The sequence below is a fragment of the Aegilops tauschii genome, chromosome 1 (genome assembly GCF_002575655.3).
Source record: "Aegilops tauschii subsp. strangulata cultivar AL8/78 chromosome 1, Aet v6.0, whole genome shotgun sequence".
Lineage (NCBI taxonomy): Eukaryota > Viridiplantae > Streptophyta > Magnoliopsida > Poales > Poaceae > Aegilops > Aegilops tauschii.
The window spans coordinates 236,753,408-236,825,496 of record NC_053035.3 but is presented as its reverse complement, the minus strand read 5'-3'; the positions used below and the strand labels follow the sequence as shown (position 1 = coordinate 236,825,496).

The window sequence follows — 72,089 nt, the reverse complement described above, 5'->3', positions numbered from 1 at the left end:
ATATTCTTTCTCTGCGGCGTCCCACGTATTGGCTGGCGTTTTCCACATCATGTCTAGCTCCTCTTTCAGCAGCCCCAGATATAGATTGATGTCGTTCCCTGGTTGTTTCGGTCCTTCAATTAGCATACTCATGTGAATGTACTTCCTCTTCATGCACAACCAGGGGGAAGGTTGTACATCCACACAAACACAGGCCAGGTGCTATGTGTGCTTCTCTGGCTGCCAAACGGATTGACTCCATCGGTGCTCGCGCCCAGCACGATGTTCCTTGGATCGTTCCCAAATTCTAGGTCTTCGAAGTTCAACGCTTGCCACTGGCTCGCATCCTTAGGGTGACTCAGCATCTTGTCTTTTTTATCTATCTCCGGATCATTTGCGTCATCTTCTCGCTTCTTCTCCTCCCTATCCGCGTGCCAACGCAGGAGCTTTGCTACCTTAGGGTCCGCGAAATACCGCTGCAGACGAGGAGTGATCGGAAAGTACCACACCACTTTTCGAGGAGCTTTCTTCCTCTTCTTGTATCGAGTGACGCCGCACACCGGACATATGGTAGACTCCGCGTGCTCGTCCCGATAAATGATGCAATTGTTCATGCACACATGGTATTTCACGTGCGGTAAATCCAGAGGACACACGATTTTCTTCGCCTCCTCCAAACTGGTCGGGCACTTGTTCCCCTTGGGAAGACGTTCGTGCCAGAATGACATGTTCTCGTCGAAGCATGCGTCGGTCATTTTGTGTTTTACCTTCATCTCCAGAGCCATGAGCGTTACTTTCAGGCGGGTATCCTCGGGCCTGCATCCTTCATACAATGGAGTAACCGCGTCTAACTCAAGTTGATCCATCTTGGCTTTCTCTCGGGCGGCAGCTCTTGCGTTATCCGTCTGCTTGAGAAGCAGCTCTTGAATATGAGGGTCCTGCACCCAGCCCATCGATGGTCCAGCGTCGTCTGCTCCGCCGGCATCATCATCTTCATGATCATGCCCGTCGTCTGCTCCGGCATCTTCCTCATCATCATGTCCTGCATCTTCTACATGATGACTGTGTACAGCATCACCGTCGTGATCATCTCCTGGGGATTCTTCGTCTTCTCGCCCGCCCGAGCCGCGGTGGTTATCTTGCTGCCCTTCCTCATTTCTTACCCGGCCCCCATGGACGACTTCGTAGTCATCTTCATCACCTTGCCACCGATAGCCATCCATGAAACCACGCAAGAGCAGGTGGTCCCGCACCTGCCAGGATTCCGGGTCCGCAATAAGGCTCTTCAGCTTGCATCTTCGACACGGACATCTTATCTCCGTCTCGTTCTTTTGAAGCATCTCGGCCTTCGCGGACCTCAAAAACCTATTCACGATGCCTTCGGTCATCATGCGGACCATGGTCGCCTGCGGGGTAGAGCAAAACGATATTTTAGAACCAAGAAAAAATTTGGCATGACTTTCCCTAAAAATAGGACCAAAAAGAATGCTTAATGCCAAAATTCTCGCCGAAACGGAAATGAATCAACATTCCGGCAAAATATTGGCAACTATCGCATTTCAAATACCGGTACACCTCCAAACACAAACACATATGCAACACCACAAACATATGCAACACCACGAACATACATAGATCTAGCTAGGCCATAAAAAGTGCATGTGCACATTGTTGTAGGGAGAACAACATAAATATAGCTTCCCCCCTTACTTACCTATCAAAACAAGGTAATTTAACCACTTAAATTGAATGAATCTATGGTGGAAATGAGGTGAAAAAGAGGAGGCACCCGAGACAAGGAGGAGGTGGAGAGAATGAAGTGGGGAGAAAGTGAGTGTGGGTAGGAGAGGCTGTCCAAAATATCTTGTTGCTGCCCACTTACTAATGGCGCACCAACACTAAATGCGCCATTAGTAATCCAGGTTACTAATGGCGCACCTTCTGGTGGTGCACCATTAGTATGTTTGGACAGGCGCACTAGTTAAAAGAAAACTTTTGATACTAATGGCGCACCCTGGGCCAGGTGCGCCATTACTAGTTACAACTAGTAATGGTGCACTGTGTGAGGATGCGCCATTAGTATGTTTGGACAGGCGCACTAGTTAAAAAAAATTGATACTAATGGCGCACCATGGGACAGGCGCACTGTGTCTGGATGCGCCATTAGTATGTTTGGACAGGCGCACTGGTTAAAAAAAATTGATACTAATGGCGCACCCTGGGCCAGGTGCGCCATTACTAGTTACAACTAGTAATGGCGCACTGTGTCCGGATGCGCCATTAGTATGTTTGGACAGGCGCACTAGTTTAAAAAAAATTGATACTAATGGCGCACCCCTGGCCAGGTGCGCCATTACTAGTTACAACTAGTAATGGCGCACTGTGTCTGGATGCGCCATTAGTATGTTTGGACAGGCGCACTAGTTAAAAAAAAATTTGATACTAATGGCGCACCCTGCGCCTGGTGCGCCATTAGTAGTTTCAACTCTAATGGCGTATCAGAAGGTGGTGCGCCATTAGTGTCAATCCCATCTATAGCCCTTTTTCTAGTAGTGGGGCCCACGAGGCAGGGGGGCGCGCCCCCCACCCTCGTGGACAGGTGGAGGCCCCCCTGATGTGGATTCTTCTTCCAGTATTTTTATTATTTTCCAAAAATAAGTTCCGTGGAGCTTCATCGAGGTCTTTCTTTGAAAAAACTCCTTTTAAAAACTCCTTTATGCTTTCCAGAAAATTCTACATCATTTCCGATCAACAATATGTCATTCACATATACTTATCAGAAAGGTTGTAGTGCTCCCACTCACTTTCTTGTAAATACAGGCTTCACCGCAAGTCTATATAAAACTATATGCTTTGATCAACTTATCAAAGCGTATATTCCAACTCTGAGATGCTTGCACCAGTCCATAGATGGATCGCTGGAGCTTGCATACTTTGCTAGCACCTTTAGGATTGACAAAACCTTCTAGTTGCATCATATACAACTGTTCTTTAAGAAATCCATCAAGGAATGTAGTTTTGACATCCATTTGCCAGATTTCATAAAATGTGGCAATTGCTAACATGATTCGGACAGACTTAAGCATCGCTACGAGTGAGAAAATCTTATCGTAGGTAACACCTTGAACTTGTCGAAAACTTTTTGCGACAATTAGAGCTTTGTAGATAGTAACACTACTATCAATGTCCGTCTTCCTCTTGAAGATCCATTTATTCTCAATGGCTCGCCGATGGCAAGTCAATCAAAGTCCATACTTTGTTCTCATACATGGATCCCATCTCAGATTTCATGGACTCAAGCCATTTCGCGGAATCTGGGCTCGTCATCGCTTCCTCATAGTTCGTAGGTTCATCATGGTCTAGTAACATGACTTCCAGAACAGGATTACCGTACCACTCTGGTGTGGACCGTACTCTGGTTGACCTACGAGGTTCAGTAGTAACTTGATCTGAAGTTTCATGATCATCATCATTAGCTTCCTCACTAATTGGTGTAGGAATCACTGGAACTGATTTCTGTGATGTACTACTTTCCAATTCAGGAGAAGGTACAGTTACCTCATCAAGTTCTACTTTCCTCCCACTCACTTCTTTCGAGAGAAACTCCTTCTCTAGAAAGTATCCTATTTTTAGCAACGAATATCTTGCCATCGGATCTGTGATAGAAGGTGCACCCAACAGTTTCCTTTGGGTATCCTATGAAAACACATTTCTCCGATTTGGGCTCGAGCTTATCAGGTTGAAACTTTTTCACATAAGCATCGCCGCCCCAAACTTTAAGAAACGACAACTTAGGTTTCTTGCCAAACCACAGTTCATATGGTGTCGTCTCAACGGATTTAGATGGTGCCCTATTTAACGTGAATGCAGCTGTCTCTAATGCATAACCCTAAAACGATAGTGGTGAATTGGTAAGAGACATCATAAATCGCACCATATCTAATAAAGTATGGTTATGACGTTCGGACACACCATTACGCTGTGGTGTTCCAGGTGGCGTGAGTTGCAAAACTATTCCACATTGTTCCAAATGAAGACCAAACTCATAACTCAAATATCCACCTCCACGGTCAGATCGTAGAAACCTTATTTTCTTCTTACGATGATTTTCAACTTCACTCTGAAATTCTTTGAACTTTTCAAATGTTTCAGACTTATGTTTCATCAAGCAGATATACCCATATCTGCTCAAATCATCTGTGAAGGTCAGAAAATAACGATACCCGCCGCAAGCCTCAACACTCATCGGACCGCATACATCAGTATGTATTATTTCCAATAAGTCTGTTGCTCGCTCCATTGTTCCGGAGAACGGAGTCTTAGTCATCTTGCCCATGAGGCATGGTTCGCAAGCATCAAGTGATTCATAATCAAGTGATTCCAAAAGTCCATCAGCATGGAGTTTCTTCATGCGCTTTACACCAATATGACCTAAACGGCAGTGCCACATATAAGTTGCACTATCATTATTAACTTTGCATCTTTTGGCTTCAATATTATGAATATGTGTATGACCATAGAAGGTTTTATTCATGTAAATAGAACAACAATTATTCTTTGACTTAAATTAATAACCGTATTGCAATAAACATGATCCAGTCATATTTGTGCCTAACGCAAACACCAAATAGCATTTATTTTAGGTTCAATACTAATCCCGAAGGTAAAGGGAGTGTGTGATGGTGATCTTATCAACCTTGGAATCACTTCCAACTCACATCATCACCTCCCCCTTAACTAGTCTTTGTTTATTTTGCAACTCCCATTTCGAGTTACTACTCTTAGCAACTGAACCAGCATCAAATACTGAGGGGTTGCTATAAACACTAGTGAAGTACACATCAATAACATGTATATCAAATATACCTTTGTTCACTTTGCCATCCTTCTTATCCGCCAAGTATCTAGGGCAGTTCCACTTCTAGTGACCATTTCCTTTGCAGTAGAAGCACTCAGTTTCAGGCTTGGGTCTATCTTTGGGCTTCTTCATGGGAATGGAAACTTGATTGCCACTCTTCTTGAAGTTCCCTTTCTTTCCCTTGCCCTTTTACTTGAAACTAGTGGTCTTGTCAACCATTAACACTTGATGCTTTTCTTGATTTCTACCTTCGCTGATTTCAGCATCGCGAAGAGCTCGGGAATCGTTTTCATCATCCCTTACATATTATAGTTCATCACGAAGTTCTAGTAACTTGGTGATAGTGACTAGAGAACTCTGTCAATCACTATCTTATCTGGAAGATTAACTCCCACTCGATTCAAGTGATTGTAGTACTCAGACATTCTGAGCACATGCTCACTGGTTGAGCTATTCTCCTCCATCTTGTAGGCAAAATACTTGTCAGGGGTCTCATACCTCTCGACTCAGGCATGAGCCTAAAATACAAATTTCAGCTCTTGGAACATCTTATATGTTCTGTGGCGTTCAAAACGTTTTTGAAGTCCCGGTTCTAAGCCGTAAAGCATGGTGCACTAAACTATCAAGTAGTCGTCATACCGAGCTTTGCCTAACATTCATAATGTCTGCATCTGCTCCTGCAATAGGTCCGTCACCTAGTGGTGCATCAAGGACATAATTCTTCTGTGCAGCAATGAGGATGATCCTCAGATTACGGACCTAGTCCGCATCATTGCTACTATCAATTTTCAACTTAGTTTTCTTCTCTAGGAACATATGGGGAACTACATCACGAGCTATTGATCTACAACATAATTTGCAAATACTGACTAAGTTCATGATAAATTAAAGTTCAATTTAATCATATTACTTAAGAACTCCCCATTAGATAGACATCCCTCTAGTCCTCTAAATGATCACATGATCCATATCAACTAAACCATGTCCGATCATCACGTGAGATGGAGTAGTTTTCAATGGTGAACATCACTATGTTGATCATATCTACTATATAATTCACGCTCGACCTTTCGGTCTCAGTGTTCCGAGGCCATACCTGCATATGCTAGGCTCGTCAAGTTTAACCCGAGTATTCTGCGTGTGCAAAACTGGCTTGCACCCGTTGTATGTGAACATAGACTTATCACACCCAATCATCACGTGGTGTCTCGGCACGATGAACTGTCACAACGGTGCATACTTAGGGAGAACACTTGTACCTTGAAATTTAGTGAGAGATCATCTTATAATGCTACCGCCGTACTAAGCAAAATAAGATGCATAAAATGATAAACATCACATGCAATCAAATAAGTGATATGATATGGCCATCATCATCATCTTGTGCCTTTGATCTCCATCTCTAAAGCACCATCATGATCACCATCATCATTGGCTTGACACCTTGATCTCCATCGAAGCATCATTGTTGTCTCGCCAAGTATTGCTTCTACGACTATCGCTACCGCTTAGTGATGAAGTAAAGCAATTACATGGCGATTGCATTTCATACAATAAAGCGACAACCATATGGCTCCTGCCAGTTGCCGATAACTGTTACAAAACATGATCATCTCATACAAAAAATTATATATCATCACGTCTTGACCATATCACATCACAGCAAGCCCTACAAAAACAAGTTAGACGTCCTCTACTTTGTTGTTGCAAGTTTTACGTGGCTGCTACGGGCTTCTAGCAAGAACCGTTCTTACCTACGCATCAGAACCACAATGATTTTTCATAAAGTGTGCTGTTTTAACCTTCAACAAGGACCGGGCGTAGTCAAACTCGATTCAACTAAAGTTGGAGAAACAAACACCCAATAGCCACCTGTGTGCGAAGCACGGCGGTAGAACCAGTCTCATGAACGCGGTCATATAATGTCGGTCTGGGCCGCTTCATCCAACAATACCGTTGAATCAAAGTATGACATGCTGGTAAGCAGTATGACTATTATCACCCACAACTCTTTGTGTTCTACTCGTGCATATAACATCTACGCATAGACCTGGCTCTGATGCCACTGTTGGGGAACGTAGTATTTCAAAAAAATTACCTACGATCGCGCAAGATCCATCTAGGAGATGCATAGCAACGAGAGGGGAGAGTGTGTCCACGTACCCTCGTAGACCGAAAGCAGAAGCGTTTAGTAACGCGGTTGATGTAGTCGAACGTCTTCGCGATCCAACCGATCCAAGTACCGAACGTACGGCACCTCCGCGATCAGCACACGTTCAGCTCAGTGACGTCCCTCGAACTCTTGATCCAGTTGAGGCCGAGGGAGAGTTCCGTCAGCACGACGGCGTGGCGACAGTGATGATGAAGTTACCGGCGCAGGGTTTCGCCTAAGCACTACGACGATATGACCGAGGTGTGTAACTCTGGAGGGGGGCACCGCACACGGTTAAGAGAAACTTCTGTTTTCTAGGGTGCCCCCTCCCCACGTATATAAAGGAGAGAGGGAGGAGGAGGCCAGCCAAGGGTGGTGCGCCCAAGGGGGGAGTCCTACTCCAAGTAGGATACGCCCCCCCCCCTTCCTATTCATACAAGGAGAAGGGGGAAAGAGGAGGTGGAGAGAAAGGAAAGGGGGCCACCCCCCCCCCCAACCCCTAGTCCAATTCGGTTTGGGCTTGGGGGCGCGCGCCTCCACCTGCTACTGCCTCCTCTCTTCCACTACCGCCCATGAAGGCCCATTAACCCCCCCCCCCCCGGATACTCCGGAAAATACCCGATACACTTCGGAACCATTCCGGTGTCCGAATATAACCTTCCAATATATTAATCTTTTTGTCTCGACCATTTCGAGACTCCTCGTCATGTCCGTGATCTCATCCAGGATTCCGAACAACCTTCGGTACGTCAAATCACATAACTCATAATACAAATCATCATCGAACGTTAAGCGTGCGGACCCTACGGGTTCGAGAACTATGTAGACATGACCGAGACACATCTTCGGTCAATAACCAATAGCAGAACTTGGATGCTCATATTGGCTCCTACATATTCTACGAAGATCTTTAAAGGTCAAACCGCATAACAACATACGTTGTTCCCTTTGTCATCGGACTGTTACTTGCCCGAGATTCGATCATCGGTATCACCATACCTAGTTCAATCTCGTTACCGGCAAGTCTCTTTACTCGTTCTGTAATGCATCATCCCGCAACTAACTAGTTACATTGCTTGCAAGGCTTATAGTGATGAGCATTATCGAGAGGGCCCAGAGATACCTCTCCGATACACGGAGTGACAAATCCTAATTTTGATCTATGCCAACCCAACAAACACCTTCGGAGACACCTGTAGAGCATCTTTATAATCACCCAGTTACGCTGTGACGTTTGAGAGCACACAAGGTGTTCCTCCGGTATTCGGGATTTGCATAATCTCATAGTCAGAGGAACATTTATAAGTCATGAGGAAAGCAATTGCAATAAAACTCAACGATCATAATGCTAAGCTAACGGATGGGTCTTGTCCATCACATCATTCTCTAATGATGTGATCCTGTTCATCAAATGACAACACATGTCTATGGTCAAGAAACATAACCATCTTTGATTAACGAGCTAGTCAAGTAGAGGCATACTACGGACACTCTGTTTTGTCTATGTATTCACACATGTACTAAGTTTCCGGTTAATACAATTCTAGCATGAATAATATACATTTATCATGATATAAGGAAATATAAATAACAACTTTATTATTGCATCTAGGGCATATTTCCTTCATCTTGAGGTTCCGCTTCATTGCATACAACGTTGGTTGCCCACTCATGATGAATCACAGCGCCCAAAGAAATGCAATTCCATGTTGTCTCTCTATATGTGGCCACATGCATTTGGAAAATCAAGGGGGAGCATTACCTGACCAATTAAATGTGTGTCCGTTAACTAATATCAGTATCATATCACAATTCGTATTTGAAGAAGTAAGCTTTGGACTTATGATTGGTGTGTTGTTTAGCTTCAAGAGTGGAGTGCTGCTAGTGCGACACAAAGCAGCTACACAGATCATAGTGTAGATATAACGGGAAAACCGTAAGCATCACAAGTAAAATCAGCAAAGTGGAACTTGCTGGAATATATGTGCTAGTATTGCCGGTACGGCTAGAAAGGCTTCGGATACTAGCTCTCTTCAACTGAAGGTGCGGTACTGTTAATATCAGCATAACTCTCAAAGGCGACACAACTCCCCGCATTTCCTTGCTAATCTTATAGGATTCAAGTGGGCAGGCCACTACAATTCCTATTCCTATGTTTACAAAATCCTACGAATCAAAGAGGCCCGAAGAGTTCAAAGTGTCCATCACAACCGACCGTATAGACCTCTACACTGCAAATGTCCCTGCTCATCTTCACTACAAGGAACATATTGTACTACTATCATACTCCCTCCGTTCCAAAATATAAGTCTTTGTAGAGATTTCCACTATGGATCACATACAGATGTATACAGATACATTTTAGAGTGTAGATTCACTCATTTTGCTCCATATGTGGTCCATGGTGGAATCTATACAAAGACTTGTATTTAGGAACGGAGAGAGTACTTATTAAAGAAGAACGAAAGAGGGACATGCTAAAGAAGAGCAAGCCAATTTTGGATAATAAAATGTTCGTTGCGCAGTGGCCACACATGATGAACCAGAGCGCATTAAGAATGCAACTCCCTACTGTCTCTCTATATGTGGTGCACATGCTTTTCGAAAGTAAAGTAGAAACATTAGCTGACCAATTAAACGTTATCTGTTTTAGTAATATCAGCATCATATCAGATTCGTATTTGAGCAACAAGTTTGGAACTATGAGTGGCACGTTGTTTAGCTTGATGGATTCAGGAGCAGTGCTAAGCAGCTACGATGATGGCACTGAATATGAAGGCATGTCTGCATGCAAGTCGTGTGACTTTTGTCATTTGGGTCAGTCGACCATTTCAGGCGGTTGGATGAAGATCCTACGTCTCCTAACCCTTCTTCTTCCTCGTCTCTGATTCTTTCCATACAGAACACCGCACAGGCCACCAGCCGAACCACCGGCCCCGACCCCCCCCCCCCCCGCCCTCCCCTGAACCACCCCCCACCGCATGTGTTCCTCCGTCACCTCCACCCCCGCCCCCACCCGCGTCGAGTTTTCTTCGTTCAGCGAGGCCCCACCACCGCCCCCCACAACCACCGTCCCCACCCGAGCCCCTTCCTTTGCACCGGCGAGCTCTCAAAAATCGACTGACCCAATTTTGAAATTTAGTCTGCTGTCATTTAACTAGTGTGGAATATAAAAGGGGAAAACCATAAGCATTGAGAGTATACTGTTGAGCGTGCCATGGCGGATCTGAAGGTGAAACTGGACAAAGGCAGCTTCGCAACCAATGTTTGCTTTCAACTAACAAGTAAGTGATGGACAAGAAATTGAAGTAAAGTAGTGGCGATTTATTTTCTTGCTGCGATAAATAAGTTGAGCAGATACGAAAGAGTACCGCCTCTGGTGCGGCGCCGTGTATGCATCTACTGAGAATTTGATGGTGCTGCGCTAGCGATGGCTGTCGGCGGCGTGGAAGCAGATCTAGGAGGGTAGACGGTGGCGGTGGGGCGCGGTGGACGAGACGGTCGTAGGAGCGGCACCGGCAAGGTGAACGACGGCGGGGATGAAGCGAGAGGACGGGATGCAAGGATCCCGGTCCGAGGTCGTGGATGAGAGAGGTCGATCTATTGTAATGGACGATGGTGTCGGGGTATCAGCTCCGGCATGGTGGAGGAGGACGGCGGTGAATGGGGTGGCGGACGGAGGAGGCTGGGGTGGAGAGGGTGTTTTGGCGCCCACGGAGTACGAGTGGGGAAATGGAGGGAGAGAGGAAGGGGGGAACCATGTCTTCAGGGCGCGCTTGTCTCAAATGCGAGGAAATTTACAAACTTAGCCCCCGTTTAAAATTTCCTACATCACAGCAATATTAGTCGGTTGGGGATAGGACGGTAATCTCGCATACACCGAATATTTGCCGACGAGAGTTTGTTTTGGCGCCCACCGTGTATGAATCGGGGAGGGAGTCGATTTCGGCCGAGGAGACACTGTGTTTTGGCGCCCACCGTGTATGAATCCGGGTGAGAGGCGGTTATGTCACGTTTGAGTGAAATTACAAACCTACCCCTATCGAAACCTATAGAAATCAAGCTGATAGGCTTTGGGTGTCAAGGAGAGGCAGTAATTTCCATCTCGCGGATTTTGGTTTTGGATGGTTACTGCGACTTTCCCCGCTTCGTTCAAATTTTTGCAGAGCAAGAGTGCACGTTTACCGTGCCAACTCAATTCGAATCTAGTTTGTATTCAATTTTTGTTCGGGCAAGATCCATTTTCGATTGGAATAAAATTCTATATGCATCATTTTTTTATATACTTTCAAAAGCACAACACCCTTTATACATAAATATGGTTTACAAATGGCATGATCTCTGATTCATAAGGTTGTATCCATCTTAATTTGGATTTTCAAATATTTGAAACCACTTTATGTTGAAATCCAATGTATGCATTCCTCGCTAACTGTCTCCAATTAATGCGTGTTTCATGCGGGTTTTTTACTTCTCAAACATGTATAATGTGTTTCACACACGCAACATATAGTGTAATCCCGTTTAGACATTAATTGCATATAAACCATGCATTGTCTCTAATTAAAGAATCTATGGATCACTAATATTGATCAACTATATAACATTACATGTGTCCCCAAATTCAAATGAATATGCATGTTTGATACACCAATTTGCGTTATGATATTATCGATGTCGTGATCTCTAGTTTAAATATTTGAATCCCCTTTAATCCAGATATTCATCTCATATAGCTATCACTCATGCTTATATAGGAGTATCTCTCTAGACCTATACGCGTTCATCATCTCTCGGGTATCTCTCGTGCTACCTGTATGTCGACAATGATCTTTTATCTTTGTAACACACTGACGGTACTCTCTCCCTCGACCTTCATCACTCTATCTCTCTCTAAGTATATCTCGCTCCCTGCTATGTGTCTCTAACTATGATTCTCCATGTGAAATCTCTTTCTCTCACACAAACACAAACTTCGTCTCCCGGGGTCTCATTTCTCTCTACTATTCCCATGTGTGCCACTCGCACACCCCCTCTCACACAGAGATGTCTTTCTCTCCTTAGGTATGAGAAGCTACGACTCTTCCTCTTAAATATCTCTTTCTCACACACAAACACAAACTCTGTCTCCCAGGGTCTCATATCTCTCCACCATTCTCTTGTATGTCGCTCACACACACACTCTCTCCCTAGAGATATCTTGTGTTCCCGCATATGTCTCTCTAGCTATCACTCTCGTTGCAAAATATCTTTCTCTCTCGTAGACACAAAACTCCGTCTCACGGGATCTCATTTCTCTCTGATATTTGTTTGTATGTGACTCACATGCACCCTCTATCTATCTCTCTCACACCCACACACATAACTCAGCCTTCTGATCCACTCGACTCCTATCTCTAACACACACTAGCTAGCATATTTATCTTTCTATTTATCTGTTTCTCCATCAACCTTCTTTCTCTCCCTCACTCTTGCTTCCTATCACGCACACTATATATGTTTGTCTCTACATGCAATCATGTGCCCTCTTTTTATCTTTCTCTCTCACACACATAACTTCACCCTCTGAACCACCCGGCGGTCATCTCCAACACTCAAACTAGCCGATGTCCCTCTAGCTAGCATCTCTATCTCTGTATCTATCTGTAGTTTCTCCGTCAACATTTATTTCTTGCACGCACTCTTGCTTCCTATCACGCACACTATATATGTCTCTCCATACATGCATCTATAGGTTGATCCCTTTTGCACAATCGTTGTGTCTCGCTCCCTCTGCTCGCCATAGATGCATGATCCAGCCCACGCCACTATCTCTTAAAGATAAAAACACATGCTCAATTATCGGGCCTTCTTCCCTGCACTCTCACATGCATGCATATTGTCATAATGATCTATCTATCCCATGTCGTTGATCTTATGACTTATGGCTTCTTTCTTTTATCTCGATCATGCGCGCGCGCACACACACACATCCCATGTATACATGTATAACTCTCGCACATGCACATTCAAGGTTTCCTATGTCTCCATACGTAGTTAATTACCCTGAGCTCTAACGCCACATCGAATCGTTCTCTTCTTGTGTGCACATAACTTCCGCCTGGATGGGTAAAACACACACTCACACTTAACAATCTCCTTCTAGCTACCGCCCTCTCTCACTCTTCCCCTATATCCCCGAAACCAATAAGACCATCCCTTCGTTTAATTCCCGCCTACATGCACCATCGATATATAGTAGTCTTCCTCGGTGTCTCTTGAACAAACACGTTCTCTCGATGTCGACTCCTCTCATGCGCACATGCCTTCTCTTCCCTCTCTATGAGCCTTCTCTCTCGCACCCCCTCGTTGGTGGCCTCTGCAATACACATCACCTCTCTACGATGAAGCCACGCACACTTAAATTACATTCACCACCGAGGACTTCGCGTCGCACACACACACACACACACACACACACATGCACCCACCCACCCACACACACACACTAAGACTCCATCTCACACACACATGCTCTAGGCGGAGCATTTGTTCCTACCACCCTTCGTCCAACCTTACCCGTATGATAAACAATCACCTTAATTTACTTGTATAACATGGACAAATTCCACTTTACTTTAGTAGTTAGCAAACTTATCATCTCTACTCTTATAAAAAAACTGAGTTGGTGATGATGGTGTGCCTGCCATCTTGTAATATAGACCGTCCGATCTATATCTGATGAATAGAAAGCAAACTATGACAATTTTACAAAAGATACCCACACCTCTCTCCACATTTACAGATAAGGCCTTGCCCCGTTCATCCTTATGTCCCACAACCACATTGCTGAGCAATTAAAAAAGGAAGTCTCTAGAAGAATCTAGCATGGTGGCCGCTGCCGCCTACCGGCGCCGTCCATCCCCATGCCTCCGCCTAGTCCGACCACCAGTCACCACCACGCTCCACTCCTCCTCACCTTATCTCTCATCTTTCATTTTTTCGATGAAAGTCTCGAGATACCATTTTTTCGATAAAATTCTCGAGATATCATTAGTTTTTACACATGGGATTACACCTGCATGGGTTAATTACAACAGGTGTTTCTAAAAATATGCATCTTGATGTTCTGTGCAATGCACGGGCATCTTGCTAGTAATTATATAACGCAAATCACGAGCAGAAAGTGACATTTTTTTTACACAACCACGTTAACATGGCCACATAAATCACTAGCTAAAGTGTAATACCATTATACTTATATCCCGATGCAAAAGGTTGAGTACATGTCCGAAGAGTAGAGTCGCACACACGCACTCTGTCTCTCAGAATCTCCCACACACACCAGTTACGTGACGCCCCCTTAAGCGAACACATATGTTACAATTTGTGCACCCGCGGGTACACGTGATGGTGCGCATTTATTTAAGCCGGATGGCGAACCCAAACAGTAGCTGCATTCATTCCCCTCCCGCCGCTCTTCTCTGGTCGCCGTCGCCCGGTAGCCATGGCCCGGCCGAAGGTAACGACATACGCCATACTCCCGCTGGAGCGGTGCTTTAATCTGGAACTTTTAGTGGTCATGCATGCATCTTTTTGTGCTAGCACTCCTATATAAGGGTTGACCAGTCGCTTCCCGCGGACGTGCGCGGGCGGTGGAAGAGGAAGGAGAAGGGAAGCCGGCTGTGGAGTAACATTTTTTACCACAATTTCTTAGGAAACTGAGTGCAATAATTGAGTAGTTTTGCAAACTACCAGTACTACACCTGAAACGGTTCAAAACCAATACCACCACCACGCCCGCATCTGACCGCCCTGGCCGACCCAACCCCCCTCCCTTGCCGGTGTGCGCTTCCCGTGTGAAACGGTCAGCGTCGCCCTGGAGCGTCAGTGCCGCATTAATGCTCGGCCAGAGCAGAGGCGACCTCTCACTGGCGCTAGCTTTGAAGAAGCGCGACGGCCGAGAGAGCGCCGCTTCCTGGTGCACACAACTGCTTCGCGTCGAGGCTGGCCATAGTTGGGATGAGTCTCCATCGTGGGGAGCCACACTAACTGCGATGATATGGACTCCCGTTACCCACAGTTATGCATCATTCCATCTATGAAGAACACGTGGGACTGGAACTACAAGACAGACATGAACCCAGGAGTAGACGTACGAACCTGAGTAATGTAGCGCAGTAAGTGAAGTAGAAAGGCACAAATAGTATGAACATGCGTGGCATATAGGGATTTGTCTCTTACTACCACTAAATGTTGTACGTGCAATGCACGTGATGTTATGGAGTACGTGCCTAAGTACTCTACTACTACTATATTAATTGGAGGCACATATTAGGTTTTATATTTGTTTACGTGTATGCCCCGAGACCTTCCAACTAGACGTGTCTTTCTCTCCAGGTCGCACTTTGTATCGTTCATACCACTAGTACTACTACGTGTGGTCTCCAACCTAGAAGTGGAAGAAGTGGAGACGCTCTACCACGTTCTTCATGTCCCACTCCTTTCGCTGACGTGTGGGACATCCAGCACGTGCCGTGTTTGGCACTCCTTCGTCGTAAGAGTTGAAACTCTAGCATTCATCAGAAATAAAAAATAAATATAAATCAGCAGTGATACTATACCACGCGGTTTCCTTGCTCCTCGATATCGAAAAGAATACTTCCGTTCGCTGACATGTGGGACGTCGACCATCCTAGTCCACTTTCCATGCACGCAGAACTCCATGGGAGAGTCACCCCGGTCGTCGCGCCACAGTAATAATGACTAATGAGCCGTCCAATCACAGGCCCAACCTTTCCCACTGTGAAGTTGCTCGAACGAAGGAACATCATGACTTCGTTGAATTCCGCTTCTTGAAGAAAACTACTGTACCAGCAATACTGCTCACTACAGTAGTTACTCCAACAGAGGCCTCCTTTGGTTCATAGGATAGTGATTTTATAGGAATATGAAAATCATAGGAACTTAGATGACATGCATCTCAATTCCTATAGAGAAAGAGATGCCATCTGATACCTAGGATAGGAATTTTTCCATTGAGTCTAGGCTAATGTACTGGTAATTTGCTTTAAAAACTACAGTAGTAACTAGTACTGGTACATGCTCGTAATTAATTAAACAAACGTACGGGCGACACAGACACACGCACTAACTACTAGTACTACTACTTCTCACATGCTGGCCAGACGCCGTCGTTCTCCTTCCCGGCTTTGTCGGCGACACCCCACCGTGCTTGGATCTCCGCCGACCTCTCCACAGCAGCGCGTGCGTCCTCTTCTTTCTTGCGGTGGTAGGCCTCTCTTTTCTTGAATGCTTTCTGAACTTTTCGCTCCCTCTGTGCGGCTTTGGCCGCCTCATGCTCTACTGCCCATTCGGCCTTGGCAGATTCAAATTCCGCCCACGTAGGTGTGAGGTCGCGAGCGGCGATGAACTCGGCACAGCGGGATGCCATCGCTTCCCTACCATTTTGTGTGCGGTCGTGGGCGCTGAGGAACTCGGCGCGACGGGATGCCATCGCTTCCTTACCGGTTAGTGTGCGGCGCGGTGGCATGAACGACGCTTGGTGAGAGCTCTAGGGTTGAGTGGCCGGACAACCGTATAGTGCATTGGTTTGTCAAGAGCTCAAGGACAGAAGACGAAGGAAATTTGGATTCCCCTTCAATCCTGGTCATTTATTACCGAGTAAAATGCATTGGCGGTCATCGAACTTGTCTTGATAGCTCACTTTGATCATTGTATACGAGATATGGTGATTATACGGTCACTGGCTCAGCGTATAGCTCCGTATTTGTCTGGTTGACCAGTCAAACAGTCTGCATGCGCCTCATCAGCTCGTGTTCTTTATCTATCTATCTATGCGGGCCTACCTGTCAGTGGAGAAAGAAATAAAAACCAAAATTATGCGTATGTGAGGGATCAAACCACGGACTCGTCGCTACAACGCACACTCGTCAGCCAAATGAAAATGAAATACTTTGCGTTAAATGCACAAACCGATTTTTTTTATATTATACATGATGCACACATTAGCACACACCGTCCATAGAGGCAAGTAGCATGTACGCATGCAGACACTCACGCTCGCGCTGTCAAACCATGATAATGCAGGCACGTCGCCCTCTCAATCAAAGTCCTGCTCATGGCGCAACGCAAACGGCGAGCCCGTCAACTGCGTGCCCCGGCGGTGCCTAACATTACTGTTTAGACGTTTGCTGGAGGCCTCCGCGAACACCGGGCATGTATTCACCTGGCTCAACACCAACGGTCATACTCGTGACTCGGCGCCTTGATCATGTATATCATCCATCACAACGACAATCTATAAAACAGCCTAGCTAGAGAGGGTACTATGGTACCTATATATGTATCGTGAGCGACCGATCATAGTGCCACTGCACACGAGTGTGTGTCTGATCGATTCATCCATTATTCGTAAGTTATGCATGGTTGTGTGCTGTCTAATGGTGGTCGTCGAAGGCTAGCTGGCGACAAGAGCGGTTGCATGGACGCTTGGTTGTCAATACGTGCCGCATACACTTGAAAGGCTCGTCATCCATGAGTTCACATTTTACCACCACGCCAACATCTGACCGCCCTGGCCTACCGAAACCCCTTCCATCGCTAGTGCATGCTTCCCACCTGAAACGGTCACCGTCTCTCCAGAACGTCAATGCCGCATTCACGGGACTTAACTGCAGGTGCAGTTGGTGTGTCACTGACATGCGGGCCAGATGCCTGTTGGGCCCACATGTCAGTGACCCAACTACACCTGCAGTTAAGTCACTGAAGCAGCGTCCGCATTCACGCCCGACGCAACCTCTCACTGGCGTCAGCATTGCAGCAGCGCGACAGCCGAGAGAGCGCCACCCGCGCGGCATCCCGGTGCAAGCGACTGCTCTGCATTAACGACACCACGGCCATCCTTCCATCCGCCGCCCACATTAATGACACGCGGCTGCCGACGAACCTACTCCGGCGCCACCCGTCCATCCGTCTGCCATGGCTCATTGCCATTCGCCCGCTATATTAACTTGAGCCCCAGCTCCCAGCCATAGCCAAAGACCCACACTCATTCTCCTCCGGTCCCTTCCTTCTGTCGGCACCACTCCAATCATGGCCTCCTGGCGCTCCAAAGCTCTCTTGGACGTACTGTCGCAGGAGCAGACGAAGGAGATCGTCCGCTCCCCCCCCCCCCCCCGGCTGCCCTCCGCCGCCACGACCACGAAGCCGACGCGCGTGCGCTGGCGCAGCCGGCAGCGAGGAAGAGTGGTACACGGTAGGTCGCCGCCGCTCTGGTCCCAGGAAGGCCACCGCTCCTCCACTCAGTCAATGCCAAGCTTGGTGGGATAAACATCGGCGACCGATTAGCCGCTTGACGGCGACGTGGAGGCGAAAATCTTCAGAACCTTCTGCTCCGAAGGAGGAGGTTATTGAGGCGGATGAGGAGGAGGCAAAGGCAATGGCCGGCTTTCTCGGGGTTCATGGCCGGACATGGTGGTCGGGCGCCGGCGATCGTTTAGATTAGGTTTACAGTAGGTTTTAGTATGGTTTGTGCGAAATACGTAATGAATTTCTTCCCGTTTGTAGGAAAAGTTTTCGAAATGTAATGAATTTCATCCGGTTAATTTGAAATTTGCTTTGTTTGCACGAATTTCATCCTTTAGTTCATATAGTTGTCGAAAGGTATGCGGGCAGCATTGGATGGCATCCTCTGGCATCAGTGTCCTCGGACAGATGCGGGTGTAAATTTGTGGGCCAGCGCTGGATATGCCCTAACTATCATGTTATAATCACTAACAGTGCTCCATTATATCGCAGGGAACAGTTATCCCTCGATCAAAATCAGATCTGCCATGTTTCGCACTCCTCCCACATAAGAGTGTAGACTCTTGCTTACATAAAAATGGAGCAAGTGGACGGCACTGTAGCACGTCATATCACTCAAACAAGCCCGCCTAACGTGTAGGAAAGCCCCGCCCTCGTCATTTTGTTCTGGATTTCTATCGATCGATCGCACGAAAATGTTACGCTTTGCAAGTTCAAAAGGAAAAGGCGGCACACTTACGACTCATACGCGTCGCGTTCGCGTCACACCCCCGACAGTCCGGCTCGCACGCCGCTCACCAGACGGGACACGCGTTGTCTTGCATTTTTACTGACATGTGGGACTGCAGTTGAATAAATCGTCGATAGCTGAAATCTAATCGCTCGGCGGGCGTCGGCTGAGAAGAGATAGACGAGGGAGGGAGAAGAGATCGCCCCCCCCCCCGCCATGCACGGACTCCAATAAATATATGGTGATAATGTGAGGTGGGACATGCGGGAGTCCGGACCGCTTCCAAGCCCGCTTCTAACCACCCTAGCCCACCAGAAAACCCCTCCCCCCTCCCGCGCGTGCTCCCCCCTCAGACGCCAGCTGCCCGCATTCATAGCAAGTAGTACTAGTAAAATACTGGGCTATAAGCCCGCTTATGTGGAGGAGAGATAGGCATTCACAAAGTCAAGGAGTGGGCTTTGCAAGAGCCCGTCTCTACACGTGCTCCTAGGTATAAAAAACTAATTCTAAAAAAAGAGGCATAAAAACAATTGTGTCTAAAAAAAGAAAGGTAAAAAACATTTGAGAGGAAATAGATAGAGAGAAAGAAAGTGAGAAAAAGTTGTAACCTTATAGCCAACCTTATAGTCAACACTATGGTAGTATTACATGAGGAAGGAGGGAGTGGTGCGCATGCCAAGTTCATTGGGCTGCCATGTTTCACACTCCTCCGTCGTTTCATCAAAAATAAACAATGAATACTCATTGCTCGTCCTCTATATCGGAAAGAATACTTTCATTCGCCGACATGTGGGACGTCGACCATCCTGGTCCACCTGCCATGCACAAAATTATCCTGGTCCACCCCGGTCGTAGCGCAGGCCCAACCTTTCCCACTGTAAGTTGGTCGAACGAAGGAACCATCATGACTTTGTTGAATTCCGCTTCTTCAAGAAAACTTACTGTACCCGCAATACTGCTACCACACGCGAAGACTGGATGACACTGTACCACGTCATATCACTAAAACCCACTAGGACAAACTAGCCCGCCTAGGATTTGTACTCCCTCCGTTTCAAAGTTAGTAGTACAAAGTTGAGTCATCTATTTTGGAACGGAGGGAGTACGTGTCTGTACTGCTATGATTTTGTGTTCTCGAAAAAGTATGTCTCTGTACTTTTGCTACGTTTTCCTACCCTATGAACCAAATGAGGCCTGAATGTATCTGTGTCGACTATTGTCTGATCGATCGCTAAGCCTACAATTTTAGGAGCTTGGGCTATTAGCCGATCGACGACGGGTCAGACCTATAAGCGTACCACGAGCTCATCAGTCCCAACGTTTATCTTCGGTGAGTGTTTTGCAAGTACTATAGCTCGCACAGTAGCTAGCCTACTAACACCAAGAATCATCAAACAAGCCCTGCTGATATGATAAACAGTTCAAACTTACATCTAAGCATGCCATATGTTACATCAAAAGCTGGTGAGGATACATCTGTTTCCATAACTCGGAGAGGGTTCACATGATTCACTATCAAACAAAAGTAGCAAGTACCACCCACACAAGACAGTGCACTAGCCCTAAGATGGTTTGATAACACGCATCGTACTGGTAATTAAACACAATGCAAACTACCCTGAAAGATTAGCGCGACCAACTATTTCTTGCCATCGATCTCTCGGGCAATGACCATAGCATGGACAACGGCATGGGAATCGATCTGTGGGGCGATGTCCACAGGACAGACCGCGACATCGGAATCGATCTCTGGGGCGATGTCCACAGGATGGACAGCGGCATCGGAATCGATCTCCGGGGCGATGTCCACAGGACGGACCGCAACATCGAAAATGATCTCTGGGGCATTGTCCACAGGATGGGCCGCGACATCGGAATCATCAAAGATGTCCACCGGCACCTACACAACCCTAACCTATTAGCAAGCACATTGCAAATAATCAAAAACCACAACTATGGTAAGCCATTATTTTTTACCTTGTGCAGCTCACCGGGGGATCCCATCCCTCCGGGGGCCATCTCCTCGTCCTCGATGGGGGCCATCACCTTGCCAGGGGAATACTGCTTCTCAGCGGCAACTATCTCCTCAAACTCGGCCTTGAGCCTCGCATAGGTGGCCATTAGAGTTTCTGGGGTAGGCACGGTGGGGCCCATGCTGTTCTTCCAGCTTTCTTTGAGGAGTTCGTCCGCCAACGTCGTCAACTCTTTGGCCAGTGCTTGTTTCTTGGAGTTCTTCGTCTCCATGGGTTGGCCCGCCAACATGGTCAACTCGTTGGTCGGTGCTCGCTTCCTGGAGATCGCTGTCTCCAGTGGGTTGTCCGTCGGCAACTCTTTGCCTAGTGCTTCAGGATCCATCAAGGAACTGACAAACAAAAAGCAATCGAAAGGAAACCACAATCACAATGAAAACGAGAAAAGAATAGGTTGTGAGAATCGGTCGATGCTTCGCAAAAAGAAGACTCTTGGAATGAAAATATAGTAGCATCACTGATTCACCCACCTTTCTTTCGTCGGTACAGAAGAAAAATGGCAGAAGTGAGTAGCCTGGAGTGAGGTTTTCTTCAAGAAAGGGGAGAAAGGGCTTCAATGAGCATTCCAGTGAAATGATGGTTGTTTCGTCCAGTCCAACTTCGAGGCCAGTTTACCACTGCTGGTAAAGGTGTGGGTTTTGTGATATGACGGGTCATGACGGCCACACTTGGGTGACCGGTGAATCTCGATTGTAGCACCTCGCTGTGATTTGGTGGATGGCACACGGGCCCGGATGCTTTGATGTCCCACATGTAGATAGAGCGGCTAGTCATATACTCAATATTGTGCACCGCGATCAAGGCGGAGAGGAAAACGAGAGAACTACGTATTTATTTACGGTGTAGATTCACTCATTTTGCTCCATATGTACTCATTTAGGGTGTAGTCTAGTCACTTGTTGAAATCTCTAGAAAGGAAAATACTCCTTTCCGATTTACAGGGCTATACTAGCAAGTACTACAATAGTGGGCTCACATAGCAATTTTGTCTCATGCAAGAGCCTGGCTATATGCGTGCTCCAAGGCTTCGCACCACGCCCCACCCCTACACAAAGACTTCCACGCGAGCATTCGCAACTGCCACGTTCGGGTTGCGCTTGGCTCTTCGCCTCCTCGAGAAGATGAACAATGATGTTACTACTTCTACGGTATCGAATCAACTGTTGCCTGTCCGTCCACCACGTGCGTGCAGGAGTAGTAAGCAAAAGCATGTCCTCGTCTGCGAGCCACCACGCGCATGGGCGAGGGAGAAGGCGTGTAATAGTAAAATCAAGCTTCTCCTCGTTGTACGAGTTGACGAGACACATCATAGCACTGGCCCCACATGCTTGCCTCTAAACTTGGCTAAAAGACCCGCAGTGTACAATATATTTGCTGCAACCTCTACATTTACCCCACCACAAATTAAAATATATATTCCTGTCTTGACCAGATGAGCGTGCAAACTACAATCACCAGGATGACAGGTAGGGCCAGAAGATTATTTTAATCAAAAAAATTTGCTTCGAGACGACCTCATAGCATGGAGCCGACCCCAACGATTTTAAGCTTAGAGGCACGGTACACGCTATCCTAGACTACTCTACACATGAATCTGCCACATGAGCGTTCGGGCTGCGCTTGGTCTTCGCCTCTTCGGGAAGTCGAACAATGATGGAGTAATACTGCAGTGGAGTACTACAGTATGCTTCTGGCCATCTGACACCAAAGAAACTGCTGCATGTCCATCGCGTGCGGGAGGGAGAGCGTGTAGCGAAAGCTTCTCCTAGTCCTGCCAGCCACCACACTCATGGGCGAGGGAGGGGCGCAGCTTCATTGACTTACTGCTCCTGCCTTTGCGTGTATGACAGGTGGGCCCAACAGGCGGCTAGCCCACCTGTCATACAGCCAAAGGCAGGTGCAATGAAGGCACCGGAGCTCAGTCCGTGAGGGAGAGGGTGTTGTAATCAAACTTCTCGTTGTTGTACGAGTTGACGCGACACATCAAAGCACTGCACTCAATATATCAATAATTTGCGTTCACCGATGCATTAACTACAACGCATGCATGCATGCCGTGACTTTCCTTTTGATACTTGCATGTGTTGATTTAATGCACCTTGCCAAATTTTGAATATAAATTTAACTAACCAAATGTTCATGCATATCACAAAAAATTACCTCATTGAAAACTATGTTCAAATACTAATCAAACGATATAATTTTTGTTAACATGCACTAACATTTTGTCAGTTAAATCTTTGGTCAAAATTTAGCACCAATTGCAAAGGGGCCCAATAAATATTGCACTCTCACATTTTGTTTTGAGGATACTCCCACATAGAAAATATAAATAATAATGCATGTTGGGGCAGCCCACGTTTCCGATAATTTTAGCCGTGGGCTTGCTCACAAATTTTACGAGGCGGTGGTTGTTCATTTAATGGAGGGTCTTATACCAGACTTGAACGATACAAAGTGCGACCTAGAACACCGTAACACCAATTGGAATAAGCGAGTAGCTATCTCAAAAAACAATCAACAACTCAAAAAAACGGCGACCTGGCACGTACACAATTTTAAACGATTGTTTTGATGAGTGAAAAGGGAAAACTACCCCACTACGTATATATATATATATAGGTCGGAGCCTCCGCGCTTGCTTGCTAGGGTTGATCTATTCACACTCTCTCATCCTCTCCAGATCTAAACAAGATAGCGGTGGTAACACTGCCTCTCTATCCTCACCGCTCGTTACAGATCCGGACGTATCCCCCGCCGTCGGTGAAGGGGAGGAGGGGCAGCGTTTAGGCAGTCGTCGACAGCGAGGGAGGAGACCCACTGCCGGCCGCACCATTATCTCTGGCCGAGCGTCGGCGCGGGAGGTCCTCTGATCCCTTCGTCGTTGCCCTAGTGTGGGCGGATCCGGCCTCCTGCCGCCCACCTATCCACATCCCGACGACCTTCAGGTATATCTTCCTTCGAAACCGCCCTAGCTCTACTTCCCCAGCTCGCTACGCCGCTGCATTTGCATCATTTTCTACCTCTCAGCCCCTCTCGATCGGATGGTCCAACTTCACCTTTTTTCTATTGTTAGAGGTAAAGCTACTTCATGGAGTCGAATCTTGTACTTGGTTCAAACAAGAAATAAGGGGGGGGATTTAGTATGTACATCGGACTTGGTACAAACATGAAGGAAAGGGGGTGAAAGTAGTACAGACTGGTCATCCAACCGGTCTCTTGATCGAAAAGGGAAATATAGGGGAAACGTTGTACACAGTGGTATGACCAGGACTAGATTTGCTATCCACACATAGGAGTAGGTGGCTAGAGTGAACAAAAATGGGACCAACCCATATATGTTTCTTGGATGTTTGTTTCTCGGGGTAACAAACTCTGAATCACCACTTTATGCCCCGGTTTAGGTACATGGTGCTGGACTGCTGGTGCACCTACTGTCCCATGCCCTTATACCAAATATTTAGTTGTTCTTAATCTAATGCCCCTGGTAAAATGAAGCCATGCCACTGTTATAAGCCATGACAAGTTTAGCCAAATGTTTTTGCCTGTAATTGTTTGAGACTCTGACTGTTTCCTCAATAGCTTTTTGTGCAAACAGGGATAACCATTTCACCTGGTTGCTGTTGTGACCTTTTGGTGCACTGCACAAAACACTTCTTAAAAGAAGTGACTTTTGTGATGTTTAACTGGAATGTCAGAATGGAACAGTTGGTTCATTTCGGTGGAACTGCACAAAGGGAGATTTGTGTTCCAATCCTCATCATCCATATTGGCACCATAACCTTCCTTTAGGTAAGAATGATATTTAATGCATGTGTTCATCTCTATTTTGCGACTGCCATGAGAAAATAATGCTATTGTTTACTAGTACACTTGTACTCCCTCACTGACAAAACCAATTCTGAAATAGAAGGCCAATCATGTACTTGGTTTCACCAACTGGTGAGGAGAAAGAGAAATAGAGCATGAAGAGGAAGAGGAAGAAGAATAAAGAGGAAATGGAGATCACACGATGGTACCGTCCTATGTTATCCTGACATATTGCTAGTGGTATTGTATTGTTGTGTTGCTACTAGTCTTAATTTACTTGGAAGACTAGCAAGAATCCCGTGCGTTGCACGTAACATCAAGATGCATTTGTATGAGTAGTTTATCTTGTGAGAGAAAATGATGAACGAGGGAAGGCCTTATTTGCAAATGTGGAGAGGGTTGTGGGTACCTTTTTGCAAAATTGTCATAGTTTCCTTCCTATCCGTCAGATATAAATCGGACGGCCTATATTGCAGGATGGCAGGCACACCATCATGACCAACTCTGTTTTTTATAAGAGTAGAGTAGATAAGAGTAGAGTAGAGATAGATAGAGAAATGCAGTAGAGTAGTACTTGGGTTGACGACACATCATACTAATTAATTGGATTCTGGATGCATCTGCGACCCAGCTCTACACGATCAACAATGCCAAGGTGATCTTGCTGAAGCCCGAGGCCTCAGTCGAGGCCATTCAAGGGCTCCGGCAACGTCTACCTTACATGTGAGACGATCCTCCAGGGAGCCCTTCCACTTCTATTGTCTCTCCTGCAAGGTCACTTAATTAATTAGGAGTACTTAAGTAGCACTAATTTATTGCTGCCTAATTTTCCTGTCGGAGTTAAACAAATCTTTAGTAGCACCCTATGCTGAATCATGTAAGTGTGTATGTGTGTCTGTGGTGGTGAATCATGTGGTGGAGCGGGGAGGGAATCTTGGTAGTGTCATGACATAATAGTGCTATTGTTTTGCATGTCAATTTATTGCCATTGGTTCAATGAGGCAATCTTTTGCGTATTGTCCATCATGAATTTGATGCTACTGTTAGAGTAGTATGCTAATGTCTTTCTATCCTTTCTCACTAAGCTAATGAAGGTTTCACCTTGTTCCTACTTGTGCAAACAGGGATCATGTTGTGACAATCATACATTTTAGTGGAACTACACCAGACAATACAATGAACTGTATCCCAGCCAGTGCTTTAACTCTGCTGGAAGTTCTTGATAATATTTCGATATAACCTCAGCACCGGTAAACAAGAGTGATTTCAACCATACATTTGAAGTGCACAAAAATATATACTATTGAGTGATTCCAGTGAGTGCTTTATCATCTCTTCTGGGACTACATGAATAAGCTTTTTTCCTCAGGTTGGTACCGGCCTGAGGCCTTCATCCATACTAGTTTGCTGTCATCTCTATTTGTATCGTGCTACTGTCATGAGAAACTCCTTTATCTTTGCACGTTAAAGTTTTGCAACCTATGATACATGGCAATGCTTTGAGTGTTGAGCTAATTGTCACTGATTAAATAAACTAATACCTCTCTTTAAGCAAGACTACTATGTTGCTAACTTTACCAATTAAGATAATGAGGGTGCTTCTATTTGTTAGTGTATGTTTCATCAACTAGTCCCACTATTACAGTAATCTCACTCTCTCAATATATGTGCCAACAGGGATGCTCGATTTTGATGGAACTGCACAAAAACTTCGGGTGCTTCATTGCCTCGACTGCTTCCTTCCTTTCCTATCAGTCGCTTATCTCGGCTTCCTTCCTTCCTTTGTTGTCAGTAGCTTCGCTTATCTCGGCTTCCAGTCAAAGGAAATAGTAATTGATATGCTACCTCACACAGGTTGGTACTGGTCTTTATCCTGATTATTGTGCTTGTCATATGTATTGGTAATTTGGTATTGTGCTACTGTTTGCCGATTTCATAAAGGAGTAACTTGGAGCCTAAACTCGCAGACAAATCATTACATTGGGCGATTTCAGTAGAACTGCACAAAAAGATCAGATGGACAGATACTTATGCTGCTGCTATGTACTCCAAAGTTCACTCAGACAACCATAGGGATGTTGATTCCAAGCATATTCAAATACTTCTTAAAATATTCTTATCTTTTGAATCCGAACTCAAAATCTTACATGGTATATATGAAAATTACTCAGAAAATGTGTAGATTTCAAATAACCTATTATATATGTTCCTATATCATTTAAATTGGCACAAAAGCTATTGTTGGTATCATATGGATGTTGATTCCAAGCAGCCCAATTACATATGTTCCTACACAATTTAAATTGGCACAACCATAGGGATGTTGATTCCAAGCATATTCAAATACTTCTTAAAATATTCTTATCTTTTGAATCCTAACTCGAAATCTTACATGTTATATATGAAAATTACTCAAAAAATGTGTAGATTTCAAATAACCTACTATATATGTTCCTACACCATTTAAATTGGCACAAAAGCTATTATTGGTATCATATGGGATGTTGATTCCAAGCAGCCCTATTACATATGCTCCTACACAATTTAAATTGGCACAAAAGCTATTATTGGTACCATAGGGATGTTGATTCTAAGCAGCTACCATATGCTAAAGGTTACAACAAGTATACAATTATCCTCTCTGTTTCGGACAGTGCACAATAACCGACCCATATACGATAATGTACACTAAACTACTAATATGTTGTACTAAAGTTGAGACGCTTACTTTGGGATGGAGGGGGTACTTCACTATTTTCATCCCAATGCAAATATTTGTTGGGAATCACTAAGGAGGTACGACAACATAGGCGTAAAAAGATAGCGGCAACTAGGTAGATATTTTGGTAGTCTAATAAATCGGAAACACATTCAGTACACTAAAAATCATTACACCTTGTCGTGCATCTCGTGAAAGATTTCAAAGAATTTGCTAATGTCGTCGGGTGTGTGTATCAGGGGTTATTTTTTCTCTCGGTGCAACGCACGGGCAAGTTTGCTAGTAAGTGATAAAAAGGTTTCGCACATGGGAATCCCCCGCCTAGGCCAGCCCATGTAGTAGGGACGTCCTATACTGTATACTGCGCTCTGCACGCTGGGAGAAGATGGAGCGCACCTGTTTGGGCCGGCCCATCTCCAGGCAGCCTGTTTTTTTATTTTATTTTTTATATTCTTTTCTGTTTTTTTAGTTTAAATAACTTGGGACTACAAAAAATCCAAAAAATAATTTTGAAATAAAATATTTAGTAAATCATAAAATGTTTGTGGATTCAAAAAATGTTTGCGATTTTATAAAAAAGTTGGCTTATTCAAAAAATGTTTGAAATTTTGAAAATGAATGTTCGGGAAATCAAAGTCATGATTTTCTAAAAAAAAGTGTATTAAAAAATGTTAATGAAATTGAACAAAATTTCGCTAATTCAAAAATTGATCGTGACTTATAAAATAGTTTATTCATTCATAAAAATTTTGCTGATTCAAAAATGATCATGCATTTTAAAAATGTTCATTAAATCAAAAAATGTTCATGAATTTCAAAATTTGTTCCAGCAATTTCCAAAACAATTTTCGTCCACTCTAGAAATGTGCGCGGATTCAAGAAAATTGTAAAAAAAAGGTTTACAATTTTTAAAAAATGTTTGCCAATAGTATAAATGTTCATGAATTCAAACATGTTCTATATTTTAGAAGATGTTCAAAAATTTGTAAAAGTGCTTATGAATTTGAAAAATGTTCATGATTTCAAATATGTTCATGAGTTTAAAAATTGTTCATGATTTTACAAAATTATGAGTGATAGTGTATCTTGGTGATGCAGCAAAATGTGATCATTGGCATTGGAGATTATGATTTTTTTCTCACGTTGCAACGCATGGGCCCGTTTGCTAGTAACAAATAAATACAATATGAGAATATATTCCATGATGAATCTAATGATATTGATTGGGTATGATGAAAATTCATATTTTCTATAAAAAATCAAATTTTAGAAACCCTTACTTAAGACAAATCTAATATGTGAAGTAAAAAAGAAACGGAGGGAGCATTTCTAAGCTATTATAAAGTGAACCACGTGAAACGTTGGAATTGAGCCCATATTTTTAGTATTTTTTTGAAATGCCTTTCTGTTTGTACACAAAAAGGATTATGCTAAAATATAGTACTACATACTACCTCAAAAGGTTATATTATGTTACAGAGGTAGTATATTCATATTTATTAACGAACTAGGCATGAACTTTGCTAATTTTACTAAAAAGGAGCATGAACAATATTTGGTATTTAAAATGATATTAGTGGTCAAAGTTTCGAAGTTTGAGCGAATATATGTCCAAAATATCACTTATTTATGAACTGGGGATAACAGATTTCTCAAGAAGAAGAAAACGCAGGTGTATAGGCACACAATCAGATTAAATGTCCAATGTTGCCTTGTTCCAAATGTTCTAGATATAATGATGGAATTTAGACAGAAATTTCTAATTGCGAATCCAAGTTTCGGAAATTAGCTTAGGGCTTATAAAGCAATATAGGCTTATAAAACATGATAGGTGTGTGTGCAGAGAAAAGTTGCACGTATATTGGCAATTAAGTACTACAGTCACCGTAACCTAGCCCCAAGCTGCACAGAAACAGGGTCTTTATGCAATTGGAGTCCCCTGCGGGAACATGCTAAACGAATTCATGCAAAACTCAGATTAGAAGTCCACAACTCAACCTGAAATGCAGCATAAGGGAGAACACCTGTGCAAAAGAACCATGGGGGTCACTCGATGGCAGGATTCTTGATACCCTGGTGATGTTCAGTTGATGAGTAGTAATGTAACAAATCACACATAAACTAGTAGAATGAAATCGCGTTTAACCTCTTGTGGGCAATGTTTGAATGCCCGCGGCCATGAAAATGGGATCATAGAACCACACGCAGCATGCAAACGGAACTCGTCTATTGAAGTGCTTCCAAATAATATAATATCACAGACAATGTACCTAGAAATCATTACTGGACTCCTTGTGAACATAAGAACATCAAACAAGTTCACAACACCATCGCTAGTATATAACTGCTACGATGAAGGCGCATTATCTCTTCTTCAGGCCATGAGGTAAAGATCTAGCCATCATTGGATGAACCAACGATGGTAAGATCTGCCTTCACAACACAGCTCGATCCCACAACATAGCCTCCCGACGGGTCCTTGAGTTTCTCGAGTCCAAGGAAATCAGGCCACCCCCATCTGTGTGTACCCGTAAACACCAAGAGACCTGTGATCGAGACAAAAGTAAGATCAACTGTAATCATCGTGAGGTTAAGGACACTAGCTGCTTGAATCATACATATCAGTAGCACTGATACTTGCTAAGGAGAGCTGAACCTGAAGTTCCAGTCAAGTGTTTCCCATTCTTTTGATCCAGGATGGAGAGAGTCATTAGAACCACCTTCTTGGACTCGAGATGGAGCTCATCCGAGGCATCCAGGTATAAGTACAAGCTGAGGCAATCAGTGCTGTACTTGTTACCACGTGGATACATGCCGACGTACCTGTTGACAAGAATGGGAGGTGACACTTCAAAGATAATTGGGTACACGGGAAAATGTATTTCAAGAATGTGGTTGGTTACTGAAATCAGAAACTTTGGACACAGCTTGGTGGCATTAGAACTGTACAAAAAATCTAAGCAAAGCATGACTGCAGTACAAGATATTACAATGTTACACAAAAAAACCTGAGAAAATAATTGATGGTGTGTGATACATACAAGGACCGGTTGTACCAAATATATACATGATAATCAAATTTATGGATATTTTTCCTCCTAAACGTATGACCATGAAATTTTACACGCCAACATACAGTTTAGTACTACGTTGTTTCTAATTTGTCACTGAATTTTCCGTACACCTTGCAAAACCCTGTTTGTATTGAAATTGGAATTTGCTACCATATCTGTAAATATCTTGGTTGCATGCTTAGAAATCAAGCTAAAATATCCAGTTGGAACATATGAAGGACTGGTAAGCTAAAGGATACATATAAGCTAAAATATTGGACAACACATGCATACTATTTATATAAATCATTTGTGATGTAACTACCCAGATGTATACCATTTATGTCCGCCAACTTCAAATGTAGGAGAACTGACGAAGTGCTTCAAGTCCAATTCAAGGAAATTGTCCATGGTCCAAGTGTATGTCCCTTTAATGAACCCCTTCTTCTGGACAAAGATATTCTGAACTGTGGTAGCCTTCTTATGAACCACAACAGCCTTCTTTTCAGGAGAAGAGACATCAATTTTTAGTATCTCCACACCAAAAGCACAGCTATCATCAACTAGGAAAGCAGATGACGTAAGTAGCTCCTGAAGAGGAATCAAGCAATATTGCTTCGAGTAGGTATTCTTGAAACCAAAGTTGTAGCTAGCTGCATTTAGGTAAAGGTTAGAACTTAGAAGATTAGAGAACGAAGAAACCAGCTGTGTTTAGGTAAAAGTTAGAAAATTAGAGAAAGAAGAACTTGTATGTAAGATGAAAATATCCCAAATAACATATAATCAACTTTTCCACGGAAAAAAAAAAACATGTAATCAGCTTTCACCCCAGTTAGCATTTAAGGAGAGATGAAAGTAGTTAAATCCATCAGAATAAAAAAAACAAAGTAAAAGAGTACACGCATATGTACTCTGGAACGTTGTTCGAATCAGAAGAGTCTCAAGTGTGACACACAGTACAGAAGGTCGACGGACAAACTTACCAGCAAAGAAAATATCAAGCGACCTGTTAATGGGAAAGTAATTGATTATGTTACGAAATTTGTAGGTATTGATTTGTAATGATGATATATTGGTATCTATAGCTCAAACTTGTGATGCACACAAGACTGTGTATGGACTCCCAGCTAATAGGATGGATGCACCTTTTTGCAGTGAAATTGGATGGATGTAGTTGAAAAAACACATTCACGAGTCTACCTTTGCATCCACAGTATTCTCCTTTTGAATGGTTGAATATTGACAACTCAAACACTGCATACACTCTAAATTACTCCATCAGACAAACCAGGCAGTTACTTTATCCGCTAGAAAAAACCAGATGATATTTATACATCTAATATGTTAATTTGCTACTGCGGTTATGATGCGTACCACTTGTACCCAGAGCAGTCAAAAGCAGCAGAGAACACCGTGGTAGCTTTCGTCTCAAGTAGCGCTGAGAAGTCATGAACCTTCCATTTAAAATGTGGAACATGGGTCTCTCCTAATCTTGCAGGAGCTGAAATTTCCACCGAAGGAGGCAACAAGTCAAAATCATGTTCATCCTTGGGAAACTAAAAGGGTGCAGAATAGTTGTCTATGTTGAGATTATATGAATGAAAATCTTGCATACAGTGATTTGTAAGCGGTGACACCACTAATATATTGTAGTAAGTAGCAGTCTGAAGTTGAATTGGGCAGACAAATTTGTTAGGAATGGGCAACTACATTCACAGGAGGGCCAAGGGCCAGTACATATACATGTGTATGGTAAAGTGCAAGAGAGACTATACACATCTAACACCCCCCCTCAAACTCATGGTGGATCAACAACACTGAGTTTGGAGAGAAGAAAACTATGCTGCGCTTGAGTCTGTGCCTTCGTGAAGAAGTCCGCCAACTGTAACTCAGAGGGCACATAGTGAAGAGTGAGAGTCTGATCCTGCACAGCAGCACGCACAAAGTGGGCATCCACACCGATGTGCTTGGTGAGCTCATGCTTCACCGGGTCACGCGCAATACTGATAGCACCAGTACTGTCTGACAATAAGGGAGTCGAGGTAGTAGCAGACACACCAAAGTCCTCAAGTAACCACCGTAACCAGATCACCTCAGCCGTCAGCATAGCCATGGCTCGCAACTCAGCCTCTGTACTCGAGCGAGAAACGGCAGTCTGTTTCTTTGTCTTCCAGGCAATAAGAGAGCCACCAAGAAAGACACAATAAGCAGACAGCGAGCGTCGATCAGAGGGATCACTAGCCCAGGTAGCATCAGAGTAGGCCTGGAGCTCAAGAGAGCTGGAGCGGGGAAAGAAAAGGCGTTGAGAGAGCATGCCACGAAGATATCGTAGAACACGGAGGAGATGACTATAGTGGACAGAGGTGGGGGCTGAAACGAACTGACTCAGGATATGAACAGGATGGAGATATCAGGACGCGTAACAGCAAGATAGACAAGACTGCCAACAAGGTGACGATAGCGAGTGGGGTTAGGGAGAGGGTCACCATCAGAAGCACGAAGCGGAACGTTGAGTTCCATAGGAGTCACAACTGTGCGCTCATCACCGAGAGCAGCGCGAGCAAGAAGATCCTGAATATATTTTTCTTGGGAGATGTAGAAGCCATCAGAGGTCGAGGAGATCTCAATCCCAAGAAAATAGCGAAGTGGACCAAGATCAGTCATGAGGAACTGGTCGCGAAGGCGAGCCTTAACAAAGGCTATGTAGTCAGAGTCGTCACCAGTGATGATCATGTCATCAACATAGAGAAGGAGCAGAGTCCGACCACGAGGAGACGTGTGAACAAACAACGCGGGATCATGATCACTGGACAAGAAGCCAGCGGCAGTCACCACAGAGGCGAAGCGCTCAAACCAGGCGTGAGGGGCCTGTTTAAGACCATAGAGGGAGCGGCGAAGTCGACAGACCAAACCATCAGGAGCATAGTACCCCGGTGGTGGCTGCATATAAACCTCCTCACGCAACTCGCCATTAAGAAAAGCGTTCTGAACATCAAGTTGAGAGATAGACCAATGACGAACAGAAGCAACAGCAAGAAGAGTGCGAACAGTGGTCATGTGGGCCACAGGAGCGAATGTCTCATCATAATCGCGTCCCTGCTCCTGCTGAAAACCACGGGCCACAAGGCGCGCTTTGTAGCGCTCAAGAGAACCATCAGAGCGAGTCTTAATCTTGTAGACCCACTTGCAGGTGATGGGACGGACACCGGAAGGGAGGGAAACCAGATCCCATGTGCCAGAGCGCTCAAGGGCAGCAAGCTCTTCGGCCATCGCAAGCTGCCATTCAGGCTGAGTCATGGCAGTCCGATAGGAAGTGGGCTCAGCAATAACAGAGAGACCGTACCGATCAGGAGAGTAGCGATCAGGCGGGGGGCGAGGCCGAGCACGGAGGTTATGAACCGGGGGAGGAGTGAAAGGAGGTGCACCAGAGGTGGAAGGCGCATCAGGGGAAACATCCTCAGAACGAGGGCGACGAGTATAGTGAAGAGGAAATGGTGAGAGAGGGCGACGGACTGGAGATGATGGTGGAGAGTTGGAGGAGGAGGATGGGGAAGATGGTGTCGGTGGTGAAGGAGAAGGAAGGAGAGGTGCAGGCGGAGGAGGAAAAACATGAGGAGGCACATAGCAAGGTGTATCAGGGAGAAGAAGAAAAGAAAGATCGTCCACAGAGAAGCTCGAGGTAGAAGGACGTGGGTAGTAAGAGCGAGACTCGTCAAAGGTCACATCACGCGAGATGCGCAAACGACGACCAACAGGATCCCAGCAGCGATAGCCCTTGTGCTCATCACTGTAGCCAAGAAAAACACACTCAACCGACTGAGCAGTCAGTTTGGTGCGTTCTCGCGGGGCAAGAAGGACATAGCACACACATCCAAACATACGAAGAGCTGAGTAGTCAGGAGAGCGACCAGTGAGACACTCCGTAGGAATACCACCCTGCAGAGCAGTCGATGGCTGTATGTTGATGAGATAGGTGGATGCAGAAACAGCCTCAGCCCAAAAATGGGGTGGGAGAGAAGCAGCAATCATCAGAGCACAAGCCGTCTCAAGTAGATGACGATGCTTACGTTTGGCAACGCCATTCTGAGCATGTGCACCAGGACGTGAGAACTGGGCAAGAGTACCCTGTTCCGCAAGAAAACCACGCAACAGCTGGGAGATAAACTCACCAGCGGAGTCAGCACGAAAAGTACGAGTGGGCGTGGAAAACTGGGTGTGAACCATGGCAGCAAAACGTTTGTATATGGAGAGAACCTCGCTACGAGATTTCATAATGTAGAGCAAAGTGTAGCGAGAGAAATCATCAATAAACAAGATATAGTAGCGGTGACCGCCTTTCGAATCAAAGGGAGCAGGACCCCATACATCAGAATGAACTAAGTCAAAAGGACGCTGAGATACCGACTCACTGGTAGGATAAGGTAACTGGGTCTGTTTGCCAAGTCTGCAGCCATTACAATGTAAAGAAACATCTCCAGATACAGACCCTAAGATGCCCTGACGAACTAAAGAAGACAAGCGAGAGCCACATATGTGACCAAGGCGATGATGCCACTGCTGGAAGGACGCAGACGAAGAGGCAGCAAGAGCATGGGAGCTGGCTGAAGTGGTGGCAGCGGAAGGAACACAAAGCTAGTCAACCTCCCAAAGGCCCTCTGACTCACGGCGCCGGGGGCCAGCACCAACCAAAGCCTTGGTGCGACGATCCTGAATGGAGCAAGAGTCGGTATCAAGAATGACACGACAACCAGAATCAGTAAGTTGGGCAGCGGAAACAAGATTCATGGTGAGGCGAGGAACATGTGAAACACTAGAAACAGAAAAAGATGGAGTGGAAAGAAGACCACGGCTAGCAACAGGAAGAGGTGTGCCATCAGCGGTAAGAACATTAACAGGCGAATCAAGAGGTCGGAGAGAAGACGGCATGGAAGAATCAGAAGACATATGAAAAGAGGCTCCAGAATCCAGAACCCACGAAGATGTACCTGACTGTGTAGATGCCTGCGGTGGTGGAGCAGTGGCTGCAGTCACAGCAGCAGCGGAACCGGTCGACAAAGAGCCTGAGGAAGCTAAGAGACGCTTGAGCCTCATAATGTCCTGGTCAGTGAGTGACGGGGTCGAGGAGGATCCAGGAGTCCCACTGGAAGAGGAGCGCCTCAGGTCTCGCTTCTTCTCACGGCAATCAGACTCTGGGTGACCTGGCCGAGAGCAGTAGCCACAGAAGGTGTCACGGCGCGACCGGCCCCTCTCAACATAAGAAGGACGACCCACCCCCCTGAAGGAGTAGGCAGGAGCGGTGGAGCGGTGAGGCGAGCAGGTGGCATAGGAGCTCGGGCGGCCAACACTGATGGAACCACAAGTAACCCAGCAGAGCGTAGGCGGGTCTCTTCAGCACGAAGCTCAGCAAGTACCTCCGAGATAGGAACACGACCACGAGCGAGCAGGTGAGCACGGCGAGGCTCGAACTCAGAGCGAACACGAGATAAGAACTCGTGAACCCGCTGAAACTCCAAATCGGACCGTGTAGTCTGACAGCAACGGCAAGTTCCACAAACGACGGTCCGAAGAGAGTCAAGCTGACGCCAGATGGCAGAGCACTGTGAATAGAACTCATCAACAGAGGAATCACCTTGCTGGAGTGCATGCTCCTGACGCACCACAGATAGGTAGAGAGCATCACCAGAGGGCTGATAGCGCTGACAGAGATAAGACCACATCGCTGCAACTGTGCCAAGTCCCATGAACTCCGAGGCGAACTGAGGAAGGACACTCGCAGTAAGAACAGCAGCAGCACAAGCATCATCATTGCACCACTGAGTGTAAGCAGACAGATCATCACGATAGGCAGAAAGGGCATCCGAATAGGCTGACATCTGCTGATCATAGGCATCAACTGCAGTATCATCGAGAGCCTTGGCGGCATCGCGATCAGCCTGAGAAGCATCAGCAGCAAGAACCGGCGGTGCTGGCGGGGTAGGAGCCACAGGAGCAACAGGGCAAGGCGGACAGGGGACCTAGCCAGAGAGAACACCCCACAGAAGGAGACCGCGCATGTGGATACGCATAAACCCCGCAAACTCGGCATAGTTGGTGCCATCGAAGATCACCGAGGAACGGCGACATAGCCCGAAGAAGACATGAGGAGCTCTTTTTTTTTGGTCAATTGCTACAGGAGACCCCGATCCAGATCGGGATCGGGCTCGCGCTGGCTCGATCCAGCCCCGATGGAGGAAGCGGGGGGAAGGGCGAGCGTGGGAGGGGCCGGCCCTGGGCAGCACCGGCTGCAGGAGGAGGCGGCCAGGGGCGGCAGGGCGCGGGGAGGTCGCGGTCGGGCGCGGGGAGGTGGCTGCCGGGCGCGGGGAGGCGCGGGGAGGTGGCTGCCGGCCGCGGCCGAGCACAGGAAGGCGCGGGGCGGCGCGAGGCGGCAACGGCAGGCTGCGGCCGCGCTCGGGGCGGCGCGGGACAGGGACGGCAGGCCGCGGCCGAGCTCGGGGCAGCGCAGGCCGGGGCGAGACGGCGTGGCGGCGGGGAGGGAGAGAGCCGGGGGCGAGGGAGGAGGTGGCCGGCGCCGGCGACGAGGTAGAGGGAGGCCGGCGACGGGGGAGCTAGGCCGGCGATGGGGAAGCGAGGCCGGCGACGGGGGAGCAAGGCACGGAGCTGCGAGCGTGCGGGAGCGGGAGAGGAACCTAAGCATCTGATACCATGTTAGGAATGGGCAACTACATTCACAGAAGGGCCAAGGGCCAATAAGTGCAAGAGAGACTATACACATCTAACAAAATTAACAAACCTGTGCTAATAAAGGTATTTGAAGAAGGGACCCGCCGGTTGTTTCTCAAACGACGACGAAGAAATCCAATACTAAGTCGCATTGTTAGCCTGATGAAAGTCGTCGTCGAAACCCTCTAATCTAGTAATCTAGAAGGCGAAAGCAAAAGTCAGAGAGAGGAGAAAGACCTCACCTGGAGTTGGGGGCAATGACGGGCTTCCTGGGACGGCGTTTGTTGGAGCTGCGAGCTGAGGGGGTATCCTAACCACTAACCAAAACTCGTGGATTCCGGGATTTTAGTGAACTATATATGTCCAGGGGGAGAGGACTCGAATAGAAAGGAAAAAAAAAACAGACAACTAGCAATCTCCAATACGTAGAGGGAGGACTTTTGACTAACTAATCAGTTTTACCCAAAAAAAAACTAATCAACCTAGCCCTGATTACTCTGCGACTCAAACTTGGCAGAGCTTGCGACGATGTGTTGGAGTTCATGGGGCAAATCTCCAATACGTAGAGGGAGGACTTTTGACTAACTAATCAGTTTTACCCCAAAAAAAAAACTAATCAACCTAGCCCTGATTACTCTGCGACTCAAACTTGGCAGAGCTTGCGACGATGTGTTGGGAGTTCATGGGGCAGACGATGATGTTTTCCTTGGAGGACAGGACCTGGACCAGAGGATCTTCGACCACTTCGTCAAGCTGATCAACCATGACTTGTTCCTTAAAGTCATGGCATTGGTGGAGAGTGCCATGAGAAAGGCTCAACTAGACAAGAGCAAGGAGCTGATTGATGGCGTTGTGCTATTTGGTGGAAGCACCATGATCCCCAGGATTCAGAGACTCGCCACCGATTTTTTCATGGGAGGAAACTGAAAAATATCAATGCGTTGGTCGGTGATGCCAGACCAAACTGTCACTCTCGGAGCTGCTCTTCTTACGGCAAATGGGTACCCATACATGGGAGGCGATAGGCTTCTGCAGGGATACCCACTGGTGTTTTGCTTACCCAACTTCCGGTTAACCTAAGCATGGCGTTGAATGCTTGCAGTGAGCAAATCATACTCCTAAGTAGTACTCCGTATCAAGGAAAATTCATAAATGCTGACATTTTCCTCGAAACACTATCAACGTTAAAATACCTTGACTTGGGACAACCAAACTATGCCTTCTAAACCCAGCCCAAGGGAGTACCAAAAATGCTGCAGAGTTTATAGTTTTGGGCCCCAATAACACTTTCCTACATGATAATTTTGTCATTGAACATATGCCGTCTGTGACTGGGCAGGTGGGGAGCTTGCTTTGCGTGTCTCTAAGCAACTACGAACTGCCTGGTGAAGTTCTATCAAGAAAAATTTCTCCGGACAAACCACCGGAACCGCAGGTCCAATGCGACTTTGAAACCTCCAGGTCCAGGACCAGGACGAGGCAGCAGCACGACCAGGCCATCCTGTCTGTCACGGTGAGAACCAAGCGGAACATATACATAAAAATTCAAAAAATGTCCGACTTTAGTTACGGAATAAATACAATGCAACTCGAAATCACCCTTCTACTTCTTCGCCCTTTTCATATGTGACCGAATAGTGCTGCTGGTTCTGTTTTGATACTGAGTAATAACTAACCATGTCAGATACGGAGTACAAAGCAAGGAATGTATACTTCAAATTATCCATTGGATGTTCTTTTTTGTACAACAATACAACACGCAAAATCTCCCCCTCTAAGCAAGATCCAAAAATGGGACGAGATAGATACTCTTTTTCCACTTAACAAAGAATGTCCTGCATATGCTTCTCCTTTCCTTGTTCCTGCTAGCAAGATTCGTTGCTGGGAGGAGCTTCTCTCCTGTTGCTGAGCCGGAGATCCAGCTTTATGTTCATAGCCGCCAGCTCGGCCGCCAGATACCTGAAGACGTACGGCATCGCCACCGTCTCCATCCCTTTGTTTGTCTGGCAGGCCTGGCACGTGAAGTTCTTTGCAGGCCTCACCGTGTTGACACCCAGCAAGTGGCGTTTGGATTTCTTCTGCGTGTCCGACTTTATTACCGTCGCCGACAGGAGGCTTCCGCAAAGGGAGCACACGTCCGCTACGTGATAGTCCGAGCAGGTATGGAGCCTGTCGTGCAAGAGATATGAAGCGCCGTGAGCAAGGAGCGCATCACGCTCCATCTCACCAAACCGAATCCCTCCGCCGTGTTTCCTTCCTCCTATTGGCTGTTTCGTTACTTGGTCTATACGACCTGTGGTGCGAACCTACAAAAAAATTAGCACGTCAGTGACAATCTGCAAAAAGAATGGCAACGAAACCGTTATGAAGGCAAACACTTGTCAGGTTATGCTTGAGAACCATGTGTTATTTTTAGTATAAAACAGTTGCACACCTGAAATTTGTCTGAGACCATATGACGAAGGCGTTGGTAGTAAACAGGTCCAATGAAAATCTCAAATTGCAGCTCGGTGCCAAAAAGCCCACTGTACAGGACCTCGGTTCCATGATGATTAAATCCATAAGATGCTAGCATGGGACCTAGTTCATCCACAATAGAATCATATTTACAACGATTTTCACCGTCCTCTTTGACTGAGCTTGCAAAAGGTGTAGCATCAATGAACTTCCCATGTACACTTCCAGCCTATGGAGACAAATGTCAGTCACTGAAGGTGCAAAGACGCATTCTCTAGTAAAATATTCAAGCTAACATGTTATCCATCATTATACGAAGTTTATTCTTAGACAAAAAGTAATCCCAGCATCAGATATGTACTTCTCTTAATAATCTATCAGAAATCAGAACAACAATTTTGTAGGACATGTGAATTTTCTTACTGGCAACGACGAAATTTATTTCGAAGTGTTTCAATGTCTCAAAGTAAGAAGGGGCATTTTCACAGCAAAACAAGGGCCTGATTAGAAACAATCCATCACCCCAAAGATTAATACGGTTATTTCTGCATTGATGCAATTTCGAGTTTGGTGGTACAGAAGCATTACTCTTCTTTAGGGAACTCCAAATAGACGAAAAGCTAAAGTTGCCACAGAGTAAGTGATAAAACACAAGGCCAGCAGGGATACATAATGATTCAAAGCACCAAACATGCCAAGCATTATCATTGCATCAATACACCAAACTCATTCTATAGTTTTGTGCGTATCAGGAGAGGAATAATTTAGATATGAAAAGGAAAGCTTGTGTGGCATCAGTTCTACTTGATTTTAGCAATTCCTTTTCCCTATGGACTAACCCAGTTGCTATTTATTTAAACATGCAATACGATATTGGGTTATCTCAATCTAAGAACACAAAGCAAATATCACCTTTGCTGCTATGGACTCTATAAGCATTGCAATCGTCATTCTTGAAGGAAAAGCATGAGGATTAATGATGAGATCTGGCCTCATGCCGGTATTTGCAGAGAACGGCATATCAATGTCAGGCCACAACTGTGAACAAACTCCCTTTTGCCCATGTCTACTGCTGAACTTGTCACCAATTATAGGATTCCTCTTGCGACGCAGACGAATATTTACCTGATAAACACATAAAGGAGAAAAGCACGCGAGATAAGAAAAAACAACTCTGAACACTTCTCAGAAACTATTTTCATCTAAGCATTTGAGAAATTCAATGTACAAAATACTACTCCCTCCAATCCATAATAAGTGTCGCAATTTTGAACTAAGGTTGAACTAACCTTAGTTCAAAACTGCGACACTTGTTTTGGATCAGAGGGAGTACTGAAGTTCATTGGTTCATAAGAAGTCATAGGTTTTAATTGGTCTGGAGAAATTAAGAAGAGTTTTTCCCTCTTGTAGCATTTAAGCATACACAAAGTGCCACTGTAAAACAAGCGTTTGAGAAATCCATTGGTTTACAAAATCTAATCCTAGTAATAATTTAAGCAGCAGCTTTTTTAACTTGAGGTGGAGGTGCACTCACCTTCTGCAGGGAACCTTTTGAATTTGTTCCGTTGAGAGCAACATAGTCAATAGCTGCTGGCTCTGTCCCCTTTAGTCTGACTGGCCTTATTGCACCGGTGAGTGTATTATATATACTGTAGTACTGCTCATATGGAACTACTGTCTGTTCACAGAAATACATCTCAGAGTAAGGACAATACCGTAAGAAGAAACTTGACCACTTCTCCTTCCTCTTGAAACGGGAAAGACTTAATTCATACAAATAGATCATTACCTCTCCAACCCGAGGAAGGCCATCTGAATCAATTACATTGTCTGTGTCCCTCGAAAGAGGGCTTTTGGCAAAGATTTCTGGAACATTTTCTGTCCTTTTTGCTGACAAGTCAATGCACTCTGTCTGCAGGAAGAGTTCGCAGAAAAGTATTTATAAAATTTTGAGAAGTCAAGGCTCATACTTTTGAATTCTCCTAAGATCTATTTGTATATGCGATTAAAATAGCATTAAATAATCTCGATGTAGCTCATCTAAATATAGACATACAACAAGATACACTATGTATGCTAAGAAAACTACAAGTGTTCTTCGTGAAAATAAAGTGTATAGAACATGTACAATTTCAAGTTCTACACGTTTTCACACTGAAAATACGGTGGAATAAGAGTACGGCACTTATGTTCTAGTTTCTCAGAAGATGAAATGAGAGTGGTAATTTTGTTCCACTTTCTTCAGAGTTTACTGTATGATGTCTAAAATCTGGAGTTCATTCTATGTTACTTCAAAGGAGACAAATCTGATAAATTACCAGAGAAAAAAGGAAAACCAAAGGACAAACGCTACTATTCACAGCAAACTGATCATTTGTGATTCTTCAAACACATGACGAATCTGAAGTTGTAATTATAGAAGGGAGCCAGACAAACATTCCACAGAGAAAATCAGAATTTTTCTTATGTATATGCGGCACAACTAAAGTAGACTTTGTTAGTGTACTAAAAGGGCGATCCCACTCATATGTTGCCAGAGAGAACCATTGACTGGTCATAGAAAAAAAAAAGACTACATCCCATACCTTGCGAAAGGTGGGGAAAGCAAAAACTGCCTACAGCTGTTTAGGCTCTATAAAGCATGCTTTGAAACTCCATAGATATTGTGTGAAAGAAAAGGTTCTAAACTAGACAGCATGAATTTATGCATGACTAGTGAAGTTCTTGTAGATAACAGAACAGCTCACAGCCTCACAGGCCATAATTACCTGGAAGATATCTCCACGGAACATCCCACGGTCAACGGCTGATTTATTTAAAATCATGGCATCCTCCATGTCATAACTAGATTACAAGAACAATTTATCATGTCCAGAAAATTTCCACAAATAATCATACTGCCGTAGCATGATAGAAGGCTTACCCTGTATATGATAGCACCGCGACAATGGCATTTGTTCCTGATGGAAATTCATCCATATGATATTTTTTATATGTAGCTGTTCGAACAATTGGTGACTGAGGAGTCTGCAAGCCAAGAAAGATGGTTTTTAAGGAGACAATAGTTTACAACAAGTGGTGTTAATTGTGTATGCAGGGAAGGGGCAGGGGAGCAGACGAAGTGTAAGCAAGAGAAAAATTAATAGAGTTACTCGGAAATCTATCCTATATTGTAATAATAGAGACAGATAGATGACATCATATTGGTAGAGCGGCGCGTGAAGGCTGTTTGTGTTCATGCTTAATTTTCCTTTATTAGCTCTTTCATGGCAAATTCTCATTCACAAAGAGATGAACCTTCTTTCATCCATGGAAAATATTAACCCTTCAACTTGGTCACAAGAAATCCCGACAAAACTTAATTCTGTATTTGAACAACAAGCCACTTGAGGAGCTCCGAAGTCTGAGTGATTTTTACTCTACCTACTTTTAGTATTTCATATATTTTAAGAAAACTATTGAAGGCTTTAGAAAGGCACTGGATCACCAAATTCTGCTGGGGCCTGGATGAGATACAGTTGGTGCGGATACGTGACCAAATATTACATTATGCACTAGAGTAAAAAACAGCCAAATTATAGCTCTACCTAGTGACATCTGATAACTGTCTGCTACAAATTCACAAAACCCAGGCTTTAGATGTATGCTCATAGGCAGTTCAAATTATCAACTCCTTAAGAAACATATAAAGCTGATTAAGCAAGTATAATACATGTATAAAATTTAAACAAAGACAACTCATGAATGCACTGGTCATTTGAATATGAAACAGGCAAAACAAACCTGCAGATGGAATGCCTTGACATCTGTACGATATTTTAAAGCTTGGCCACAAAAACCCATAGTTTGCTTTGCCATCTACAGAGAATAGGCACGAGGATTAGTCAGTCCAAAAGAGAAGAGCCTCGCCCTTATTTAATCATTATGCATGATCAATTGATCATCACATAGGCAATATAAGACTATTGACCTGGCATTGGTACATGTTCCGAGGACTTTGGTTGTGATCAGACCAAGGAGTCAGATTTGCAACTACACTGAGAATGGCAGTAGGGTGAATTTCTTCATGAGTCGCAGGAAACTCTTTTTTTCTCCCACCGTCCCCACCATCAGGACATCGTATCTCCATAAATGCCTAAAATATAATTAAAAATCAGCTCTCGTAATATTAGTGGCAAGTGAACTGATATGAGGTTGAAAGAATTGATCAAAGGAGACCTGTTCAAATGGTCCAATAAGCTCAATACGTGTCTCTCCATCAGGTAGGCTAACCAGATTTTTCACTGGTCGAACAAATCTTGCAGGACTTGTAAAAAGATAGAGCCCAGGATAAGCCCCACCAAGACTTAAGGGAACATAGCCCACTTCTAAATCCTCCGGAGTCTAATGAAGAATTTGAAACATGATCCTCTGAGTTAGTGCTTTACAACAAAATATGTCGCTCGCATGAAAAAACAAAAAAACTACAAATATGTAAGAGAACAACAAACCGCTGGGTGTGCCAGTAGCTTTAATCTTCGAAGATAGTTAACTACTTCCTCAATCTTAGCAGAAGCAATAGAACCGACAATGCATCCATCCAAATGGACATGCAGGACCTCCGGGGGACCAGTATGCTCCATCTTCGGCAACAATGGGATCATTCCACCACGAACCAATTCAACTAAAAGCTTATCCTTTATTTTCTGAAAATCTTTAATTGCCCCTTCTGAGTTGTAGCAGGATGAAATACCTGGAAGTACCGACGATTAACTAATGGTAAAAAGTATAATACGCTGACAATCTTAGCAGCACTACTCGCAATCCCAAGAAGCTTTGCACGCGCATGCATCATGTTGGCAAAGACAACAGAGAAGATACAAAATTCAATCCAAAAGAATGACAACTTGTGAATATCTTACGGCATATGGAAGTCATATGGTTCAGTAAGCCACAAGGCTCTCCATCCGGTGTATGAACTGGACACAGGAAACCCCAGGACCTACATAGAAATTCTCAGTACAAGCAATGTTGGATGCAAGAAAACAATAATATAATAACGTGTGAGGATCACATACTCTGGAAGTAACTTTCTAACAGTTGTTGTACGCATTTTAGCAAAAGAAGAACCCCTATGAACAGAACGAAAATGTGAGATGTAGCGATGGAAGTTGAGTCGCTCAGCTTGAATGGTCATCCCTTCTCTCTGAAATTTAACAAAGAAATGCATATTATTTCTCAAAGTGGCATGGAATAAACATATAAACACTGACAACATAAGAACAGAAGCGGCTTGGAAAAGATCGATGCCGTCAGCATTGACATCAAAATTCCAACAGAAAAATGGATCAGAATTCATAACCTTTGTCAAGTACCGTCTTTCTCATAATCAGAAGAAAAGGAATCAATTGCGTCAATAAAATTCCAGGGAAATGATGTCTTACAAGCTAAAACTATTAAGTGTCCTATAACAAATGAAGTAAATGAAGTAGGCGCTGCGTTTTCTTTTTAAGCAAAGAAGTAGGCATCCCAAGGGGCACACCTGTGGAAGATCCAACATTGATTGTGAATTCGCTCTGCCAACCTTTATCAAGGTCTCAATAGCTCTGCCTACAGATGTTGTATATTTACTAAGAAATTTCCTAATCTCCAGTGCTGCACAAATCAACACATATGATTAGTGAAACATAAAACATGCCAATGTACTGAAAAAATAACTCAGAGCTAACAAAATCCAACAACCACATCTCAACCTAAAAACTGGTGCAAAAAGGCCATTAAATGGTGAGTAAATGTAAATATACTAGAGAAATGAACACCAATTGACCCAAATCTGGCCAATTTAGACTGCTTTATTGAGCTGGTTTTTTGTTTGCTGAGTGCAATCATGCTACTTCATTATTTGGTGTTCAGCTTGTCTGGCTTGTGGTATTATCTAACTGGTCAGAATAACCAAAACATACAACAGCGCTCATCTCCTTTAAGCCCTAGGGTCCAAATCCAAAGTACATCACCATGTCAGCACACATACTTAATAATATTTTATAAGCTGGGGCCATTTCACAATTTTAGTGCATGAATTAGTGATTTATAAATTGCGATCTGTCCTAATTAAAAAATGCCCCGCCTACACTCACATCCAGATTCCCGGCCTTCCAAAATAGGACTTCTCGATACCACAGAGAAGGTACATGATAAAATTGTCGATTTGGTCTATAAAGCAGTTACCAATTGACTAAAGGGAAGATTCTCTTCTCCATATCAATCATATTTCAACAGAAGGGATAAAAGAGTGAAGACAGAATTCACATGCTTGTGTTACCCTGAAGTTATCTCCATGGGCATTTTATATACTCACGAGAAATAGTATTAGATTATCTCTCGATAACTTGAAGCTAACTAGAGATCCTCATTACAGAGTTCAAGCAAGCATCACCATGAGATCTTGAACTGAATATACTTAAACAATTCAAGGATATGCAACACACCCTCCGTTCCAACATATAAGGTATAATTAGTTTTTTCAAAAGTCAAACATGTGCATGTTTGACCAAGTTTCTAGAAAAATATATCAATATCTACAACACCAAATTTATATCATTTGATCCATCATGAAAAATATTTTCATATTTTATCTATTAGTTGTAGATGTTGATATTTTATTCTCTAATCTTTGTCAAACATACAAATGTTTGACTTGCACAAAAATTGATACACCTTATATTCTTTAATGTTGGGAGTTGCTATCCCAGCCCTCTTAAATGGTTATTTTTGTGGTCCGGTTAAACATTATTCTAGATATTTGTCAATGAATTGTATGGTTTCACCTCAGAGCATAACTCCAGAGAATTAGGATACTTGCAGCAGATCACACTTCCCTTAAGAGAGCTAGTCGGGCGAGTGTGTCAGGCAAGGTGTGCTTGTTATTGCATGATCATTAATGCATCAGTAAAAAATTCGGTGTACTCCTCTGAAAAAGAACCGAAAGAAGAATCTCGGAAATGAACCAAACTAAATTAAGTGCACACAACACATTCTTCATATTGTAACCAGTAAATAAAATAAATTTATAATTCCAAAAATGTTTCATATATCAACCTATATATTATCACGACAGGATCTTGATATTCCAAGAGATCAAAATAACTATGATACACTTCTACACAGATCCAAGTGTTATGGAACCATCCGATCAGCAATTAGACCCTCATGTGGAAAAAAATTACAGGCATATACACATTAACTAATGCTTTTTGGTATAAAACTTGAGTAGAATAAACATACAGTTATTGAGTTCAAAGCTTTTATTCTTCGTAATCTCTTCCATAATTAAACGCTTAGACTTTTGCAACCAATCTTGAATCCTATCCTGCAGATATAAAAGAAAACTTCAAGAAATATGGGAGATAGAAGAATCAAAAATTGCCCCAAGAAATTAATGGCACTAACATCAACATAAGACACACCAAAACAACAACATAAATCATGTGTAACGCTTTTGTGTTTTATAAAAGTGTTGTTATGGGCATGTGAGACACAAGTATGGACCTCTAAACTCTGGTAAATATGGTTTTGCTCCTCCTCTTAATGAAGGATGTGCAAAATATGCTTGTTTGCACCTTCTGAGAAAAAATTTCCAGTCTATTTTCTCAATATTGTATTTATATAGGGAGCGATGTTGAAATAAATTCAACATCACGGTAGACAAATAAAATACCATTGCAAATGTGGAGTGACGAAGAAGAATAAAATAGTAATTTGGAACATCGTAATGGTGCACTGTTATACTCCCTCTGTCCCATAATATAAGAGCATTTTTACACTAGTGTAGTGTCCAAAAGGCTCTTATATTATGGGACGGAGGGAGTAGTTCTATAGAACCGCTTTTCCAAAAGAAATAAACAAGGGAAGCTCCGTAACCTTAAGAAAAACTGTGATCAGGTGCCCAGGCAAGAGTGCTTCTTGGAATTGAAGTGCGTCAGGATTATCAGGTGACGTAGTTTGATCAACAAGAGCATAAAGTTTCTGCAGCATAAATCTAATGCAAGAAAAAGAAAGAAACACATGTGGTTAAAAGTAGTCGAAAGGACAGAAATTTCATGATATGGTAACAAAAAAATTAACTCACATTAAAAGATTAAACTTTGCGTGGTTGTCATTTTGCAGGTGCACGAGAATATGGTCCTTGATAACCGCCTCAGCAACCTAAACAGTGTGGAATGGCCAAAGTGAAGAAAGATCCAAATATTAACACATGCAAACAAAAACAAAGAAAACACTCACGGTTTCATAATCATCTTTTTCAAAACCTTCCATTGCAGAACGAAAGTACTTGCCTGCATTTGAGAGATCATTAACGATGTCAACAAATAAGAGGGCTTGAAGATATTATATTGCAAAATAAATATATCAAACTACCAAAAAGTACCAATATGCACCAAGCATTGCGTGCGCGTGAAAAGGGACAGAGCTCTGACTTCGTCAAGAATTATTTGTGTCCTTTCACCAATTAGCTGAGTGCTGACAACGCCCTTTCCTCTTTCACGTTTATCACTGTAGCAGCATGTCAGGCTTGCAAATATTTCCCGGTCACTTGTATCAATAAGGGCCTGCATTGGTAAATCCAAAATCCAGTAAAGGCAGTGTACTTGAACCAATGGTAAGGGTACTTTGAACGTACCCTGGATGTACTATCTATAAGATAAAAGCATGATCATTTGATAACCCAGTAAAAAGCTAAATACTAATACAAAAGGGGCACAGTACCTATTTAAACCAAAGATACTTAGCTTTGCAGAAGATGAGGATGGAACTATTAAAATAAGCTGAATAGTGACTTTACAGCATAGAATTAGTTCATGATGTTAAGAATAATTAATAGAACACAGCTTAACAAACTGGAACACAGCAAATGTCCAACATTCTAAGTACTTTCAGGACTCCTTTGATTGAAAGGATTTTCATAGGAGTTTTGGAGGATTAGAATCCTTAGGGATTTTTCCTATGTTGGTTGTTTGATTCATAGGATTGAATCCTATAGGAGTTTTTCCTAAGGATTTCTTTGTACTACTTCCCATAGGATTTCTAGTACCCACTCAAACCTCTTCAAAAGAATCCTTTGTTTTAACTATGATGCAATCAAACAACCCAAAATCCTGTAGGATTGAGATGACTACGCCATTCCAATCATATGTTTTTTCTATTTCCGTGTTTCTAGAATCCTGCAAATCAAAGAGGCCCTCAACGTAATACAATGCCTGTCCCAGGGATCTACGATGAAGAAATGGAGATGAAAGTAAACGGATGTTGTTTTTACTCACATAAACCATGGCACTGTACACAAAATGAATGTTGATGGATTATAATTCTAGTTATGAAATGGTAAGCATCAGCAAATGATGATAGTATTCTACCTTGAGAACAATCCCAACTGGAAGGAGAATTTCTCTGCCTGCAAACCTATTTTGACCACAAATTCAAAAAGGTCAATTTGGGGGAAAAACCTTCCTTTTCTTCGACTCGCTATGTACCAACACAAACTTACCAAAACCCTAGCCTTGCACTTCCATTTTGTAGGTAATACAACTTTACAGTCACGCTGGACTGGTCGTGGTGAACACATCTGTTGGAGGAAAAATAAATGGCAACATCAAGTAACACAGTAAAAGCATACAGAAGAAACTTGATGCTTAATATAGACACCTCATCCATCCGAGGTTTCTGCTTAATATACAGAAAACCACACAAAAGATCTTTTTATCTCTTGTCCAAATTTTTTAAGTGTCCAACCCTGGTTAAAACGAGGTTTTTATAAAAATAAAGATATGTAAGAGAAGGTGGAGGGACTTTAAGACAGTAAAACCAAGGCCCTGTCTAGTATTTTGTCCCCACCATCCCATTAGTGCTTACTAGTGCTTGTGTACAAGAGACACACTGAAACAAAACTTGGTGACAACTTTCCAGCAAACTTTCCGAGTTCTAAACCATAGTCCATCTCAATGGTGGAAACTATGAACAAAGTTATTGTATAGTGGTATCTCACAGTGAATCCATACATTTCTGCTGCCACATGTCAGCTTAAGATGATGCTCATCCTATAATCCCTAATTCAAATGACAGCTTGAAACTTTGAAGTTATAAAGTATAAAGCATATCAAAAAAGAACAGGGTGCAGGTTTTGCATCCAGCTTGTCTGGACACAAAAAGGTATATTTTGAAGAAAATATCAGGCAGAAATCATGTCCATTTCCCATTAAGTGGCAAACAACCAAAGATACCATGATCTCAAGTTGATAACATCACCCCTGTTTCTTTCCAGTGCAGTGATGGACTCCCAAAATATAATGTGATCCAGATATAAGAGATGTCAAGCTGTTTCCAATCATTATCCAGTTCTGTGTGCAATATACAGTTATATTGTAGTAATGGACCGCTTATTTGTATTTTAATGCTTTAAAGTTAGTCTGCCGTGACCATCTAGTATAAGCAGAAAGTATATAAGCAGTTGGAAACTTAAAGAAGCAAGCAGACAATACCTCATCACCACTGCTTTGTCAGTGTATCCCGCACCACGTTTAATAAAAGCACCACGGACCATGCCCATAGGCTGAAAATTGACATCGCAAATTCCTCATCAGAAATGATGTTGTCTACTTTTTTTATCTAACAATAGTAGCCTACTGATATAAAGCTCCAAGCAATGGTGTGCCTGCCTTACATAATTACGCTTCTGTAAAATAAGAATTCGGATAAGTCTCTCCAAGCCACCACTTATAAAGTACCTAAAAGAAAATAGAACATGCATCAGAATAGTGAAATAATAAAAAGAGGGGACAATGTCAACAGCATAATTCAGGACCAACAAGAAGTATGAATAGTTTGACGCTGTACTAAATACCGAAATCATTTTTATTTACCAAGGACGATGCTATATTTAAAAATTATAAGCCTTGGAACGGTGCAAAGATGAGAACACAACTTCAACAAAGTTGAAGAGTTCCATTTGGTAGTGCAGCTGCCTGCCCCAGAGAAGAAGTATAAAATACACTAATGCATGCAGTCCGTACAATATCTTATTATTTGATTTTCAAACAAGCCAAAGATGACAGGTAGAGGAAGGAGTTGACAACACACAGAAAAGGGAATGTAAACTGAAAGGGGAAAGTAAATGAACATGCAAGTACATAACAAACTCACCCGCCCATTTCTGTGGCCTCTTCACCGTGGTAGATCAATTTACATGGATCGGCGCCTCTTAGGTGGCAAAGTTTTGACTGGATAGCAAGAGCATAAAGTCAGGGAAAAGAATCAATGAATGCACACAGAGGTTGAAATAAAATAATTTGGCACCCATAAATAAATAGTTAAAAAGATATTAAGCAACAACAACAGTTCTTTACACTGGCATAAAGTAGTATATATACTACCTACATAAACCTTATACACTCCCGAACTACAGCTACATACTCCCTTTACACTAGATATTTGTGCACGATACATGGGTGTAATTACACCAGTTGCAAGACAAATAACTCCTAATTTTATACTATTGTACAGTATGTTATTTTTCATCTGTCTGAAGAATAAGATAAATGCACAACAGTTGCCATAAGAACCCACAACAACAAAGCCTTTTAGTCACAAACAAGTAGGGGTAGGCTATAGTAAAGCCATAACATCTCGAAACCTAGTCAAGTTTCGAGGTTCTGGCACGTGGATGATCAGAGCTTACTTCAAATGAGACAACATAACAAACTTCACGGCATAACGTGGACATTTTAATCACTTGCGACCAACTGAGCTTATAATATAGTAATGGCTATTTTGAGGAGTATTTAAGGCCAAATGTAGGGAGGAACTCCTGACTTCGCTAGTTCGCTTTGCAATTGTTGGAACTTATGTGGGACCATATGTGGGATCATAGAAGGCCAAGCTCAAAAAGACACACAATGCACACTGATATGTTGACCGCAGTACGATAGACGAAGTAGACCATAGAAAGCCAAGCCCAAAAAGACACACAATGCATACTGACATGTTGACCGCAGTACAATAGACGAAGTACCAAAGCGACTTGGGTTACTTGTCTTTCAAACTTGCAGATTATAGGTTCCTAACATAACATCTACTCCCTCCATTCCAATGAATAAGGCATGCATGCATTTCAAAATTAAACTTTCACCATAAATACCAGCCAGCTGTGGGTTATATGTGACCAAATTTATACCGTTGAATTCGTATTCGAAAGAAATTTTCAAGGTATGATCTTTAAGTCACAAAATATATATTATTGGTCTAATTTATGGTCAAAGTTTGATTTAAGAATGTGTGCCCGCCTTATTCATTGGAATGGAGGGAGTACCAAGAGCAAAGGAAATTACTTCAGCGCATGAATCAAAAAGTGAAATTAGAAGAGTAGTCAAGAATAGGTAACAACCATCAACATAATCGGCAAATGACCAAAATTGAAGGTTTGTCTGATTGGCGCCCCATCATTAAATTGGAAGACAGCCTCCACTTTGAATTCGCCACTATATGAAATTCTACCTTGCCTGCACTGCTCCGACAAAATGAAAATGGGAAAAATGAGTCAGACCTACAAACACCAGTATACATTTACGAAGAAAACTCCAATAACATAGCAAATCAGTATGGACTATGATATATTTATATGTGTCAATGCTTAAGATAAAAATGGATAAAATATTGCGAGGAAAAGAAATATATAAACCTCTTGCGGGTAGAGCGGTTGTTCCAACCGACCATCCTTCATCGGTGGGAGCACATGACCCTTCTCTAAGGACAGTACAGACAATTGTTAAGGAGAAGACAAAAGGAGAGCATTAACCATGCTGTTTTATGCATCGTTCACTGTGATATCCAAGTATCAATTAATTTAGCATGCCTTATAAACTGTACTGGAAATTAATTGGTTTCATGGTAATTAAGTATCGGCATCCAAAGAAGCAATAGACGAAAGCTTAATGTGTACTTTAGTAGTTCTGAGTTGGCACCAAGTACTATTTAGAATGACTCTCTCCGAGTTATTATCCTAAAGCATATATTAACTTAGCTACAGTCCACTGGGGTGGGTAACAAATGCAAATCCACATACAAAAAATGGGGGCCTGCGACCAGAAATACTGGTGCCGTGCACCAGAAAATCTACCACTATGTCTTTTTGTTCACTTCCTGCTCTGAATACAGATGAAAGTGGCTGTCCTGCAACGGCTGCTAACCAGGCAAGCAAACGGGAAATTGGAAACTGATAGCGGGTACTACTTGCTGCAAGTCACGATTGCTAAAACCATATAGCTAACATAACAAGTACAATGACGAGTAGAGCATAAATCCGCAAAATAAAACATTTTCTGAGCGAGTGAAAACAAAACGAAGTGAAGCACAAAGGATATTTCTGAGGGTAGCGTTGGAGGAGGGGTCGGTGATCTCCATTGGGCGGATGGAGAGGAGCATCTTGTCGAGCCCCTCGTCGAGGAAGTAGTCGAACGACTCGATGTGCGGCCGGTACAGCTCCCGCAGCGTCGCGTAGTCCTCCTCCTTACCCGCCGCCGCCGCCGCGGCGGCGGACGATTTCCCGGCCGCCGTCGGCATGCCCGTAGGAGGAATACGGTGCGCTGGGGTATGGCACGAAGGAGTAGGGCTCCGACGAGTGGCGGCGGCGTTCGGCTTTCGGCCGGAAGGGTAAAACCCTAGAGAGGGAGGGGAGAGGGGAGGAGGCGGCGGGCGCGTGGGGGTTTAAGGCTGCAGAGAAGAAGACCCACGAGTCCACCGGCGCGTATCGGTTTTTCATAAAACCGGGCCCAATCTAATCTAAGCTGCAGGACACACACCGCTTATTTTTATTTTTATCCAAAATGATAAGTGCCACACGTTTGGCATTTATCAATTTGGTCCAAACACTGTTATTTACGTTCATCTTAACTGCATGAATCTTACAGCAACAATTTTCTGAATCGAGCGCCGCATCATCGTGCTGCTCGCCCGAACGGCCTCTCGCACGATCGCCACCTCGTAGTTATTTAAGCACGAATCTATTTTAATCACCCAAATGCCTTCACTTCTCATCCACCCCGCATTCTACTCCATTTTTCCCATCTTTGTGGCAGTTGGGGCGACGCAGAGGTGATTCCGCGGCGACTCTCCGGCGAAACCGCGGCAGAAGTGTCATGGAGTCCGGTTCCCGTCGTCGGGAGTCCATGCAGCCGCTCCATCGCCGGGAGACTTTGAAGCCGCGCAAGGTAACTGCGCGAACCCCTCGATGCTTCCCCATTTCTTCTTTGTGCTCTGGTGGCGGGTCCATGGCGAATCCGTGGTGCAATGGTACGGGATCTCGTTTCCCGTCACTGGGGAGTCCCCGCCGCGTAGATAGGTTCGTCGCGGAGTTGGCATTCCACCCGTGGAAAGCTCCACCCGCAGTGTCGCGCGAACACTCACTTTCTCCATGTTGCTCCTTTGTTTTCCCGTGTTGATTCCAGATTCCTTGACAAATCCATGAAAGAATGGTATGGGTGGCCGGTTCCCGTCGCCGGGGAGGGGGGGAGGGCAGTCCCTGCAGTGTAGCTAGCCAGGGCTCAGCGTTGAGGTTCTAACAGTGTAAATCTACAAACACAGCGCATGCTCTGTTCAGTTTGTATGAACCCTTTATTTAAATTGCTTTTTTTTTCAAACATTCGATTGAGATTCTGTAGAAGATTGTTTTTGATCGTCACAATTGGTACAAGAACATGGCATTTTTCTTTTAATCACATCTCATTTAATTGTCATGTTACTGAATGCAAACATGGCGACTTCCTCTGAATTAGTACCTGAACACTTTGTCATATTGCTTAGGTAGAACATGGCAACTTCCTCCTAACCACAACCACTTACTTGTCATGTTTCTGCAGAAAAACATGACAACTATCCCTGTGCCAGAACATGGAAGATATACTCATTGCCATACTTCTGATTGAAAATATGGCAACTTTGTCTAAACCACATAACCATTACTAGCCATGCTACTGCATATAATCATGGCATCTTTCTCTGTTTTTTCAACACTTGACATGTTGTTTTCAACTAAATTACCATGTTATTTACTAGTCTTGGGCATGCCACATTACCTGCATTTTTTTTGTAATTTAGAGATTCCTCGCAATTTTTGTATAAGAACATGGCAACTTCTGCTCAACTACAACTCATCATTTTGACTTGTTACTCACTAGCAACTCTCCCTGTGCCATAAGCTGAACACTTGTTGTACTCCTTTCATAAGAACATGACAATTTTTTTAAACCGCAATCGATCTTTTTTTCATACTACTGAATAATAAACATGTCAACTTTCTCTGGACCAAGATGTATCAACTACCATGCCATTAAATATGAACATGGCAACTTTGGCAACTCTCCATGTGCCATAACCTAAACAATTGCCGTACTCCTACACTAAGAACATGGCAACTTCCTATGGACCATAATCCATCAAATGCCATGCCAGTGAACATAAACTTGGGTACTGTAGCTGATTTTTAATTTTTGTCATGTTGTTTCTCAACAAAATTGCCATGTTATTTAGTCATATTGGGCATGCCACATTTCCTGCTATTATGATGGGTTATTTAGTGTGAACGTCCAAGTTTTTGTGGCTTTCATGATGTCAACATGTAAATAGATATGAGGGTTCCCATGGCTGTTTTGCGATGTCAGTGTACGCAATCACACCAACTGTTTTTTTTCATCACAATATGTGTATGACGAACATGGCAACTTCCTCTTAACAACCCAATACTTGTCATGTGTGTACTCTCCGCTTCGGCCCAAACCTACCGATGACGGGCCTCGTCCGCTTGCTAGTCAGAAGTTAGTCTTTCTCTTTATACTTGAATTTGGAGCATAACATAACAATACTACTGAATAAAACCATGACAACTTTCTCTAAACCACAGTCCATCACTTACTATGGTACTGCATAAATACATGGCATCTTTTCTCTGACTTTCAACATTTTCATAATGTTTTCAAACAAAATTACCATGTTATTTAGTTATCGTGGGCATGACACAGTACCTGCATTTCATTCAGCGGTCTTCTTCAATCTTTGCAATCCACGCTTCGTCAGCCCCCCCCCTCCTACACCCTACTGCTTTTTTGTGTTTATCACTCTGATTTTCTGTCATGCCTGATGTTTAAACAAGACATATGAACTACGTATTTATTCGTTTGCATACTCAACAATTGCCAATGGAGATGAAGTTGATATTGCAAAACGAGGAAGAACATGTAAATAATTGCCATGGCAAATAGATTATACATCATTTTCCATAGTGGTGTTCTTCTTGTGCAACGTAGTTGCACTGTTTGAACAGTTTTCTAACTTTTTTTCTTTTCTCTTGTGCATTTGTTCTTTTTTATAGCATCATGATTCGCAACCACCAGGAAGATGAAGATGACGACTTCATGCCGCCGCCACCGAATGATGCGGCTGGTTGCAAAAAAGACGGGAAGGAAGTTTGTTCTTGCTTTTCATCCCCCCTTTGATGGTTTATGCCTTTATTGTTGCAAAAAAATTATCAAAGTGAACATGGAAACATTCAGTTATTCCACATGGCAATTACAACACATTGCATACGACAACTACCTTTCCAGACTTCATGCTTTCTCTGCAGTAGCTGCCACATGGCAAGTTTAGCACATTGCACCTGGTTACCACAGTTTACTTCATACGGCAATACCAGCACACGGAACATGTCAACCTCAGCACCCTAAACTTTTTTTAAAAAACCACACCCGCATACATTGTATATTCCAAGTGGAACAAAGATTTTATTTATTTTTTCAGATGCACATTTGACAAGTTTTAAGTTTTTCTTTCTTATTATGTACCTTCATTTTTTATTCTTGTTGAACTGTTTCCAGAAGAAGAAACCACGCAAGAACGATTGACTGAACTGAACAAAGGATTCAGTTTTGACTAGAAGGCAGTTGTTGCCGAGATGGGGATGCAGACATTGGTGGATGTCCGACGCACAAACTTAGTGAATACTGTGTGCGATTGGCTCAGGGAGATTTATGACCCTGCTTCTAGGGAATTTGTCATTCCGAGACATGGAAGGCTCCCTTTGAATGAGGACTCTGTTTTCTCCACCTTGGGTGTCCCCCATGGAGGAATGGAAGTCCCTTACCAGGTGGACAGCAAAGTTGAGGAACGTTTGTTCCCTTGATTGTTTCCTAGCGAGCAATCCATGTCTGCCAAGACTGCCCTTTGTGAATTCGTTGGCTGCTATGAAAACCCACGGCGATGTCTTCAAGATGAAGCTCCTCATGTACTTGATCTCGTCTGTCTTTGCGCCTACCATGTCCCTTCACCCAAGCAACATATGCTTACCTATCCTGGTACATTTTCATCAAAAAAAATTTGCTTTCTTCTTTTTGTTGTCTCGTACTAACATGCTTTTTCAATTTGTTTTTTAACCGTGCACGCTATTCTTTCTGAATTTGCAGGACAAGCTGAAAGATGTTTAAAATAGGAATTGGTGTAATTTTGTTGCTGGCTTCCTTCATGATGCCTTCGCAAAAAAGATGTACTACAAGGGTTGCTGCCTTCTCCTAATGGTTAGTGTTTTCTGAAATGTTTACACATGGCATATTTTTTTACAATCTAGCGAATCCTGCATGGCTAATCTAGTAGATACCACATGGCAAATCTAATGGATCAGACGTGGCAACTATAGTAGTGTATATATGGCAAATACAGTAGGTCAGACATGGCATTTTTGGTCATGTCCACATGTCAAACAAATCACCTTTTAGATGGCAACTCTATTATTTCCCACATGGTGATTATAACATTGTTTAAGTGGAAATCTAGTGTGCTGCACATGGCAATTATAGTATTACATACATGGAAAACATAGCATATCAGACATGGCAAGTATAGTAGTTCATGCATGGCAACTACATCATTTCAGACATGCGAAATTTGTTGGAGATATGCCCTAGAAGCAATCATGTATGATGATATTTCCTATGTGTTTATGAATAAAGATAGTCCTTGAACATTATCAATGATGTGTATCAGCAAGTACGTGACTTGTTCATGGGACTATGCATTGTATGATGAGTGTCCTAAAAGGTCCCTAGTCGAAAGGGCTGTGTGGACGTGCAGCCGACTAGACTAGCATATGACACGGTGGATCGCTCGGTGAAAGAACATGCGGTGCCCCCATGTTTAGTTTGGTAATCGATGACAATCTCTATGGACTAATGGTTGCCTTGAGTTATATTTGAAGGATTTTTTCATAGGCATTTCTTGAAGTTCATGTGGTGGTTTCAAGGAGTTTATGTGGTGACCAAGGTGTTATTAAGGAATCATCCAAAGATTGGTCATGTGAGAGTTGAGCTTATTGCAAGCATGTCTTGGAGAAGAAGATTGTGTGATCATTCATGTATATCTTCAAGACATCATCCAAATGAAGAGAGTTGAAAAGATTCATGGTTGATCAAGACTAAGTCAAGAGTGAATCAACTTGATCAACTCACAAAGCGTAGAAGATGTACCGAGAGGGATCAAGCGATCCCATGGTGTGGTAAGCATTGTCAATTACGCTTTGTGTACTAACCCATGATCTTCGTGAGAGTTCTTTGTGGGATTAGGTTGCGGTGTGCAAGTTCAAGTGAAGCATCATGAAGAGATCAAATGCTTGAAGCTTGCCGTCCATTGTGGTGACAATGGACTTGTGAAGATGTGCGAAAGAGTGGCTCACCCATAGTGGAGCATGGGGGAGCAATCAACTAGTCTTCATCGAGCCAACGCAACCAAGAAAGGTGGTCCAACTTGCGGGAGTCAAGATCGTCATCATCTAGCTCAAGTGGACCATGTGCAAGGCAAAGGTTTGCCCTTGGTAGGTTTTCTATTTTACCGGTCTCATGATGGTAGTTGGGAGACCGGGTTATAGGATCGATTGCCGTACTATCAAGGGGGGCTCCCGATGAGTAGCTTGATCGTATTATTCGTAGAGAGCTCAAACCATTGCATCCTTGCATCATCCTTATTGGTTCTTGTTTGGTTCTTTTCTTTGTGAGTTTTGGAGCTTATGGTCATCTTGATGACAAGCTCGAGTTCATCGAAAACGGAGTTCACTCGCATCTTCTATGATGTTTTTGATGTTGGAGGTTATGCCGGTTCTTCTCGGTTGGAGGTTTCACTCCTCTATTTGTTGGCATACCTCCCTTGCCTCTTCTTACTATAACTAGTCGTTGTTTTGATGCTACTCGTCTTCCTCTTTCCAACAAGCTTGAGTTTGCTCAATTCGGAGCTCATATGCAGAAGTTATGGCAGTTTTGGTCCCAACGGTAGTACCGCGGGCCGGAGCGGTAGTACCGCTTGGGTGCTACAAGCGGTAGTACCGCTCTAGAGCGGTAGTACCGCTGGTAGCCCCCAGCCGTAGTACCGCTGCGGTCTCGTACTAGTACCGCCTCGATTCGAGGGGTCTTTTTTCGTGTCGGGTTCTACGGTACTAGCCGCGGCAGTGGGGGCCGTAGTACCGCTCATTTGCGGTAGTACTGCCCTGCCACCGCGGTAGTACTGCTCTAGGCCCAGCGGCAGTACCGCGAGGGGGAGCGGTAGTACCGCTTATAGGGGCAAGCGGTAGTACCGCTCTCTGCGGGGCTGGTGTGGGGGGTAACGGTTGGATTGTTCCCCCCACTATATAAGGAGGTCTTCTTCCCCAATGAACCTTATTCGTTGAGCTCGTGTTCTTCCCCCATTGTTGAACTTCTTCGAGCTTGCTAACTCTCAATCCCTCCATGGATTCTTGCTAGTTTTTGAGGGAAAAGAGAGAGGAGATCTAGATCCACATTTCCACCAATCACTTTCTCCTCTATGTGGGGGAACCCCTTGGATCTAGATCTTGGAGTTCTTGGTGTTCTCCTTCTTGTTCTTCCTCTCTTTTTCCTCCCTAGCATTAGTTGCTTCGGTGGGATTTGAGAGAGAAGGACTTGGGCACTCCGTGTGCCCTTGCCATTGCATTTGGTGCATCGGTTTGAGTTCTCCACAGTGATACATGGAAGTTACAAGTTGAGAAGCTTATTACTCTTGGGTGCTTGGTGCCCTTGAGCTTGTTCCTCTTGGGTGCTTGGGCGCCCTAGACGGTTGGTGGTGTTCGGAGCTCAATCATTGTGGTGTAAAGCTCCGGACAAGCGTCGGGGTCTCCAATTAGGTTGTGGAGATCGCCCCGAGCAATTTGACGGGTACCGGTGACCGCCCCCAAGGGTTGCCAAAGTGTACGGGTTCGGTGACCGCCCCCAAGGGTTGCCATTTGTACGGGTTCGGTGACCGCCCTCAAGGGTCCCTTAGTGGAATCACGGCATCTTGCATTGTGCGAGGGCGTGAGGAGATTACGGTGGCCCTAGTGGCTTCTTGGGGAGCATTGTGCCTCCACACCGCTCCAAACGGAGATTAGCATCCGCAAGGGTGTGAACTTCTGGATACATCGTCGTTTCCGCGTGCCTCGGTTATCTCTTATCCGAGCTCTTTACTTATGCACTTTACTTTGTGATAGCCATATTGCTTCTTGTCATATATCTTGCTATCACCTAGTAGTTTATCTTGCTTAGCATAAGTTGTTGGTGCACATAGGTGAGCCTAGTTGTTGTAGGTTTTGTGCTTGACAAATTAACCGCTAGGTTTATTCCGCATTTGTTCAAGCCTAAACCGTAATTATTTTAAAGCGCCTATTCACCCCCCTCTAGGCGACATCCACGATCTTTCACTCGGTCTCACTAGCCATGGAGCATTGGATGCTAACCGGATTATATGTTCCCGGAAGGATCTGGTCGGATTCGACATAGTCGGATCTGAGTCCAGATAAGGTTCGAGTCAGACAGACCCAACTATGAGATGCAACGATATGTCATCTGTGAGTCTCTAGTACAACATACATTCTATGTCCTAAGACCTGAGCTGCCGCATGTGCTCAGGTTGGTGGCATACCTGCTTTGGGCCGACCAAACGCTACTCTGTGACTGGGTAGTTGATACGTCTTCAATGTATCTATAATTTTTTATTATTCCATGCTATTATATTATCTGTTTTGGATGTTTTATATGCATTAATATACTATTTTATATTATTTTTTGGACTAACTTATTAACCTAGAGCCTAGTGCCAGTTTCTGTTTTTGTCCTTGTTTTTGAGCTTCGTAGAAAAGGAGTACCAAACGGAGTCCAAACGGAATAAAACCTTCGTTTCTTGGACCAGAAGACACCCACAGACTTGAAGACCAAGTCAGAAGAGCCACGAGGCGGCGACAAGGGGGGAGGGCGCGCCCCTGCCTTGTGGGCCCCTATGACTCCCCTGACCTAATTCTTTGTCCTAATCGTGGAGGCCGGCAGTTGGCCTCCTCTTGCTATAAATGGGGAGGGGGCGGAGCCCCCGTCGCCCATCTCTTCCTCCGTTCCGCTTTCTTCTTCTTCCTTGCTCCTTGTTTCACTGCTAGCAGCGACACCCATGGCGCCAACGAAGAGTTTCTCGGCCGCGGAGAAAGGGAAGGCTCACCAAGAGGGGCCCGGCTCTCCTCCGCCCAAGAGGGGGCACAGTCGCCCTCGTAAGCATGCCGCGACCCCTGCCGTGGTTCCTCGCGGGCGAGGACGAGTCTCTTTAGGGTCCAGTGCCGCTCCGAGCGCCCGAGGCGGCGTTTCTCCTCCTGGTGGAAGCCGCTTGGGGTGTGGCGGTCTCGTCGATGAGGGGAGGCGCGCCGTGGTTGCTAGGCCTCCCCGGCCACGCTTCCACTCGGCGGAGGTGCTGCCAGAGTTTGTTGTGTGGTCAGAGAACCCGACCGGCACCTGGCTCCAGCTTCCGCGCTCCTTCGCCGGTGAGCTGGCGACCACGGGTCCCGACGGCCTCTGGCTGCAGGTGGACGACTGCTGCAGCAAGGCCTCGTGGGTCGCGGTGGAGACCTCCTTCGCGGGCAACGTAGCCTTGGCCCGCGGCTGGCAGACGTTTGCCAGCCCTCGCGGCCTGAGCAGGCGGTGCACCCTCCACTTCAAGTACGACGGCGCCGCGACCCTCTTCGTGAGGGTGTTCGAGGAAGATGGCCGCCGCGCGGGTGCTGCCCTGAAGATAGCGACGGCGACGAAGTGCTCGGCCTTGGCGACGGACGCGATGAGGATGAGGGCAGGCTCTCCCTCGGTGATGGCCGCGGCTCGTCCAACAGCGGCGGTTCTTCCTCCGGCGAAAGCTCCAGTAGCGACGGCTACGACCAGCCGCCCTGTCGCCGGGCTCGTTTCGAGGGCGGTTGCAGGTCGTCCCGTCTTCGCGCCCCAGTGAAGCGCGAGAAGGGCTCTGGCTAAGTTTGGGGAGGCATTGGGAGTTGATTCTAGGGAGTAGTCGCGGGCGTAGGGGCCGCTTTTGCCTGTTTTTTCTTTCTTTTCTTCCTGCATCACAAGAAACAAGTACGGCGCCCCGCATGGGCGTATGATGCACCGTAACGCTTTTTCTGCCTTACGCTGTGTTTATCGCTTCTGAGTTGTGTTGTGGTATCAGTGCTTTACGTAGGCATGTAAGGATAACTTAGCTCGATGCGTCTGAAGCAGTTTCCACCTCGTGAGGTGCGCATCCCCCGGCACCTGACGAGACCTCCCTGCTGCGGACTTGGGAGGCATCGAGATACTGCAAAAATTTGTAAAGAAACTCTTACTTTACCTTGCTCAGGACCCCCGGCGTGGCCGGTCATGGCCTGGCACACCACGTCGCGGTACCCGTGGGGCACAGACTTAAAAAAGAGAGGGGGGTGCACCGGTCGCGAGCTCAAATGACGGTGTCTCACGAAGACCAAGGGAAGCGCTTACGCTTGCACCTGTCCAACCCCCTCGTGAGGCGTGCGAGGGAGAGTGTCCGGCAAAACAGAGAACCGAGGAAAGAAACAGAGAGAAAAGGGGATCGAAACAAGCCAGCGAGAAACACCCGAATTCAAATTTTCCATTAAAGAGAGGCAAGCCAACTACAGAAAGCAAATGAACAGCCGCGTCCGACACCTAGTCTAGTCTTCTCACCAGCGCGGAGCTAAGTGTTGCCACTAGGACGTGGGAGGGAGCCCCTGAGACCCGAGGGCGGCACTCCGGAGACTCCGGGGCATGTACAACCCCACTCATTATTACGTGAGAGTGTCACGAGCGGAGACCTTCATAGGCACTGGGCCTTGCTTCATGGGTAGAACTTTCGGAGGTGCTGGATGTTCCAGGCGTTCTGGATGGGGATCCCGTCCTGCGTCTCCAGGCGCGCGGCGCCAGGCCTGGAGACGCGGGCGATCCTAAACGGGCCCTCCCACATGGGCAAGAGCTTGTGCAGCCCTTCCCTAGAGAGCACCCGCCTCAGGACGAGATGACCCACCTTGAGCATCCTAGAGCGGACGCTGCGACAGTGGTACCGTCGCAGCGCCTGCTGGTATCTTGCCACTCGGAGCGAGGCTTCACGGCGGCGTTCCTCCCCCAGCACAAGGTCCATCCCCCACATGGCGTCCTGCTGCATCTCATGAAACGCCAGGACCCGCGCGGAGCAATGCTTGACCTCGTGAGGGAGAACCGCTTCTGCTCCATAGACGAGGAAGAACGGGGTCTCGCCTATTGGCTTGGTGGCGGCGGTGCGGATGGACCACAACACGGACTGGAGCTCGTCGTGCCAGCCCCTGCCGCAGGCCTCGAGCTTCTTCTTGAAGGTCCTGGTCTTGAGGCCCCTCAGGACCTCCGCGTTGGCGCGTTCGGCTTGGCCATTGCTCCTGGGGTGTGCTACCGAAGCGTAGCAGATCTGCGTTCCAAGGTTAGCACAATATGTCTTGAAGAGATTGCTAGTGAACTGCGAGCCATTGCCGGTGATGATGCGGTTCGGGACCCCGAACCGGCTCACGAGGCCCTTGATGAACTTAACTGCCGACCCGGCTGGGATGGTGCGGACAACTTCCACCTCTGGCCACTTGGTGAACTTGTCGATGGCGACGTATAGGTAGCGGTAGCCCCCAGGCGCTCGCGGGAACGGACCCAGGATCTCCAGCCCCCAGACCGCGAATGGCCACGAGAGTGGGATAGTCTGGAGGCCCTGGGCTGGTTGGTGAATCTGCTTGGCATGGAATTGGCAGGCCTCGCAGGACCTCACCTGCTCGGTCGCGTCGTTGAGTGCCGTGGGGCAGTAGAACCCACTGCGGAAGGCCTTGCCGACCAGGGTATGTGATGACGAGTGGTGCCCGCAGCCTCCGCCGTGTATGTCAGCTACCAACTCATTCCCCTGCTCCCTGGAGATACATCACAAGGAAACATCATTTGGTCGCTTTCTGTATAGCTCACCATCCTAGATGCAGTATGAGGTAGCCTGCCGGGCCACGCGCTCTGCGTCCTCCTCTTTCTCCGGCAGCGTCCCTCGTGTCAGGTACGCCTTGAACTCCTCGGTCCAGCACCCCTCCCGAGGCTCGAGCGCCAGGAGCAGGCGTGCTCCTGTGGTCGGGCCACAGGCGGGGGCTCCCGAGGCTGGTGGTTGGGGGAGCTCCTCCCGAGGTGACGCCAGCCCCGCAGATGGGGGTGCTGCTGATGTCTTGAAAAGACGCTCTTCGAAGACGCCAGGCTCCTGGGGCGGGCGCTTCGATGCCCTTCTGGCGATGTCGTCGACTTCCTTGTTCGTGCCGCGAGGTACATGTTGTAGCTCCAGGCCCAAGAACTGCTTCTCCATCTTGCGCACCTCCGTGAGGTACGCCTCCATGTGCTTGTCCTTCGGCTCGTACACCTTGTCGGAGAAGTTGACGAGGAGCTGCGAATCGCCCTTGATGGTGAGATGTTTTACCCCCAAGGCCACGGCGGCCTTGAGGCCGGCAATCAATCCCTCGTATTCCGCAATGTTGTTGGAGACCTTCTCGCCCCGCTGGAAGCAGAGCTGCACGGCGTAGTAGAGCTTGTCTTGGGTGGGCGAGATGAGCACGGCTCCAGCTCCCGCGCCTTGGCGTGCGAAGGCGCCGTCGAAGTACATGACCCGACCATCTGGTGTTTTTTTTACTATGAACGATAGTGGGAGAGGCTCCCACTGACTTTGTATTACTCACAAAACCAGTTACATCAAGTGTTACAAATGGGTGTTTGGTGGCCCCCAGCCGTAACCTTAAACTAAACAAACGACTCACAGGCCTTGTATATAGGTGGTTAAGAAAGGACGAAGCCACTCTTTACAATTGTGCACTAGAAGACTCAAAAGGTCTCTGAATCTAGCCAACCATGAACGGAAAGAATGCGGGACCCCTCTGAAGTGCTCATTGTTTCTCTCTATCCACAGGCTCCACACAGCCATCAAGAAAATGTCCATGAAAAGTGGTTGGCTCCAATTTTCCTTGCCATCATGCAGCAATGAAAGTATGTCCCCCGATGCCGGCCATCGCATGACAACCTTCTCCCAACAGCTCTGGCTAAAAGGGCAGAAGAAAAGGAGGTGCTCGATGGTTTCCTCCGGAGGGTTTTGGCAAAGCATACAAGCGTAGTTATTGCCCGCAACGACGTAGTGCCTACGCCTCAGCATGCCTCTCGTGTTTAAGCGGTCCACTAGCAGCAACCACCCAAACATTTTGAATTTGATTGGACTTTTAGCCTTCCAAAGCCAGGAGAAGGCAGCATCGACGGTCGTCTCTCTGAAGCAGTGATCATAGAATTTCTTGGAGGAGAAGCCACCCCAAGAGTGCATTCCCAGGTGTCCTTGCAATCCCTGTCCAGGAGCACATGCATCAATCCTTGTTGGATCGCTCTGACCTCATCTCTTGCCTGAGCAAATAGAGGCAGATGAAAGAGCACGCCCGGGTCCGTAGCAGTGAGGACATTAGCCACATACTCGTCCTCATTCAGGCAATAGAAGAATGCCCTAGGGTAGAGCTCCATAAGGGGGGCATCCCGCTCATTAAAAACCAGGCATCTTTCCAGAAGAGCGAGGAGGATCCGTCCCCAAGGGTGACTCTGGTGATCCCTCGAAAGACGTCGTTGAGTTGCATGACATCATGCCACCATAAAGAGCCAACGAGGGCAACTGCATGCGGGACTTTGCCAGAGTAATATGCATCCCATATCAAGTTCACCCAGGGTACATCATCCTGGTTGTAGAACTTAAACAGGTGTTTGAGCAGGAGGGCCATATTTTGTGTTTTTATGTCAATGACTCCAAGCCCTCCCTTGCGTTTTGGCCTGCAAAACAACTCCCAAGCTGCCAGCGAGTTGTTTTTGACCCCGTCTTCAGAATTCTTGGCCCAGAGACAGTATCTGCGCACTTTATCAAGGTGCTCGATCACCTTAGGGTGTAATTTGATTGTGCACATGGCATAGATGATCATCGAAGTTACAGCTGAATTGACCAGGGTAAGTTTGGCTCTGGACGACATGAGGGATAGTGCTGTGGACATCTTCCGTTCCACACCGTGCACAAGCGGCATGAGGTCAAGCAAAGTTGGCCTCGTTGTGCCCATCGGGAGACCTAGGTAGGTGAACGGGAGTGAGCCAACTGAGCAACCAAAGACCCGTGCCAGATCTGTAGCACGCAGGTGGTCAATGTTGATGGGGATCAATGTAGATTTATGGAAATTGATTTTCAGCCCAACGGAGGCCGCATAATCTTCCAGGATGAGCTTCATACTAGCAGCTTGCTCGGGGCAGGCAGGCATCATCAGAATGGTGTCGTCGGCGTACTGAACCACTGGAAAGTCTCCATTACGGGTGCTTCACTTCCTGGTGAGAGAGATAGGTTCCTGCTATCTTCAGGTTCCGGGACGTCGGTCCATTCGGCCACGAAGTCGGCTAGGGAGGCACCCTTGATGACCCTGGTCATGCTGAACTCGAGCTGAAATGCCTGAAGTTCGATGTTCCACTCTGCGACCCTTCTCGTGACATTAGGGCTCCGGAGCACCCTCTCTAGTGGGTAAGCTGAGACGACTTTGATCGGGTGGCCTTGGAAGTAGTGGCACAGCTTGCGTGAGGCCACCAGGAGCGCGAGCAAAAGCTTCTATGGCATGGGGTATCGTGCCCTCGCATTCCGCAGTACCGTGTTGACAAAGTACACTGGGTGCTCGACGAGGGCGAGAGCGTCGATGGAGCCTGCGTATGCCGCAGGTTGGGGTGCCTCCTGAGGTGATGGGTCCTCAGGAGCCTAGTCATCCATTGGGTCCTCTGTAGGCCCGAGAACGCCGCCTTGCTGGGCCTGGTCATTCGTTGGCATTGTTGCAGCCTTTGCGGTATCCTCTTGGTGCTGTATCGCCCCGGCTGGACGTGCGGCACGGTGCGGCGGACTCTTGCCTGGCACTCTTCCCGGACCGCCACTAGCGCCGCGCAGGCGGAGCAGGGAGTGGCGGCAAGGTAAAGCACCAGGGGCTCGAGGGGATGAGGCACCACCATCACCGGAGAGCTGGTCAGGTATCTCTTGAGGTCTTCAAACGCCAGGTCGGCCTCCGGGGTCCACTTGAACGGGCCCTTCTTCTTCATCAGCTTGAAGAATGGCAGGGCGCGCTCCCCCAGCTTGGAGATGAAGCGCCCTAGCGAGGTCACGCAGCCGCAAGCTTCTGCATTTCCTTGAGAGTTTGTGGTGGGCTCATGTCTTCTATCGCCTTGACCTTCTCCGGGTTAGCCTCGATCACCCTGTGGGACACGAGGAAGCCCAATAGCTTGCCGGAGGGAACACCGAACACACATTTATCTGGGTTAAGCCGCAGGTCCACCCGGCGCATGCTACCTCTTGAGCACTGCATTGGTTTTCCCTTCAAGAGGAAAGGGTGATGCGGCAAAGTAGCGTAAGTATTTCCCTCAGTTTTTGAGAACCAAGGTATCAATCCAGTAGGAGGCTACGCGCGAGTCCCTCGCACCTACACAAAACAAATAAATCCTCTCAACCAACGTGATAAGGGGTTGTCAATCCCTACACGGTCACTTACGAGAGTGAGATCTGATAGATATGATAGGATAATATTTTTGGTATTTTTATGATAAAGATGCAAAGTAAAATAAAAGGCAAAGGAAATAACTAAGTGTTGGAAGATTAATATGATGAAGATAGACCCGGGGGCCATAGGTTTCACTAGTGGCTTCTCTCAAGAGCATAAGTATTTTATGGTGGGTGAACAAATTACTGTTGAGCAATTGACAGAATTGAGCATAGTTATGAGAATATCTAGGTATGATCATGTATATAGGCATCACGTTCGAGACAAGTAGACCGACTCCTGCCTGCATCTACTACTACTCCACACATCGACCGCTATCCAACATGCATCTAGAGTATTAAGTTCATAAGAACAGAGTAACGCCTTAAGCAAGATGACATGATGTAGAGGGATAAATTCATGCAATATGATAAAAAAAACATCTTGTTATCCTCAATGGCAACAATACTATACGTGCCTTGCTGCCCCTACTGTCACTGGGAAAGGACACCGCTTGAACCCAAAGCTAAGCACTTCTCCCATTGCAAGAAAGATCAATCTAGTAGGCCAAACCAAACTGATAATTCGAAGAGACTTGCAAAGATAACCAATCATACATAAAAGAATTCAGAAGATTCAAATATTGTTCATAGATAAACTTGATCATAAACCCACAATTCATCGGTCTCAACAAACACACCACAAAAGAAGATTACATCGAATAGATCTCCACGAGAGAGGGGGAGAACATTGTATTGAGATCCAAAAAGAGAGAGGAAGCCATCTAGCTAATAACTGGACCCGAAGGTCTGCGGTAAACTACTCACACTTCATCGGAGAGGCTATGGTGTTGATGTAGAAGCCCTCCATGATCGATGCCCCTTCCGGCGGAGCTCCGGAACAGGCCCCAAGATGGGATCTCGTCGGTACAGAAGGTTGCGGCGGTGGAATTAGGTTTTGGCTCCGTATCTGATCGTTTGGGGGTATGTAGGTATATATAGGAGGAAGAAGTACGTCGGTGGAGCAACAGGGGGCCCACGAGGGTGGAGGGCGCGCCCTAGGGGGGTAGGCGCGCCCCCCTACCTCGTGGCTTCTCTGTTGGTTGCTTGACGTAGGGTCCAAGTCTCCTGGATCATGTTCGTTCTGAAAATCACGTTCCCGAAGGTTTCATTCCGTTTGGACTCTGTTTGATATTATTTTTCTGCGAAACTCTGAAATAGGCAAAAACCAGCAATTCTGGGCTGGGCCTCCGGTTAATAGGTTAGTCCCAAAAATAATATAAAAGTGAATAATAAAGCCCAATAATGTCCAAAATAGAAGATAATATAGCATGGAGCAATCAAAAATTATAGATACGTTGGAGACGTATCAGCGCAGGCTTGCGAAGGTCTCCTCCAAGTCCTGAATCAGAGTTCTCGCCTCCCGAGATTTTACTACGATGTCGTCGACGTAGGCTTCAGCGTTTCTCCTGAGCTGCTGACCCAGGGCGATGTGCATCAGCCGTTCGAAGGTCGCCCTTGTGTTGCGCATCCCAAACCGCATGCAAGTGTAGCAGTACAGCCCACACGGGGTCAGGAAAGCCGTCTTCTCCACATCCTCCACTGCCATCTTGATCTGGTGGTAGCCTGAGAACGCGTCCAGGAAACACAGTAGGTCGCACTCGGCGGTGGAGTCGACAATCTGGTCGATGCGCGGAAGCGAGAACGGATCTTGGGGACATGCCTTGTTGAGGTTGGTGAAGTCGACACACATGCGCTCCTTCCCGCCCTTCTTTGGCACGACGACGGGGTTCGCCAGCCACTCCAGGTATCAGACCTCGCGAATGACACCTGCTTCCTCCAGCTTGCAGGTTTCCTAGACGATGAAGGACTACGTCTCCGTGGACTGTCGCCGCGCCTTCTGCTTCACAGGGCGCACATTGGGGCACACCCTTAAGTGATGCTCGATCACCCCCTCGGGACCCCTACCAGCTGTTTGGGTTCCCAGGAGAATACCTCCTTGTTCGCGTGCAACAACTTCACCAATGCCTCCTCTTGATCTGGGTCGAGGTTGGCGCCTATGGTGAAGGTGGCTCCTGGGGGTCCACCTTCCTCGACCGGCACTTGCTTCGTTTCGGCCCGATCTTGAGTGAACATGTTAGGAGCTAGGGTTCTGCCGGTTCTAGGGCGACAATTGTAGGGGAAAGATGGAGGAAGACGAGGTCGAGGGCACGGCGGCCGACGGCTGGGCGCCGTCCTTGCGTGGTGGAGAAGAGGCGGCGACGGCGCAAGAGGCGGCTAGGGTTAGGTCTCCCGGCTCCCTAAGGGAAGCCGAGCAAATACTGATTGTTTCTTGCTTGATTAGATTGATACATCTCCTCTCCTTATATAGAGAGGTTTGCTTGACTCCTAAGCAAACGATAAGATAATTGGGCTAAGCCCCTAATAATGATAAGATAACTTGGGCCACAACCCACTGGGCTAAGCCCCTAATATGCCGGTCATAACACTTCTCCCTGCCTACACAAACAGCTCGTCCTCGAGCTGTAAGGTGGGGAAGCGCTTGCTGAACTCCTCGAGGTGATCAACCAGCGTCAAACACCTTCGCGACAGCTGGGGCGGTCAGATCGTCGGCGACGGTGTGCTCCTCAATGTAGTCTGCAGCATCCAGGTAGAAGAGTCGCGGGCAGACATGGCCGGGCGTGTAGGGCTCGTCGCAGTTGAAGCACAACCCTTGGCGGCGACGCTCAAGTAGCTCGGTAGAGGTGAGCTGGCGGAATGGGCGCGCCACGGTCGCGGCAAGGGGTGCCACGGAAGCCTGAGTAGGCCGACCCTGCGCAGGAACATCCGGCCAGGGTAGCGGCCCAGCGGCCCGGGATGGTGATGCCTGCTGGATGGCCACCGCGCGACGCTCGAACGCGCGGGCATAGTACATGGCCGTATGGAGATCCTGGGGTCCCCGAAGCTCCACGTCCACGCGGATGTGATCCGGAAGTCCACCAACGAAGAGGTCAGCCCGCTGCTGTGCCATCACGCCCGACGTGTGGCATGCCAGGGCCTGGAAATGGTCGGCGAAGTCCTGAACCGTGGAGGTGAAGGGAAGGCGGCCTAGCTCTGCCAGGCGGCTCCCGCGGATCGGTGGCCCAAAACGAAGAAGGCAGAGCTCGCGGAAGCGCTCCCAAGGGGGCATGCTGCCCTCGTCCTGCTCGAGGGCGTAGTACCAGGTTTGTGCCGTACCGCGGAGGTGGTAAGAGGCGAGCCAGGTACGCTCCGAGGCAAGGGTGCGCTGCCCGTGAAAGAACTGCTCGCACTGGTTGAGCCAGTTGAGGGGGTCCTCCGTGCCGTCATAACCGCGGCAGTGTCTGAGTCAGAGCGCCGTGGCCAACTGGCTCGGAGGTGCGAAGCAGCGAGGATTGGGGTGCCCGGTCAGCATGGCCGCGGCCCGTGGAGTGCCCCGCCGAGCCGGAGGGATCGCCGAACTACAGAGTGGGTGCCGGCGGGTCTCCAGCCGATGTGTAGACGGGTGGCGGCGATGATCCGGTCAGCCAGGCCGGTATTGGGGACGACGACGGCGCGAAGCGCACTTGCTGGATCGATACGCCTCCCTGCGTGGGTGACCCGGGCCCCGTGCTGGGCGATGGCGGGGCCGGCAGCTGCGGATGCGGTGGCACGGACCCGGGTGGCGTGGGGGATGCAGCGAGGCCCGGGGCCAGCCACTGTGGCCATGGAGGCGTGGCAGCGGGCGGCGGTGGGGCCGGCAGCTGGGGTGGTGGCTGCCCAGACCCGGGAGGCGTCGGAGGCACGGCGATCGCCAGGGCCGGCCACGGCGGCCAGTAGGGGGCGACGGCGGGCGGCGGCTGACCGGGCCAGTGGTGGTGTAGAGGCCCGATCGGCGCCGTGGTGGCCGCGTACCAAGGCAGGGCGGCTGGCCCGGTCATGGCGGCCGTCGGCAAGGGCGGCGACTGCCCGTAAGGCCTGGCCAGGTAGAGGCGGATGCCCTGGACGGCGGTGACGAGGTCATTAAGGATCCCGCTAATCTCTGTCGGGGAGTAGACGACAGCAGGTGGCGCGGTGACGAGCAACGACAGGCCGGTGGAGGCCCCCGCGGAGGAGCCGAGCGACGCGGTGGAGTTGTCGACCGCGGCGGCGGGAAGCGCCAGCGGCACGGTGGAGTTGTCGACCGCGGCGGCGGGAAAAGCCAGCGGCACGGTGGAGAGGGCGGCGGTGGTGGACAGCGGTAAGGTGGGCAGCGGCGGGGTGGGTGGTGGCGCATACATGATCGGACCCAAGCTACCTGATACCAAGGTGTTAGGATCTAGGGTTCTGCTAGTTCTAGGGCGGAGATTGTAGGGGAAAGATGGAGGAAGGTGAGGTCAAGGGCGTGGCGGCCGGCGG

General features: G+C 46.0%; 2 protein-coding genes across 4 annotated transcripts; both read right to left on the bottom strand.

Annotated features, from left to right (window-relative positions):
• Positions 1–29,678: 29,678 nt before the first annotated feature.
• Positions 29,679–38,011, bottom strand: LOC109735861 (ubiquitin C-terminal hydrolase 12). Of its 3 annotated transcripts, none has more exons than XR_012205825.1 (5): positions 32,254–36,921; positions 32,013–32,139; positions 30,976–31,291; positions 30,242–30,408; positions 29,679–30,131 (listed from the first exon to the last, which is right to left on the bottom strand). XR_012205825.1 is itself a non-coding variant. In XM_020295060.4 (5 exons), the coding sequence occupies exons 2-5, from the start codon at positions 32,113–32,115 to the stop codon at positions 29,980–29,982; spliced, it is 738 nt and encodes a 245-aa protein (XP_020150649.1). In that variant the 5' UTR covers positions 32,116–32,139; positions 37,601–38,011; the 3' UTR covers positions 29,798–29,979. The 3 variants fall into 3 exon arrangements, 2 of the variants coding, with proteins under 2 accessions (XP_020150649.1, XP_040258389.1); XM_020295060.4 differs by lacking the exon at positions 32,254–36,921 and adding an exon at positions 37,601–38,011 and having other exon boundaries at positions 29,798–30,131; XM_040402455.3 differs by having other exon boundaries at positions 29,798–30,131; positions 32,254–36,870.
• Positions 38,012–38,941: 930 nt separating this feature from the next.
• LOC109735862 (DNA-directed RNA polymerase I subunit 2) lies at positions 38,942–53,556 on the bottom strand. Its single transcript, XM_020295062.4, has 27 exons — positions 53,207–53,556; positions 52,525–52,598; positions 52,231–52,350; positions 50,991–51,067; positions 50,512–50,575; positions 50,330–50,400; positions 49,339–49,416; positions 49,208–49,253; positions 48,223–48,403; positions 48,078–48,130; positions 47,923–47,999; positions 47,715–47,832; positions 47,079–47,163; positions 45,337–45,449; positions 44,873–45,000; positions 44,717–44,796; positions 44,306–44,547; positions 44,034–44,198; positions 43,786–43,950; positions 43,599–43,673; positions 42,739–42,842; positions 42,584–42,659; positions 41,605–41,727; positions 41,350–41,493; positions 40,728–40,940; positions 39,793–40,044; positions 38,942–39,664 (listed from the first exon to the last, which is right to left on the bottom strand). Exons 1-27 carry the CDS (start codon positions 53,403–53,405, stop codon positions 39,224–39,226), a joined length of 3,564 nt encoding a protein of 1,187 aa, XP_020150651.1. The 5' UTR covers positions 53,406–53,556; the 3' UTR covers positions 38,942–39,223.
• Between the last annotated feature and the right edge of the window lie 18,533 nt (positions 53,557–72,089).

Coding starts and splice junctions, on each gene's coding strand:
- LOC109735861 (XM_020295060.4), bottom strand. CDS start 32,115: ATGTTCCACATTTTAAATGGAAGGTTCATGACTTCTCAGCGCTACTTG. Junction 31,292..32,012: donor GACTGCTCTGGGTACAAGTG/GTACGCATCATA, acceptor ACCTAAATGCAG/CTAGCTACAACTTTGGTTTC. Junction 30,132..30,241: donor ACACTTGACTGGAACTTCAG/GTTCAGCTCTCC, acceptor TCTCGATCACAG/GTCTCTTGGTGTTTACGGGT.
- LOC109735862 (XM_020295062.4), bottom strand. CDS start 53,405: ATGCCGACGGCGGCCGGGAAATCGTCCGCCGCCGCGGCGGCGGCGGCG. Junction 52,599..53,206: donor CTCCAACGCTACCCTCAGAA/ATATCCTTTGTG, acceptor AATTGTCTGTAC/TGTCCTTAGAGAAGGGTCAT. Junction 48,000..48,077: donor AAAAAGATGATTATGAAACC/GTGAGTGTTTTC, acceptor CACACTGTTTAG/GTTGCTGAGGCGGTTATCAA.